Below are 52,156 nucleotides of genomic sequence, written 5' to 3' on the forward strand. Positions count from 1 at the left end.
GTAGTAGTTTTCCAAGTTAGCCATTACAGTTAGTGGTGGCCTTCCTCAAAAGGTTTCTTTGGTGCCAGGGCTTTTTTTTTTGGTACAAGGGCCTCAGTTTCTTGCTCAGCTTTTTCACTCATGGCTGGCACTCTCCAGTCCAGCTTGTTTTGCTAGTTAACTGCAGGAAGATTCTCCCTGACTTCTCTGCCCTACATGGCTGTGAACTTCCATCTTCAGGTCTCCTGAGAAGCTAGGCATGAGATACTTGTACCTGGCCTATTGTTTCTTGAGATATGTAACTATGTAGCCTAGGATAGCCTTGAATTCTTATTTCAGCCTTCTGAATGCTGGGATTACAACTGTGAACCACTGTAATTGGCTTTTTTTGCCTTGTTAAAAAATAAAAAAGCTGGGCTGGGAATATGGCCTAGTGATAAAGTGCTCCACTCATATACATGACACCCTGGGTTCGATTCCTCAGCACCACATATATAGAAAAGGCCCGAAGTGGCACTGTGGCTCAAGTGGCAGAGTGCTAGCCTTGAGAAAAAGAAGCCAGGGACACTGCTCAGGCCCTCAGTTCAAGCCCCAGGACTGGCAAAAATAAATAAGCTGAGCACTGGTGGCTCATGCCTATAATTCTATCTACTCAGGAAGATGAGATCTGAGGATCACGGTTCAAAGCCAGTCCAAGCACGAGTGTCTGTGAGACTTTTACTTCCAGTTAACTACCAAAAAAGCTGAAAGTGGAGCTGTGTTTAAATCTGGTAGATCATTAGACTTGAGCTTTTTTTAAGAAAGCTCAGGGACAGTGACCAATCCCTCAGTTCAAGCACTAGGCCAGCACAGAAAAAAAAAAAAAAAAAAAAACAATTGCTGTTTACATCAGGACTGTAACTATGTATATATCAGAACCAACAAAACAGTGAAACAAGTTTAATTTTTAATTTATTAGAACCCAGTAAGTGATGATTTTATAAGCAGAGTTCCCATCAAATTAACACTTAATTCAGGGCAAATAGATTTTTTTTAAAAAAACCCTAAACCTTAAGGCAGAAGTAAAACATTATTTAAAAAAAAACAACAACAGCATGTCTAATACAGACTTAGAGAATATCAGAATTCTAAAAGACTCACATAGCACTACAATGTTAATACAGTCAGAAAGGTTAGTGATTGGTCCAAGATTTGTTTATAAAATATCTAAGCTGCTAATGAAAAAAATTTTGCTGTGTAAGTAATAGCTACCATATAATCAATGACCATTTTTTTATGTCAAAGGAACTAAGGCAGATAATTTCATGGTTTTCATTTGTAAAGATTTCGCATGAAATATGTATTACCAGGAGTATTTATAGATTTATCTCCCCATGCCAATGCCCAGAGGACCTGTTTCACTTTCGTTTAACTGTATCTTAAAAGTTCTGTGAAATGTCTTAGTATTCATTGTAGGCCTGATCTTAGTGATAACAAGAAGTATCAATCATTTGCTTTGATACAGCAGAAAAGCAGTTTCGGTAAATTACCAAATCGTTTCCTGGTGATTAAGTAATTTTAAACTGAAGCCTTAAATCTTTCGTATACCTCATCAAGAGAGGGATTTATTTCTTCTGCAAATTTGAAATTTGACTGGAACTTTAGTGTGTGGGGAAATAAATGTTTGTTTATGATTTATCTGCTTGTTTATTTTTCAGTGTTGAAAAATCCTGGGCCACACACATTGTAGGCAAGTGCTCTACCACTGAGCTATCCCAGTGGCCCATACTTAGCTCCAATTAATAGTGAGCCCTTCTAAAAAACAGGGTTAACAACCTTAAGTTTCCCCCTTATAATCAAAAGCTTTTGTTTTCAGGGAGTGAGATAAAATTTGCAAGTCCTTTAAATCCTAGAAATCAAGGATTAGCTAGTTTATACATGCTACTGAATGTCAAAAATGACAAAATGCACTGAAAATAATTTTGTAAGTCTGGAAAATATGAGGTCGATGGGTTCCTTAATTAATATTAAGTAATTACAAAGATTCATTTTATTACAAACTTTAAGCTACTTTAAAAACACCTGTAGACCTCACTGTACTTCTATTTATCTGTGCATTAATAAAAACCTGTTAAAAGTCTTTATTTAGTAACTCTGAAAAAGTCCAGTCAAATAAAATCACTGAAGTTGCCAGAAAAAGCTTTGAAATATTGATTGCAGATTTATTTCAAGGTAGATGTAGCCCCTTTCAAGATGTGACATTTAAATGATGATTATCTTCACCAACCTTGAACTCTGAAAGTAAAAATTTTAGCCAGTGCTGACTATAGTTAACAGTACTGAAATTACTTGAAAATTAAAATTTTAAACTATACTGTCAATCATGCACTCCACAATTTCAAGAACTAAGGAATAATATAAATATTGTTATTTCTTTGAAGGTTATCTCAACTTTCATCAGGCCTCAGCTGAAAGTTAATCTGCCAAAACACATCAGCACCCAATAAAATAAAAGTAAGGAAGTGACTCTGTACACATTGCCCACCCAGGCTAGCATCCAGTTTCCCCTCACGTAAACTATCTAGCCATAGCTCTTTAAAGAGCATTGAATGAGGGGTACATAGAACAGAATGCCTGGTGGGCTAACAGGAATATATTAGTATATAAAATTTATTCAGCTGGATAACTTCTCATTGTGGTTATGCTGTGTGCAACCTATAACCTGTACAAACATTTTCTCCTTGTCTACTGTGGAAAAATTAGGCTCCATAAAATGTGAAATATACATTAGTTTGCTTTAAATGCAAAGATTGACTATTTTGGCTCAACTGTGCCATAACCAAAGAAAGTCTTTGCTTTAATAATACAATATGAAAAAGTTCACATATGTACATGAGTACATTCCTTCATTCAAGTTTTTCCTTAAATCTATTTCAATGTATCTTTACAACTGATACAACAGATCTTTACAACAAAAGTCAAAAATGACAAAGTAGAAATGATTCAATTTTACAGCACTTTAGGTTTTGTGACATTTCCCTGTGGGACTTAAAGGACATCATTGAAACGCTGCTTCCCGTAGTCTGCAGGATCCATCTGAAGCTCTCGTTCTTCATCGTCTGTAAGCAAAACAACTGTGTATCAAGAATAATGTTTTAAAAATCACTGTAGATAGCTGATGTAACAATGTCTCTGTTTTTCACCCTTTAGATATTTTTCTCTTGTTCTTTCTCACCTACTACAAACACTGCCCTTATTTTTTAGTTGCTTGCCTAAAGAATAAAAAGTCTGTAACTTTTGGAAAATTAACTGATTTTAAGAAATCTTTTGGACAGACAGACAAATGCAGTTACATAAACGTAGGAAGCATTAGGAATACATGGCATTGAGGAGTCAATCCTTACATATATTTCTATATATGTATAGATGAACATTAGTTTGCTGAATTAATGCTTTGGTAGAAAGATTTATGTAAACTTTTCATGCTTTAAAATTTATCTTTTCTAATTATTAAGGTAATTCACACTGATAATGTCAAATTTTAGAAAGTAAAAGAAAGGAAAATAAAAGTATTCTCTAGTCCTTTGCTTCCTTGCAACAACTAGCTTGACTTTAACTTCCTAACTAAAGTAAGGCTAACCAAGATTTAACCTTTCTTTACCAAAAAAAATTCTTTTAAGTCACATGATGTTATCATATAGTAAGTTCCTCAAAGCTCTTTTTTGAGTAACTGAATTAAATAACTCCAAAACGTGCTGTGGAGTTTGATTTATTTAGCTAATGATAGTTTCCTTTTGTCAACTAGCTGTCATTTTGCATTATTGTCAGTTCATCTGCCAATGCCAATCCTTATCCAATTTTGGCTGCAAATTGCAGGTTTTGAAATGCAAGAGGGTGTTAAAACTACATTAGAATAAAAATGAAAAGTATCTGAATTAGAACCTGAGAGATCAGCAATGAAGCAACTGTATTTTTATGACTTTTTTTTTTTTCTTGGTCAGTCTTGGGGCTTGAACCCCCAGGCCCTAAGCATTGTCTTTGGCTTTATTTTGCTCAAGGCTAGCACTCTACCACTTGAGCCACAGTGTCACTTCTGGCTTTTTCTATATATGTAGTGCTGAGGAATCGAACCCAGGGCTTCATGTATGTGAGGCAAGCACTCTACCACCAGGCCATATTCCCAGCCCCATGACATTTTTATTTTAGGTTTAGTAGATTGTTTTGTTTCCTGTTTGTTTGTTGGGTTTTTTGTTTGTTTGTATTGGTTTTGGTCCTGAGGCTTTAATTCTGAGTCTGGCTCTCCCAGAGCTTTTGTGCTCAAGGCTAGCACTCAATCACTTGAGCCACAGCTCCACTTCCAGTTTTCTCTAATTAGCTTATTGGAGATAAGAGTTTCACAGGCTTTCTTGCCAGACTAGCTTTGAACTGCAGTCCTCAGATCTCAGCCTCCCAAGTAGATAGGATTGATTACAGGCATGCGCCACCAACTCCAAGCTGGTTTTGTAGGTTTTTAACTAGAAAAACTTGTTTTCTCGAAAGTGCCAAACCACTTTCTTTTTTCCTTTTAAGAAGTTTCCTGTTAAACTTATACTCTCCTTTAGAATTAGAGACAACCAATTTGTACCATATTCTTAAAACCAATCACTTTTCCTTAATAGTATAATCTGCTGGGTATAAGATAACCTCAAATCAGTTTTAATATACAAAAGATTAACATGTAACACATACTAATTAGTTATATCAGGGAATTATAGTTACACCAACATCAATTAGACTTCATTCTGACATGTCCATATATGCATATAATGTACCTTGATAAGACTTACTCCCTCTCCCCATCCCTCCTTTTCCATACTAATCAATTTCTTATCAAAAACTGTCTATACTTCAAAAAATACCTATCTTATGTATAGCCTGTGAAACTAGGGAAAATGAGGGGAGGCATTAGATTGAGAGGATGAGTAAGAATGCTGAAATTAGGTATGGACCATTAGGCATGTCTATGCTTCAATTTTTTATGTCTTTGTTTATACAGTTTCAGTGGTGGCAGTAAAATTCCTACTTTCTTCCCTGGGTTGGGGATTAGATATGTTCCAGGCATCCTGAAATCTGAAATATATTTTTATAGTATTTGTGTTACTTAGTGATTTCTCTGTAAAGGTGGGCACAGAATTTTAAAACAGAATGATTCATAAGAGCTTAATACTGTCACATAAAGAAACTACAGTCCAGAGGATTTAAACAACTTGAAAAGCAATATACAACCTGTCTTTTATTCTTAGCCCCATGTAGCTGGTTTGGCTACAAGAGCAAACTGTATTGGGAACCCAGTCATTAGATCCACATTTAAACAATGAAGAAATGTTTTCAAATGCTACAAATTCTGATTTAATAATAAACATTTGGAATCCAAATTTTGGTAACTTAAGAGAACTACATAATACCTCCCCCTCTTCTTTTAGACAGTTAAAACATGCCTAAAATTATTTTATTTCTCTTATCTTTTTTTAGACACTTTAACAAAATTATCTCTATTTGCTGGAGCATTATATTCTTGCATCTTTCTATTTCCTGAGGTAAAGGAGTCTTGTAACAATCCTACCCTCCTCTAACTATTGTCGAATAAACCCCAGAAAGGAGTTGTAACAGTTCCTCACTACTTGATGGCAGTATTTCTTTATATTCCTTAGAAAAATAAAGGGAACCATGAAGACATTTTTGATGGCAAAGAGAAATGCAAGAGGGAAGGAAGAAGGGAACAAGAGAGTAAGAAGGCATTAAAAATAATTTCACAAAACTATTAAACTCAAAATTTGTATGATCAAACTCACTAAATTAAACACAGCCAAAATATAAGAAACAGTTAGCTGTTGTAATAAAACCCCCAAAATTATCCAATAAACTAGGGAAGCTTTCAAGAAAAAAATTGCAGACCATTTTAAGTACAAATCAAGCAAAGCTTATAAGACAAGAAGTTAAAAGACTGTTATTATCCTACTCACAGTTGCAAGAATAAAAGCTTGACAAGAAACACCGAGTTATCAGTTAATCACATTTACTGAGGTCCCTAAGTGTGAGGCACTGTGGAAGGGAAGGATGGGTGTGGAGGCAGAAAGGGATATAAATAAAAGGCAAAAATGAAAATCCCTGCCCTCCACAACTTATGAGCTCATTGATTATGACATGCATTCATAAAAATGCCTTAAAGAGTTATATACAATTACAAATATATTCCAAACAAATCACAAAAACAATGGGGATAAAGGGTAAAATGTATAAAGAAAGGATGGGATTACAGAAAATGTGATTCAAACTTCTGAGATGTAACCAAAAGTGCTGGGAGACTTTCTCTCACTAGACATCTCCAGGTAACCCTTAGTACTTCTCTTCTATGTCTACTTATATTTCCCCAAGATCTAGAATGTACTACACCAAAACAATATCTAGGTAGATGTTAGGAGTCTCTTAGTTTTTCTTTTTGTACTAACTATACAGTATTGAAGGACAATCATATATTTTATCTGAATTTTTAACAATTCCTGTCATAAGCCTAAATAAATGGTTAACTATTATAATTTTTTAAAAAGCCAAGGAAGAAACCAAAACAGGTGAACTTTCATACACTATATTTTTTTTAAATCTTAACACTTAACACTTTACATCCTACAATCTTAATCAATTTTTGTAGAAAATCTTAAAACTCCACAAATAAGCAGAAAATAAGCCTAAAGCAATATACTCTGATATACATGCATGGGTGGGACGCATACAGATACTCAACTTTCACTAATTTAAAAGGTCAGAAATAATAGCAAAAAAATGTTGAATCTGTGCATTAAATATAAAAGGATAAATCTTCAAAAATTAAATACAAACTTTAAGACTATCAGAAAAAAAATTTCAAAAACAGCCTTTCTATTCTGTATCAGAATAATTTTATCTTCAGTATCCAGGAGATCATTTGTAGCTTTCCTTATAGCAAAAAGCCTAACTGGGAAATATTTGTACTTAAAAATAACAACATGTTTTCAGATAAGAAACTGGAAATAAGTATTTTCTGGAAGCATTTGCCTTAGGTCAACTCTCTAGTCATTTTAAACAATTCTAAAGCTTCTGAAGATTCTGGGTTTCAAATTTTAACTACATTTTAGCTAACATATATAAGATAATCTAAAAATGAAAAAAAGCAAAACTGATACATCTGTCATAAAAGTTTTCAAAATAAAACTGAGAAACTGCACAGAATCGGTTTGAATTCGTATTAAGGTTTATGCTAATAAGGCCGAAGTTCTACACAAATTCAACCAAACAACTGAGAGGTGGGTTTCTCGGTTACAGCATGGATGCCAGGCCCACGCTCACCTTGGACGTCTTCCTCTCCACCATCACCATCTTCTTCCTCATTGTAAGCCAGCTCAGCCTGCTTGTCTGCCTCATACTCACCTACGTTACCATCATCCCCATTATAATCCGCCAGTTTAGAGCCATGCTGCGGATCAACAGGGGACTCATTCTCATCAAAGAATCGGCCTGTGAAGTAGGTAGAGGATTAATTCAAGAGTAAAGAGAAGAAAAGAAGGGGCCTATACTGAAGACAGATGAGAAGGCAGACAGTGAAACCTGGCAACTTGCAGGGTATTGGTTATTAAAAAAAAAAAATACATTTCATAAAGGTTACACAAGACATGCATGATTAAGAGTAAAGATTGAAAACACCTCAGTCAAGAATATCTCTTGTGTGTTTAATACTTGCTACTTAAGATTTGAATGCTTTTTTTTTTTCATTATTGAAACAAGGTCTCACTATGGAGCTCAACTTGCCCATACTAGTCTTGAACTAGTGAACTGCCTTGTCTTGGTCTTCCAAGTTCTGAGATTACAGCCATTTGGTCCTCCACCTGGTTATCTGAATGTTTTCTTAATGAAAAAGGTACTGTTTTCAGGATTGCTTTTCTTTTTTTTCCACTGGTACTGGGGCCTGAACTCAGGGCCTGGGCATTGGTCCTGAGGCTCTTTGTACTCAAGGCTAGCACTCTACCACTTGAGCCACAGCATGACTTCTGGCTTTTTCTGCATTGTTTATTGGAGATAAGAGTCGCATGGACTTTCTTGCCTGGACTGGCTTTAAACCATGATCTTCAGATCTCAGCCTCCTGAGTAGCTAGGATTATAGGCATGAGCAATTGGCACCCAGCTCATGATTGTTTTTCTAATGATCCACAATTTCTCTAAAAGACAAACACTTCAGAAGAATAAATCATTTTAATCCTGGAGATAACACATATTTGAAAGTTGTCATCTGTTGCTTTATCAACTATCATTTCCCATGTATAATAATGAAATCTTTAAAACAAATGAGTACAGACTAAATTCTTTTTGTACACTAATACAAACTTTTAAAGCTGTGGCTATCTCATATTCCTTTAGTAATTTCAATTCACAGTAACATGGATTTCCAAAAAGGCACAGAAGAGAGAGCAAGAATAAGAAGCCCTGGTACTTTGAAAGGAAATCCCAAGGAATTCTGGTTTATCCTCTTTCTATTTCCATTATCACATTAAAAAAGAAAAGTCAATGGAAACTTACGGAAGTTCACCTACTTGCGGTCATTATTCTGTACACATTCATAACAATTACAGATTTTTTAAAAAGCAACCAATATAAACAGTTACTATGATAGAAGCCTATTCAACTAGACATTAAAAATTAAATTTAAATTTAAAAAAATTAAATGAAATTAAAATGAGGGGTTGGGAATATGTATCAGTGTAGAGTGCTTGCCTTGCATACATGAAGCCCTGGGTTCAATTCCTCAGCACCACTTAAACAGAAAAGCCAAAAGTGGCACTGTGACCCAAGTGGTAGAATGTTAGCCTTGAGCAAAAAGAAGCCAGGAACAATGTTCAGGCCCTGAGTCCAAGCCCCAGGACTGGCAAATAAATAAATAAATAGATAGATAGATAGATAGATAAATAAATAAATAAATAAATAAATAAATAAATAAAATGAGGGCTGGGAATGTGGCTTAGTGATAGAGTACTTGCCTAGCATGCATAAAGCCCTGGGTTCAATTTCTCAGTACCATATAAACAGAAAAAGCTACAAGTAGAGCTGTGCCTCAAGTGGCATAGAATACTAGCCTTGTGCAAAAGAAGCTCAAAGACAGTGCCCAGGCCCTGAGTTCAATCTCCAAGACTGGCAAAAAAAATAAAAATAAAAATGATAGCCAGGCACCAGTGGCTCACATCTGTAATCCTAGCTAGAGATCTAAGGATTGAGGTCCAAAGTCAGCCCAGGCAAGAAGGTCTGTGTGACTCTTAGCTCCAATTAACCACCAGAAAACCAGAAGTGGCTCTCTGGCTCAAGAGCACTAGCCTTGAGCTGAAGAGCTCAGGGACAGCGCCCAGGTCCAGAGTTCAAGCCCTACTACTGACCAAAAAACAAAACAAAACAAAAGATGGAAGTTCTGCTGTGGCTCAAAGTGGTAGAGCACCCAGCCCCTGAGTTCAAACCCTATGACCAACAGAAAAAAGAAAAAAAGACTGGCATTCTAAGATCTAACTTACAAACTTATGTAAAAACTCTAATTGGACATCAAATTTAGCATTATCTAGTATGCAAGTTAATCTGTGAAGCATGAAAAAAAATACACTTCACATGTAGAAATTTCAGACTTTAAGAAGTTAGCAATTTTCTAGAGCCTGGCATCGTGGTACATGTCTGTAATTCCAGCTACTTGGGAGACGGGAAAGGGAAGATGGCCATACAAGGCCAACCTGGGTAAAAATTGTATGACCTTATTTAAAAAAAAAAAAAAAAAAAGCTAAAGCAAAAAAGGCAAGTGTGGCTCACATGACAGCTTCCCTAGCAATTGAGAAACTGTGTTCAATCCCCAGCACCACCAGGAAAAAAGTAACCATTTTCTGTGATATGTCCAAAATTTTTAATGTATTTCAAAAATTTACATTGCAATGAATGAGACATTTAAAGGAAAAAATGGCTGCCTTTAATTGGAAAGTTTTAGTTCAAATGGTAAGAATTATGGAGGTATTGGCTACTTCTACAGATGGTTTGCCACTATATCAAAGCAATATAGCTTTAATTGCTGGATAAAGTATTAATCAGAGTAAATATTAAACAAATCATATTTATAGGCTTATAAAGAAACAATGAAACAAAAGAGGTCAATAAAAAGCACAATATTTTAGCTAGGCACCTGTAATCCTCGCTAGTAAGGCTGAGATCTGGGGATTGAGCAATGTTCAAAGCCAGCCAAGCAGGAAAGTCCATGAATCTCTTACCTCCAATTAACTACCAAAAACGTGGAAATGGCACTGTGGCTCAAAGTGGTAGAGCACAAAAAGGGGCAATGCCCAGCCCCTAAGTTCAAGCCCCCAGCACCAGCACACACACACACACAGGAACAATATTTAAAAATAAGATTGAGGGGCTGGGGATATGGCCTAGTGGCAAGAGTGCTTGCCTCGCATACATGAAGCCCTGGGTTCAATTCCCCAGCACCACATATACAGAAAATGGCCAGAAGTGGTGCTGTGGTTCAAGTGGCAGAGTGCTAGCCTTGAGCAAAAAGAAACCAGGGACAGTGCTCAGGCCTTGAGTCCAAGGCCCAGGACTGGCCAAAACAAAAAAACAAAAAAACAACCAAATAAATAAAAATAAGATTGAGGAAGAGTAAGTAAATGGGAAAGTTCATCAAATAAAGCCAGCTACTCAGCATACACAAGCAAGAAGATTGAGAGTTTGAGATAAGGCAAAGGTAACTTTGAGACCCTGTCTCAAAAACAAAGGGCTATGTGGCAGGGTTCAAGTGGTAGATCAAAGGGACAAAAACTCAGTGGCAGAGTGCCCAATAGAAGTAAGAAAGATTTAAAGACATCCCCATTGTCTTTTCCTCAATATGTAATGTTTATTTAGAGACAAAACAGCTGGTATAATCTGTATGCAGTATGAAACTGCTGTTTTAAACACTTATATATGGTAGGTACCACTAAGCTTTTCAAAGTGTTCTATTTCCTCTAATAAAACATTTATACCTTTTTAAATAATCAAGAGTTATGAAATACAGAAGCCTATGAAAATTACTGCAAAATATAGTCAACTTACTAATCTTGTTAGACATGGAAAATTAATTCTAGAAATTGCTTTTCTGGGGGCTGGGAATATGGCCTAGTGGCAAGAGTGCTTGCCTCATATACATGAAGCCCTGGGTTCAATTCCTCAGCACCACATATATAGAAAAGGCCAGAAGCGGCACTGTGGCTCAAGTGGTAGAGTGCTAGCCTTGAGCAAAAAGAAGCCAGGGACAGTGCTCAGGCCCCAGGACTGGCAAAAATAAATAAATAAAAATTGAAATTGTTGGAATATTATAGGTACAGAAAGGCAATTTTTTTTTTTTTTTTTTTGCCAGTCCTGGGCCTTGGACTCAGGGCCTGAGCACTGTCCCTGGCTTCTTTTTGCTCAAGGCTAGCACTCTGCCACTTGAGCCACAGCGCCACTTCTGGCCGCTTTCTATATATGTGGTACTGAGGAATCGAACCCAGGGCTTCAAGTATATGAGGCAAGCACTCTTGCCACTAGGCCATATTCCCGTTTCTTTTTTTAAGTCCTTGACTCATCTAGCTAGCTTGAACTCAGTCATAAAATTTGAACACTATAATTACAGTGACAGATAATTTTAAAAATCATGAATAAATGACCACACAATTTCCCTTTTAATAATTAGTTGTGATGCAGTGCACCAGTGCCTCACACCTGTAATCATGGTTACTTAGGAGGATGAGATCTGCAGATCATAGTCAAAGCCAGCCCAGGCAGGAAAAGTCCATGAGATTCTTATTTCCAATTAACCAGAAAATTCCAGAAGTGGAGCTGTGGCTCAAGTGTTAGAGTGCCAAACGAGCAAAATAACTCAGGAATAGCACCCAGGGCTCAAGTTCCAGTACCAGCCCATACACAAAAAATTATGTTTGGAAAAAGATCTAAACCCCAAAACTGAGTTTACAACATTCTCAGAGTATAAGACAAGAAAAATGAGAACTACCTAGACAGCTTAAGCTGCCCATTAGTTGGGGAGATACACAAACTTCCTATTATACAGTCAAGTTTGACATTTTAGGTAAAAATGCATTACACTAATCAATGTAATAGATGGCTAAATTATACGGTTCCCAAGAAATACATCAATGTGAACTAGAGTAAGAAGAAGATTTAAATCGTTGATAAATACGGGCTGCGTATAGCTCAATGGCAGAGTATGCTTAGTATGCCCCTGGGTTCCTCTGGGGGCAAATATATTAGACAGAGAAGAAAAGAAGCATTCAAATCCGTAAAAACAAAGATAAGAGTATTCAAAAGTAGGAAGAAGAAATTTGGACAAGAAAATTAGGGATAATTCAGGAAGATCCTCCTCTATCCCCTTAACAAGATCATTATTTAAACCAATTGCCATATATTAAAGTATCCACAATGATCCATCCAACAAGATTCATTGATGTTGTACGTGACAGGTATTAGGCATTGTAATAAGAAAACAATGTTACCGTGTTCATCACCAATAACTAGTCTAATACGGGAGACAGATACACAGTTACAATAAATGTGCTTCATCACAATGACCTAGAAAGTGGTATCTGAACATGGATTGCTACAGTTGGCTTTCACTCAATACAGTAAGTTTGAACTTTATGAGGAGGCAATAAACAATAGTTACAATTTTTTTTCATCTCACTGAGAAAGGAATCTAATCTGCCTTATATTTACAGCATCTGCAAAATCTATTCAAGTGAGAAGCTATGAGGACTTAGACTACAAATGTAGAAGAAATGTTTGAACCAGCTAAATTATAGCTGAGCCTGGTGTTACATGCCTGTAATCCAGCCACTCAGGAAGCAAATGTAAGAGGATTGAAGTCCAGGACGGCATAGGCAAAAGTGAAAAACAAACAAACAAATAAACAAAAAAAAAAACAACTAAAAGCAAAAGGAAGCCCTTGAGTTTAATATTCAATACCTCAACCCAAAGAAGGGAGAAAAGGAAGGAGGGAGGGAAGGACTCATTTTCAGTGCCCTTCAAATAAAGAAAAAACAGGTGCCCACTTTAAGAATAGGACTCTTGGGGCTGGGGATATAGCCTAGTGGCAAGAGTGCCTGCCTCGGATACACGAGGCCCTAGGTTCGATTCCCCAGCACCACATATACAGAAAACGGCCAGAAGTGGCGCTGTGGCTCAAGTGGCAGAGTGCTAGCCTTGAGCAAAAAGAAGCCAGGGACAGTGCTCAGGCCCTGAGTCCAAGGCCCAGGACTGGCCAAAAAAAAAAAAAAAAAAAAAAAAAAAAAAAGAATAGGACTCTTGTTAAGAGTTTTTTGGAAACAACTACAAAGTAACTAATGAAAACAAGCTGTCCAAGTGCTGTCCTTGCCTCTGCCTTTCTTCCTTTTTCAAGTCATAGACAACTGCTCCATAACCGGCAGTTAAGAGTTGTAAGATATTCCAGCTTAACACAACAGCCTACAAGATGGAGCCTGGATGAACCAAAATTGTTTTGCCTTATCAGTTTTCTGAACTGTTAAAATAGAATAGGGAGAGGGAATTAGTGACTACAGTGGTCTAGAATGGCTAAAATTCTCATCTTGGTAGAGTAATAAATGGCAGTGGATATAAAAACCTCTTCCCCAAAGTGTGAGCACTGAAGTTAAATGTATTGTGTTTTGAAAAGAATCAAGTATACAAACTTCACCTCTAAAACATTTCACCGTTTTTTGTTGTTTTTTTTTTTTTACCATGTTTAGTTCTGTTCCTCAGTAAACATATTGCTAAAAGCTGTGCCTACCCAGCAGAATGATAACAGTAATTACATTTTAGTTTGGATCCCCAAGTTTCCTTATGTCATGGTAAATTCGATTATACATGTGCGCCAGGCACCGGTGGCTCATACCTGTAATCCTAGCTACTTAGAAGGCTGAGGTCTGAGGATCACAGTTGGAAACCAGCCTAGGCAGAAAAGTCCCTGTGAGACACTCCCTTCAATTAACTACTCAAAACCTGGAATCAGAGCTGTGGCCCAAAACGACAGAGCCTTGAGCAAAAGAGATGATTTCAAGCCTAACAACCAAAAAATAAAAATTATACATGTGTATATCCAACTCATTCTGGTAGCCAGCTAAGAATGACTTAATCTATGAGCAACAAGACAGCTTCCTTCCAATCATTTAAACATGAGAACATAAGCAACACCATACCAACTAACTACACAAAGTCTTTGAGCAGTATCAAGTTTCAAAAACTAATAAGAAAGGGAATTCAACATTTGAATTACTTTTCTAAGCCAAAGTAGACAAAAATTCTACAAGTACATATGGCATGTATGTAGTGATTTTTTTCATCCACCTTGTACTCCTTACTCCTATACAATGTATACTAAAAGTTCCTATACTTCAGATCACCCAATGTATTACCATTTTCAGTTTAAACAATTTGACCAGGTGCTGGTGGCTCAGGTTTGTACTTCTAGCTACTCGGGAAGCTGAGATTTGAGGATTATGTGTCAAAACCAAGGTAGAAAAGTCCATGAGATCCTTATCTACAGTTAACCAGCAAAAAGTTGAAAATGGAAATATGGCTAACGTGGCAGAGGGTAAGCCCTGAGCAGAAAAGGCTGAGTATAAGGCCCTAAATTCAAGCCTTACTACTACTGGCTGGTACGCACACGTGCGTGCACACACACACACTGTAATTTGAGGGTCTACGATCAAGAATATCTAAACAACATTTATAACTCAAAAAACAAAGCCAAGAAAGTAAATTTTTTTTTAATGGGCAAAGGGCTTGAATGGACAAATGGCCAACAAGTATATAAAAAAAAGTACTGTAGATCATTAGTCATTAGTGAAATGCAAATAAAAATCACACACACACACATACACACAGCCTAGGAAGTAGGGCCTTGGTTTTTATCCCCAGCACTGCACAAAAACACAATGAGATGCCACTTCACATCCACTAAAATGGAAACAGGAGAGAGAGAGAGAGAGAGGAAGAAAGAAAAGTATTGGAAAGGATGTAGAGAAATCAGAACTCTCTTTTATTGCTGGTAGGAATGTAAAATGGTGCAGCTGTTGTGGAAAAGAGTTTGGCAGTGCCTCAAAAGCTAAACATAGAATTAGCATATGACTCAGCAATTCCACATCTAGATACATACCAAAAAGAACTGAAAACAGGTGTAGAGGGAAAAGTTGTTAATGAATATTCATAGCAGCACTATCATAATAGCCAAAACACAGAAAAATCTAAGTGTCTATCAACAGTTAAATGAATAAGGAAAATGTTTCCACACATTTGAATATTATCCAATCATAAAAAGAGATAAAGTATTAACACAGGCTATATATCATGGCTGGATCTTGAAAACCATTATGGTAAGTAAAGGAAGCCAGACACTGAAGGCCACATACTTTTACGATTCCATTTATAGGAAATAGAATAGGTGAACCCGCTGAAGTAGAAAGAAGGTCTAGTGGTTGCCATGGGCTGTGGGTAGGAGAGAACAGGGAGTGACTAATTAATGGGTACAGGGTTTTCTTTACGGTGATAAGAACGCCCTACAACTAGATAGTGAAGATACTAGAACACATTGTGAAGACCTGGAATGGCACTGAAATGTAACTTCAGTGAACTGCACATCCACAATGAAAATGATTGTATTTAGAAATATTCTGATAAAACATGAAGCCTCATATCAGGAAAGGCAACAACATACTCCTAAGAGATTAGCATTTACATACTTGAAAAAGACAACACAAAAATATACAGGAACTCATTAAAAAAAATATATATATATAGGAACAAGCTACAAAGTTCTCAGGCTATGTGGCTAAACATTATATACCGATTACACACTGGAAAATAACTGTAATAAAATTCATTTAATAAAAACAAAACCCTAGCAGGCTGGACACCAGTGGTGAATACCTGTCATTCTAGCTACTTAAGAAGCCGAGATCTGAGGACCACAGTTCAATGCCAGCCCAGGCAGGAAAGCAAGTGGTGTTGTGGCTCAAAGTGGTAGAGTGCTAACCTTGAGCAAAAAAACTAAGGGACAGCACCCAGGCCCTGAGTTCAAGCTTTATAACTGACAAAAACAAAACAAAACAACAACAAAAAAAAAACCAGCTAGCCTGTGCTATCTCAGAGTAATGGTGTGTGCCTGACATCTCAGAGAGCTGGCAGGCTCAAGTGGAAGGATCCCTTCAGCCCAAGAGTTTGAGGCCAGCCTGGCCGACACTGTCCTTGTCTCAAAATAAGCAACCAACAATTCATCAGGAAGAAAATTCTTACTAAACCATCTTTAAGAAATTATAAACTTATAAATATCAAGTAAAAGATATAAAAAAATCACTGTATCCAGGTCACATGGGAAAAGACTCTCCAGTGACATTCTTAAACAGTCTACATACAGAAGAATCTGAGCTGAGTGTAGTGGTACATGCCTGTTCACAGCACTGGAGACACTGAGGCAGGAAGACTAAAAGCCCAATGACAGCTTGGACTACCTAGAATCCTTATCTAAAAAATGAGGGGGGGGGGGGTGATGTCTGGGAAGGTGGCTTAGTGGTAGAGTGCTTGCCTAGCATGCATGAAGCCCTGGATTCAATTGCTCAGTACCACATAAACTGAAAAAGCACAAGTAGCACTGTGGTGCTACTCAGATGGTAGAAAGTGTTAAGTCTTGAGCAAAAACAAACTCAAGGACAGTGCCTAGGCCTTGAGTTCAAACACCAGGACTGGCAAAAATAAAATAAATAAAAACAAATGCTCCCCATTCAAGAAAAACCTAAACTAAAAAGAGCAGTAACAAAAAGATAAATGACCAGGCACCAGTGGCTCACATCTATAATCCTACCTACTCAGGAGGCTGAGATCTGGGGATTGCAGTTCAAAGCCAGCCCAGGCAGAAAAGGATGTGAGAGTCTAATCTCCACTTAACCACTAGAAAACTAGAAGTGATGCTATGGCTTAAGTGGTAGAGTGCTAGCATTGAGCTGAAGAGCTCAGGGACAGTGCCCAGGCTCAGAGTTCAAGCCCCAAGACTGAGAAAAAAGAAGAAATGGATACTATGTAACAGAAGCTAATTAACTAGCTAGCCAACTGCTTTGACCCAGTAATTCATTCTTGGGACTATTTTTAAAGGAACAATCAAAATGGGAGAAAGAGAAAATTATTTGGAGGGAAAAGGTACTCACAGTCCTAAAAATTAAAATGATTAAATGTGAAGCAATCTTAATACATATCAAGACAGTTAAAACTAAGTGAAATACTATTGCATTAAGAACAATGCTGTGGGGGCTGGGGATATAGCCTAGTGGCAAGAGTGCCTGCCTCGGATACACGAGGCCCTAGGTTCGATTCCCCAGCACCACATATACAGAAAACGGGCCAGAAGCGGCGCTGTGGCTCAAGTGGCAGAGTGCTAGCCTTGAGCGGGAAGAAGCCAGGGACAGTGCTCAGGCCCTGAGTCCAAGGCCCAGGACTGGCCAAAAAAAAAAAAAGAACAATGCTGTGGGGGCTGGGGATATGGCCTAGTGGCGAGAGAGCTTGCCTCGTATACATGAGGCCCTGGGTTCGATTCCCCAGCACCACATATATATAGAAAGTGGCCAGAAGTGGCGCTGTGGCTCAAGTGGCAGTGCTCAGGCCCTGAGTCCAAAGCCCAGGACTGGCCAAAAAAAAAAAAAAGAACAATGCTGTGTTTATATGTATGTGTGTGTGTATATGAGAGAAAATAAATGACAAGCATGTAACGGTTAAGTAAAAAATATGAAAGACATCCAAATATGGTGGCATATGCTGTAGCAATCAGGATTGTGAGTTAAAGGCTAGCTGGGATTACAAAATGAGACTATCTCAAAACAAAATAAAAGATATCTAAGAAGGCTGGGGATATGGCCTAGTGGCGAGAGTGCTTGCCTCGTATACATGAAGCCCTGGGTTCGATTCCTCAGCACCACATATATATAGAAAGTGGCCAGAAGTGGCGCTGTGGCTCAAGTGGCAGAGTGCTAGCCTTGAGCAAAAAGAAGCCAGGGACAGTGCTCAGGCCCTGAGTTCAAGGCCTAGGACTAGAAAAAAAAATTTAAAAAATAGTGTCAATTAATGCAAATTAAAAAATTAAATACAATGGGCTGGGAATATGGCCTAGTGGCAAGAGTGCTTGCCTCATATACATGAAGCCAGGGACAGTGCTCAGGCCCTGAGTCCAAGCCCAGGACTGGCCAAAATAAATAAATAAATAAATAAATAATATGCTTTGATTTCAATTCTTTATATTCATTAAGAATACATGAAAAGTAATTTGGAGTAAGGGTTTAAAACTCAACAGGCTCTTAAAAATAAGTTGTACAAGCCAGGTAAGGTAGCACATACCTGTCATCTTAGTTACTTGGGAGGCAAAGATCTAGAAGACTGAGGTTTGAGGCTAGTCTGGACAAAAATCCACAAGACTCCTCATAACCAGTGGGTGGGCACAGTGGTACTTGCCTATCATCCCAGCAAGTACAAATAGGAAGGTCTTGGTCCATGTTGGTTCAGACACAAAGCAAGACCTCTCAAAAAATAAAAAATGCAGAAAGGGCTGACCTAAGTAATACAACATCTGATTAGCTAAGTGTGAAGTCCAGAGTTTAAACCCCAGTACCACAATAATTTTTACATTTAAAATAGTAGCTACATTTTTGCAAATGAAACATTTTTTCATGTAATATTTTAATAAAGATACATAAATATCCTTTCAACTATCAAGGGAGGAGAATCAGTGACACATATCTTAACTATTGTATATTCACATAATTGTAGAATCATGAATAACTGTTCAAAATACCTTGAACAGATTCAGATACTAACTGTCCAGTTCTCAACCTGTTAGCAACCTTTGTACAAATTATTTATATACAGAAATTATAATAAAAACCAAAGACAAACTAATCTATCAGTTTGGAGGTCAGGTGAAGCCATGCAAAGAAGAAAAGCAAAGCAGTTTAAGGGAGGTGACCTAAGAGACATTCTCCTGAACCAATTTTTCTTTTTCCTGGTCCTGAGGCTTGAACGCTGGGGCCTGGGAGCGACCTCTAAGTTCCTTTTGCTCAAGTCTAGCATTCTACCACTTGAGCCAAAGTACTACTTCCAGCTTTTTCTGAGAGTTTATTGGAGATAAGCATCTCACAGACTTTCCTTCCCAGGCTGGCTTCAAACTTCGATCCTCAGATCTCAGTCTCCTGAGTGGCTAGAATTACAGGTGTGAGCCACCAGCACCCAGTTCCTGACCCAAATCTATTGCTGGGATTTCTTATACTTCCTGAGACTCTACCAACTAAAGGGTTAATGAAGATTAACAGGAATTATCTATTTATCAAGGTCAATAGCTCTGAAATAACACAGTACCAGTCTGTTTAATCATTCTGCCTCTGTCTTTATATCTTAAATAAGCAACTATAACTGGAAGTAACAGCTGCCTCAAGGTGGTTGTCTTCACCTGTGCGTGCGTCCTCTGGAGTAATTCCCCATTTTTCATTCTCTTTGAGTCAAAATTTTCATTCATTAGCCTAACATGCTCCATATTTCCTCATTTCTACAAGGAAGTATAAATTCCTAAGAACTAAATGCATTTTTAAAAAAATCAACTCATCTCAAATTTATTAACACTGGGGAAGATAAGATTTTTACAATTTTCTTGAAAAAATGTTTCTATTTAAAACATGTTTTTTTTTTCAATTGTAACACAATACTTTCTCTTTCCATGTATATAACTCCATTACACATTCATTAAACTGTTACACGGGTGAGCGTTTATTTCGGCCTTGTAAACAAACATTTAAAATCACATGTTTAGCTTAACATTCATCGACTGACTCTTACTTTGCTTCAGTTTGTGGAGATCACTGGCTCTGCCCTTGGTCGCCTGCTTTAGTGCATCGGGTTGAATTCTGGGTCCGCTCTCCATGTTTGAGCCTGGAAGTAGACGTTGAAGAGGATTGGAAGGGCTCTGTTTGGAAGTACCAGGGTTTCCGTTGTGGTTTACATGTGAATCTATGGCAAAAGAATATCAAATTAGAAGTCTGAAACTCTTTTACAGAAGAAACAGTCTTCACAAAACCAGCTTTAGAAAAACTAAGAATAGGAAATACTGTTGTCTGGGATTAGGTAGTCATGTAATTTTCCTTTTCTATGCTTTACTCCAATTTCTTTTATCAAATCTTGTAAACAAGGTGATTTTAGCCATAGGAATCTTACTATTCATTGCACTACTGACTATACATCTATCCACCAAACAGATACACAATAGAGATGCAAAGATAATTTCTAAAATCCAATCTTATGAAATTTCTAACATCTAAGTCACCTTCAACTATGCATATAGTAACTCACAAGTGTTAACTGTTCGATTCTTTCTTTCTTTGTTTTTTGTTTTTTTTTTTTGGCCAGTCCTGGGCCTTGGACTCAGGACCTGAGAACTGTCCCTGGCTTCCTTTTGCTCAAGGCTAGCACTTTGCCACTTGAGCCACAGCGCCACTTCTGGCCGTTTTCTGTATATATGGTACTGGGGAATCGAACCCAGGGCCTCATGTATACGAGGCAAGCTCTCTTGCCACTAGGCCATATCCCCAGCCCCTGTTCGATTCTTTCTTAATATTATCTCTGTGACAGAACCTCTTTCTCTCAAGCTCCCTCACCCACTTTCTTCATCAAAGTCTTTATTTCAATCTTTTAAAGAATTTTTTTTTTCTGGTGCTGGGAATCAAACCCAGAGCCACACAAGCTGGGAAAGCACTCTTTAACTGAGCCATACACCCAGCCCACTATATTTATTCCTATTAATTTTGGATTTAGAAACCTCCATGCTACTAATTTCTACAGCATCCTTTCTATCAGCTCCTATATCAGCTTATTTCAATCATATCAACTCCTATTTTGGAACACTGTGTAAAGTCAAATGGGTGTTCAGTACAAAGCAAACATGTTCCTAACTGCAGTGATTGTTTAATACATGGTAATTTATAGAAAGCTTTTTTGCTGAAGACTAGCACTCTACCCTTTGAGCACAGCTCTACTTTTGGTTTTCCGGTGGTTAATTGGAGCTCAGAGTCTCATGGACTTTCCTGCCTAGGCTATCTTTGAACTGCGATCCTTAAATCTCAGCCTCCTCAGCAGCTAGGATTATAGGTATGAGCCACTAGTGCCTGGCTCCAGAGTGCAATTTTAGATAGCCATTTTTTCCTGGCTTTTATCAATCACTTAAATAAATATAATATTAATTTGAATAATGGGTGCTAATTCACTATGCTGCTAAATGACATGTTTTATTTCCTATATAAGCATATATGAGGGGCTGGGGATATGGCCTAGTGGCAAGAGTGCTTGCCTCATATACATGAGGCCCTGGGTTGGATTCCCCAGCACCACATATTCAGAAAATGGCCAGAAGTGGCGCTGTGGTTCAAGTGGCAGAGTGCTAGCCTTGAGCAAGAAGAAGCCAGGGACAGTGCTCAGGCCCTGAGTCCAAGGCCCAGGACTGGCCAAAAAAAAAAAAAGAATACATGAGCAGTAACTTGGTTTGCAAATGGAATGCTAAGAATAAGCCTTCATACCTGGAGCCATATTTGGGGAGAGAGGTTGTCCAGTGGGAAGCTGAGAGATTGCTTGGTGGCTTTCATGTGGAGAAAGTAAAACAGGGGGCTTCTTTAAAGCTACAAAAAGAAAATATATCTGCATCATTCCCATAGATAATATGACTGCTAAAATCCAAATGCCAGGAATCTTTTTATAATATACTAATTCTATGATGCTTGTTCTAATTTTGTAATCCTTATATTGGTATATCAATTGACTAACATATAATTAGTGTGTGTGTGTGTGTGTGTGTGTTGCTACTAGGGCCTCAACTCAGAGTTTCTCAAACTCACTTGTTTTTTCACTCAAGGCTGGTCGTCTACCACTTAAACCACACTTCCATTTCTAGCTTTTGGCTGGTTAACTAAAGGTAAGACACTTCTGCCCAGACTGGCTTCGAACCACAATCCTCAGATCTTAGCTTCCTGAGTACCTAGGATTACAGGCACTCACTTATAATTACTAATTGGTACAGTGTAGCACATAAATAAATCTGGCCAGAATATAAACTCCATGACAATATGAACTCTGTCTTGTTGACTATGTACATTCAACACCTAGAATACTATCTGGCAGGTAGCAAGAACTCAGTGAAGACATGATGAATGAATAAATCAATGAACTCCTTCACACATTTTCAACAGTAAGACCTTCCATATAGAGAGTATGATACAGGCTTGGCATGGTGACACATTTCTGTAATCTAGTTACTCAGGAGGTAGAAGAATCCTGTCTGAGGACAGCGTAGGCAAAAACATGAAACTATCTGGAAAAAAAGTAAAAGTAAAAAAAAGGACAGGGTCATGGCTCCAGTGATAGAGTACTTGGTCTAGCAACCTCAAGGCCCTAATTCAATCACTAGATAATGCAAAAAAAAAAAAAAAAAAAAAAAAAAAAAAAGAGGAGGGGGAAGCAAACTTTTGTGATATAACAGTATAATATATTGTGACATACATGCATGTATACAGCACATATGAACATATAAAGTACAATATAATAGTATCAAACCCCAGTACTGCAAAAAAAAAAAATAGTAATGAAGTATCATAAATAAGCCTGATAGAACCAAGAGGACTTTCTTTCTTTCTTTTTTTTTGCCAGTCCTGGGCCTTGAACTCAGGGCCTGAGCACTGTCCCTGGCTTCTTTTTGCTCAAGGCTAGCACTCTGCCACTTGAGCCACAGCACCTATTCTGGATGTTTTTTTATATATGTGGTGCTAAGGAATTGAACCCTGGGCTTGATGTATACGAGGCAAGCACTCTTGCCACTAGGCCATATTCCCAGCCCCCAAGAGGACTTTCTGATAGTTTAAATGAACAAAATTCAAAAAACCAACACCTTCTAAGCATATCATTCATATAATGTGCAAAACCGAATGGCATATAAAGAAGCAAGAAATATAATCCATATCAGGAAAAAATGGAGTCTACAGAAATAAACTCTAGATAAAGTATATAAACAACTGATGTGAGCCAGGCACAGTGTCTCACGACTGAAATCCTAGCTACTTAGGAGACAGAGATCACTGTTTTGAGACCAGGAATATTAAAAGAAAAAATTGTGAGGCTTTATTTCAGCCACTGACTGGAAACATAACTCATAGGACTCATAACTAACACAGCTACAGGGGAAATACTATGGCTGGGCAGAGTGGCGCATGCATGCCTGTTGTCCCCAGAAACATGGAGAAGCACAAGTACAAGGATCACAGCCCAGACCAGGCTAGGCCTAACTCAAGACCCTATTTAACAGAGGCAAGAGTGCTTGCCTCCTACACATGAAGCTCTCGGTTCGATTCCCCAGCACCACATATATGGAAAACGGCCAGAAGGGGCGCTGTGGCTTAGGTGGCAGAGTGCTAGCTTTGAGCGGGAAGAAGCCAGGGACAGTGCTCAGGCCCTGAGTCCAAGGCCCAGGACTGGCCAAAAAAAAAAAAGACCCTATTTAAAAAAATAATCAGTGCAGAATGCCTCAAAATGGTAGAGTGGTAGCCTTGAGCAAAATTCTCATACATAGTACCCAAGCCCTGAGTTTGAACCCCATGACCAAAAAAAGAAAAAGAGAAAAAGAAAAGTATCAATAACCCAATTTTTAAAAATGACAAAAATGCTGACATCCCAGAGAAGACAATCAAATTGCCAATAAACAGTAATAAGTTTAATGTCACTAACACCAAGGGAAGTAATAGTTAAAATGAGATGTTAGTTTACAATGATAATTAGCTACATCACAAGACCTTATCATAATCGAACCTGAGGCTTCATGCATGCTAGGCAAGCACTACCACTAAGCCACATTCTCAGCCATCACATGGTAATTCTTAAAACCAAGAAAGAATAAAAGCAACCAAGAAGAGGCAAAAACATTCTGTTAGTTCTGTTGTTTTTTTTTTTCTTAGCATGGCAAATTAAAGTTGGCAGGGAAAGTTATCTACAATAGCTAAGAAACATAGCTATGACCCCCTCCCCCAAACAAAAATATGAAAGAAGTGAATGGGATTAGGATAATATCAAGTAAGATTATGATTTTAAGTGACATGAATAAGAATTTGACACATTAATGAAGAAAGAAATATAATGGAATAAAATTGACTGTAAAAGAAAAAAAAACTGAATAAAGTGTTCAAAAGTGTGGGCAATTCACTGTGCAGACAATTCACTGTGCAGACAAGCCAAGGCTTAAAACTTAAATAATTCCCATAGGAAATCACTATGTCATATTAAAGCACACCAACAGCTGAACAATCTTAGAATAGTGGGTATGAAAAAAAATAATCCAATTAGTGAGTAACAAGAAATTTCAATCATCCAGGTATCTGTGGCTTTTTATATTTTACCCCAAAAAAGAATGGACATGGGGCATGGCAGAACATGGAAAGTTTGAGCAGAAGGATATCAAGGTCAAGCATGGGCTACACAGCAAACTCAAGGTGATCAATGGGCTACATGGACTCTAGTTCAAATTTTGTTTGTTGTTTGTTTGGGCCAGTCCTGGAGCTTGGACTCAGGGCCTGAATACTGTCCCTGGCTTCTTTTTGCTCAAGGCTAGCACTCTGCCACTTGAGCCACAGCGCCACTTCTGGCCGTTTTCTGTATATGTGGTACTGAGGAATCAAACCCAGGGCTTCATGTATGGGAGACAAACACTCTTGCCACTAGGCCATATTCTCAGCTCATCTAGTTTAAATTTTTAAAAAGGAAGAAAAAGAAAGAAATGGAACAAGCAAAAATGGTGCCACATGAAAAATAATATAATCACTGCAGTTAAATTCTCTAATTACTTTTACTTACCAGCAGGAGGGTCATCAACTTTTGCTACATCATTCTCTTCTATTCCAGGCATCCCTGCATCACCAATCCGTTTGATTTGTTCTGCTCAAGTAACAAAGAGATGTAATTCTATATATTGTTCTTACAGAAGTTTAAAATGAGCCAGCATGCCCGTAATCTTAAACTACTACTGAAGATCATAGTTTGAAGCAACCCTGGGTAGAAAAGTCCATAAGCCTTTTTTTTTTTTTTTTTTTTTTTTTTTGCCAGTCCTGGGGCTTGAACTCAGGGCCTAAGCACTGTCCCTGGCTTCATTTTGCTCAAGGTTAGCACTCTGCCACTTGAGCCACAGTGCCACTTCCGGACTTTTCTGTATATGTGGTGTTGAGGAATCGAACCCAGGGCTTCGTGCATGCTAGGAAAGCACTCTATCATTAGGCCACATTCCCAAACCCTTGAGACTTTTTATCTCCAACTAACTAGCAAAAAGGTAGAAGGGAAGCTGTAGTTCAAGTGGCAGAGCACCACCTTGAGGGAACTGGCTAAGTGGGAGCACCCAGGCCTTGAGTTTAGTCCCAGTAATAGCATTAAAAAAAATTGACAGTTTTGAATGAAATTGAATAATCAGTTTCTAAAGCAATATACTGTAGCCACTGAAAATTTTATATCTTGTTGTTGACATAACTATACGAAATAACTTACTCCTTTCTTTTCTGCCAAAGGATCCAATTTTTTTATATATTTTTTTCATTATCAAACTGAATTACAGAGAGGTTACAGTTTTATACATTAGGCATTGGATACATTTCTTGTACTGTTTGTTAAAAGGATCCAATTTTTAAACACAAACATCATACCTGAATTTAAAAGTCAAATAATTTTCCTTCCTTTTCTTTGCCTGCCTGCCTTTCCTCCCATCCTCCCTCCCTCCCTTCCTTCCCCCTTTTCTCCTTTCTTATTTTCCCCCTTTTCTCCTTTCTTATTTTTCAGACTTGCATGATTTTTTTGTTTTGGTTTGGTTTTTTTGCCAGTCCTGGAGCTTGAACTCAGGGCCTGAGCACTGTCCCTGGCTTCTTTTTGCTCAAGGCTAGCACTCTGCCACTTGAGCCACAGCACCACTTTTGGCTTTTTCCATATATGTGGTGCTGAGGAATCAAACCCAGGGCTTCATGTATATGAGATAAGCACTCTACCACTAGGCCATATTCTCAGCTCCAGACTTGTAAGATTTTTTTTTTTTTTTTTTTTTTTTGGCCAGTCCTGGGCCTTGGACTCAGGGCCTGAGCACTGTCCCTGGCTTCTTCCCGCTCAAGGCTAGCACTCTGCCACTTGAGCCCCAGCGCCGCTTCTGGCCGTTTTCTGTATATGTGGTGCTGGGGAATCGAACCTAGGGCCTCGTGTATCCGAGGCAGGCACTCTTGCCACTAGGCTATATCCCCAGCCCCTGTAAGATTTTTTTTAAGTTAACATATATATTACAGGAAACAAGCACACAAACAAAGAACAAAATTATGCTCGGCCATAAGTTGGACATATTCTAGATCCTCCATATACACACAATGACCCATTTTAGGTATGTGCATATCAACTAATTGTCTTTTTTTTTTTTTTTTGGCCAGTCCTGGGGCTTGGACTCAGGGCCTGAGCACTGTCCCTGGCTTCTTCCCGCTCAAGGCTAGCACTCTGCCACTTGAGCCACAGCGCCGCTTCTGGCCATTTTCTGTATATGTGGTGCTGGGGAATCAAACCTAGGGCCTCGTGTATCCGAGGCAGGCACTCTTGCCACTAGGCTATATCCCCAGCCCCTAATTGTCTTTATGACTGAAAATAATCACTTCAAAATGAACAAATGGAAATGAAAAATGAAAGGGCTGGCCTTTTGGACAGTGGTAGACTACCTGCTGTGCATGTGCAAGGCCTTAAGTTCCCTAGCACCCAAGCATTGAAAACAAAAGAGGGGGTACTAGTGTTGGGTACCAGTGGAAGTAATCATAGCTGAGGAAGCTGAGACCTGGAGGATCACAGTTCAAAACCAGCCCAGGCATATAAGTCTGCAAGACTCCGTGTCAAATTAACCGGCAAAAATGCCAGACTGGAGGTGTGGCTCAAGTGGTAGAGGGCCAGCTGAGTACTCACTTGAAGCCTTGAGTTCAAATTAATAGTGGGAGGTCAATATCCTATCATCATGGAACAAAATATTAACAGTAATAATACCTTTGCCATGTGGAATATGATTACTTGAGGGCTCTTCATTCTTTTCTGCAGCATTCTCAGCTTCTTTTGGAATACTGTTAGGTACGACATGATCATTTATATCCAAATCTTTTCCATCATTTGCTTGAGCCTTTTGGGCCTCTTGCTGTTAGATAAAAGACTTGTTAACAGTAAATATTTTTCAGTTCAAATATTTAAACATTGATATAGTTACTAATGTTCTGAAACAAACCTTTAACATGGGCCCAAATTTTTAACTCCTAAGAGATATGGAACATACTATTATTTTCTATTCAGTTTTTTGGTTGTTGGGGCTTTTTTTTTAGGTCCAAGACTAGGACTTGAACTCTGAACATGATGCTTTCACTAACTGGCTACTGCTCTACCAACTGAGCCATACCCCAACTCCTTTCTATTGAGTTTTTTTAATAGCTATAATGAAATAAAGGAACTAAACATTTTTAAGTCTCTAATTATGGCAAATGGCCTAAGATGTTAAGCAAAAAGACCTCTTTGGCACACTAAGGAGGTGACTCTGGAAGACAGCCTGCTGAACAGTGTAGGTTGTTGTGGTGACACACACTGTCCTGGGTCTTAGGGGCAGGGTGATTGTAGACACACTAGCACAAATCAGGATGGCAGAACAGGAAGAGGTTGGCACATGGGTGGCTACTGAGACTGTCAGGCTTGTCCCCAAGAAGGCAACAAGAATGAAAAACATACAAACACTTTCCCTATAGTGCTGAACACTCAAGCATAGCAATAAAGGTAGGCAAACATCCAAGTCAATGCTCCCTACAATCTGTTCCTGACCACATTGTCCTCTTAGGATTTTAAGTCTTCCAGTACATGGTTAGGCCCAACTCAATTGTATTGGTGGACTATTTTTTAGTCGCTTCAGGAGGAAATTTCAGAAGGCAGAGAATGAAGGAAATATATTTTGAATGCCATATATGTGGGATCCTCTAGAGAATTCATGCATAAATAAATGCTTTGTATACACTAAAGCATTATGCAATGTAATTATTAGTAATGCTATAAAAGTAATAATAAAAATCTACAAGAAATAAGCAGGGTCCTGGGGGCTCACATCTTTAATTTTAGCTATTTAGGAGGCTGAGATCTGAGGAGAGAGGTTCAAAACTAACCCAGGCAGAACTGTCCTTGAGATCTTCACTGATCAGAGAGGAAGTATGGCTCAAGTAGCAGAGAACCAGCCTTGAGCAAAAAAGCTAAGGGAAAGCCAGGTGCTGGTGGCTCATGCCTGTAACCCTAGCAACTCTGGAGGCTGAGATTTGAGGAGCACTGTTCAAAGCCAGCAGGGGCAGGAAAGTCCAGGAGACTCTGATCTCCAGTTAACCACTAAAAAAGCAGGAAATGGAGCTGTGGCTCCAATGATAAGATTACTATCCTTGAGCAAAAAGCTTGGGGATAGCACCAAAGTCCTAAAGTCAAGCCCCAGTACCAGCAACAAAATCAAAATTTGAAAAAAAAAATTTAAAGAATTCTTTATGACAAAAGTATAACTTCAGTTTCTAAATTACATGATTTATAATAAGAACTTATTTCAGTCTAAGTGTATTTTTAAAGCTTACCTTCTGTTCCTGCAAAAACTGGTCGGCTAATTTTTTAATATTTTCTTCATGCTGTGCTCTTAATTCCTTGATCTGCTGTCCACACTGAAAACTAAGTTACATAGTCATTCTTTTAGATTATCCTATGCTGAAGTGACTTCTTAATACCGCCTACACTTGCATGGGAAAGAGCAAAGTGACAGAAATGACAAAAGCCAAATCATTCAGTTAGAACTCTTAAACATTTCAACCTTTAATGGGAGCAAGGCATAAAGTAGAAATTGGAACAATGAAAACAAGTCTTATTCTATTCTATTCTATTCTATTATAAATACTATTTTATAAGAAAAGAACAACCAAACTGGTAAAATATTTCTTCTCAGGAAGTCTATATTTGAAAATATACACTAGCAAAACAAGATAGGAGATCTTTTTTTTTTGTTTTGGCCAGTCCTGGGCCTTGGACTCAGGGCCTGAGCACTGTCCCTGGCTTCTTCTTGCTCAAGGCTAGCACGCTGCCACCTGAGCCACAGCGCCCCTTCTGGCCGTTTTCCATATATGTGGTGCTGGGGAATCGAACCCAGGGCCTCATGTATACGAGGCAAGCACTCTTGCCACTAGGCCATATCCCCAGCCCCAGGAGATCTCTTTTTGCATGAAAAAATTTTAAAGCTGTGATAGTCTTAGTAGTGAGAAAAGGCTAACTACAGTTGTCCAGTTCCACTTATGTAACTGGGAGAAACAGAGCAAACATTAATATATTAATATGCTGGAATATGATATATGTTAAATCCTTACTACTATAGGTATATGACAAGGTCCTGAATACTGTTAGGATACTATACCCATATATAAGCAAATGCATACTGATAACCTATGGCAGTAACACCCAAAAGGATAAACTTTTTAAAACATGGCAAATCTTTCTTATGTTTGGTGTAAAAATTTTAAAGATGCCTTTTTTTTCATAAAATTGATGTAAATGTAAATTTTTTAGAGTGGTTGCTAGAAAGGTTCCTAAGATGCTCTCAACATCTTCCCTGGGTGGACAAGTGACAGCAGGGAGGCTCAAGTGCAGAGCAGAGATGGCTAGGACTCGTAGGGCAAGGACATCTCCCAGTGTTCACTTCATCTACTGCAGGCCCCTCACAAAGAAGCACACAATCTCCTGTCAGTCTTTGCCATGTTTCATTTGGCAAGACTAAGGGCCTCAGAGATTTTTGCTTCATGATGAATCTGACAACACAAACTTAGCATGTCTTCTAAGAGAAACTGTCACAGTGGTAACATATCAAACTATTCTCAAGAGCCACTGAAGATGAAATAGTATGAATTTATAAGACCTGAAAAAAGAAAACCAGAAGCCAGACAGGAAGAAGTGAATTAAGCCTAAAAACTGGACCTAATATTTTAGATTCATAAACCATAGTTACATGGAGCATCTTACCTTTCATATTCTAACCTCTTCACAAGGTAAGTATTGTTCTTTCTGTAGTCCTGAAGCTGGTCTTCTTGTCGGAGAAACTCCTGCCGTAGCTCAGCAAGTTGCTCTGTCCGCACAGGTAAGAAGCAAAAGGCATCAAGTTTACTATTGGGAACCGATGGCTGCTCTTTTAATTACACACTTGTCCTTTTCTTTATACATGCCCATGGGGAGTTAAATTACATCATTAACAACACATTTAATTATCTTTTACAGTCCATCCATGGCCAATAAGACTTACTATAAAACAATATGGCCTTGATTGTTTTGTAGCAACTTGAAATACTTTTGAAATTGCACATCTTTTTATAATATGTAGGCAAACACTAAGCTGTGGGGACAGTCCAAAAAAAAGCCCACACTTCTCCCTCTTTAAATCTATCTACTTCATAAAAGTAGAAAATACTGAACTTTTAAGATAAATTGGCTGTTAGTACACAACCAATGTGTCTTTTGTGGCCTCAAACTCAAGATTCCTTTGTCTCGGGCTCCAGAGTGCTGGGTTTACAGGCATTTATCACTCCCCCAGGCTTTTCTATTTTGTTTTGTTTTTTAGTGCTGGTAGTAGGCTTGAACTCAGGGTCTAAACTCATGCTTAGCATTTTCACTCAAGGATAGGGCTTCATCACTAGAGCCACACCTCTACTTCAAGCTTTTTTGGGGCTAAATGGAAATAAGTCTCATGGATTTGTTTGCTGGCTTCAAATTGTGACCCTCAGGTCTCAACCTCCTGAGTAGCTAGAATTACAGGTGTGAGCCACTGGCTCACAGGTAAAGTTTTAAAAATAACCAGTTCTGTTTAAGCAAAGGGTGTGAGTGGAGAGTTTCTCAGAGAGCAAAGTCCAAAAGGCCACACAGGATGGTGTGCTTGCTTTCTTTTTTTTCTATAAAAGCTTTAGTTACCTCCCAATGCTTCATTTGTATTTATGTATTTTAAAATTCAGTACTTTACATTTATTTATGATACATTTGCCTGGGGCTGGGGATATAGCCTAGTGGCAAGAGTGCCTGCCTTGGATACACGAGGCCCTAGGTTCGATTCCCCAGCACCACATATACAGAAAACGGCCAGAAGCGGCGCTGTGGCTCAAGTGGCAGAGTGCTAGCCTTGAGCGGGAAGAAGCCAGGGACAGTGCTCAGGCCCTGAGTCCAAGGCCCACGACTGGCCAAAAAAAATAAAAAAATTAAAAAAATGATACATTTGCCTGGCTTCCATGTTTCTTTCTGTCCCTACAGTATCCAAAGTATCCTCAGACCTGAGTGGATTATTTGAGCATAATAAATACTATGCAGAAGGACCATACTTTTTTTCTCTAAAAAAATGTGATAACCTCAGAAGCTACAGTTCAATTTTCACTGAAGATTCTTTAAGAACATTTAATTGCATGAATATCTTCCATGGACAAAATTAAAGATACAGACCTCAAATTTAAAGTTGCATTTACTACATATTAATAAACATTACATTTTTATCATATCTTAAGACAAATTTGGATAAACTGCCAGAGGAGCTTTGTTATGACATTACTTCATTTTTCTATCTTATTGTTCCTTACTTCTTGAAGGTTTTATACATGTAGTAGATTCTACCTTTATAGGTAAGTTTCTTACCTTTTAAATGATGAATATCTGCCATCTGATAAGAAATGTTGTTCTGTAGTTTAAGCTGAAAAAAGAAGTTTTCATTTTACTAAAGAATATACAGTTATAGGGGCTGGGAATATGGCCTAGTGGCAAGAGAGCTTGCCTCGTATGCATGAAGCCCTGGGTTCAATTCCCCAGTACCACATATACGGAAAATGGCCAGAAGTGGCACTGTGACTCAAGTGGCAGAGTGCTAGCCTTGAGCAAAAGGAAGCCAGGGACAGTGCTCAGGCCCTGAGTCCAAGGCCCAGGACTGGCAAAAAAAAAAAAAAAAAGAATATACAGTTATATAGAGTTCTACACATATTTTTGTTCATAATCACTTTGAGCTTGATCATAAATGCAAAAAAAACACCTCTATTTATACCTCCCAACATTCTTTTGTCAGTCATAGAGCTTGAACACCTGGCCTACATGCTGTCCCTAAGCTCTTTCACTCAAGACTAGTGCTCTATGACTGAGCCACAGCATCACTTCTGGTTTTCTGGTGACTAATTGGAGATAAGGGTCTCATGGACTTTTCTGACAAAACTAGCTTTGAACCGTGATCCTCAGGTCTCACTCTCCTAAGTAACTAGAATTACAGGCATGAGCCCCCAAGCGCCTGACCCCTCCCCCCCCTTTTTTTTGCCAGTCCTGGGGCTTGGACTCAGGGCCTGAGCACTGTCCCTGTCTTCTTTTTGCTCAAGGCTAGCACTCTACCACTTAAGCCACAGCACCACTTCTGTTTATGTGTGCTGAGGAATTGAACCCAGGGCTTCATGTGTACTAGGCAAGCACTCTACCACTAAGCCACATTCCCATCCCCCCAACTTTTAAAAAAAGAATTATGTTAATTTATTAGTGCTAAATAGACTTGCATAAGAATATTTCTTTTTTGGGGGTATATAGTGGATCAACTTTCAAATATTTTTGAGTTGAACATCTATTCATGTTTTTCCCAAATCTTATCAGCAAGACCACTCATTAACTCTATATTAAGCAATGAATTATCTGAAATATCTAATGACAAATCAAAAGTAATCAATGTTTATCAAGGTGACACCTCTATGTGCAGTATCCAACCCAGAACTCAGGACTATGGTCATTATCCCTTAGGAGTCAATAAAAATGTAAAAGTATACCAAAAGCTAGGTGCTGGTGGCTCACACCTGTAATCCTTTCTACTTAGGAGGCTGAGATCTGTGGATTGTGGTTCAAAGCCTGCCTAGGAAAGTCTGTGAGACTCTTATCTCTAATAAAATAGCAAAAATCCAGGAGTGGAGCTGTGGCTGGAATGGTAAAGCATTAGTCTTAAGCACAAAAGCTCAGGGACAGTGCCAAGGCCCTGGGTTCAAGCCTCAGGACCAGAAAAAAAGAAAAGTGTACCAAATGAGGCAAAAAAAAAGCAAGCTTGGAATTAAAACTTACCATTCAGCTGGGCACTGGTGGCTCATGCCTATAATCCTAGCTACTCAGAAGGCTGAGATCTGAGGATCTTGGTTCAAAGCCAGTCTGGGAAGAAAAGTCCCCAAGGAGACTCTTATCTCCAATTAGCCACCAGAAAACCCAACATGGCACTGTGGTTTAAGTGAGAGAGCACTTGCCTTGAGCAAAAGAGCTTAGGGACAGCGCACAGGCCCTGAGTTCAAGCCCCAAGAGCAACAGAAAAAAAAAAAAAAAAGAACTCACCATTCAATTACAAATTAAAACCAGGCCTTGGGGGGCTGGGGATATGGCCTAGTGGCAAGAGTGCTTGCCTCATATACATGAGGCCCTGGGTTCAATTCCCCAGCACCACATATACAGAAAACGGCCAGAAGCAACGCTGTGGCTCAAGTGGCAGAGTGCTAGCCTTGAGCAAAAAGAAGCCAGGGACAGTGCTCAGGCCCTGAGTCCAAGCCCCAGGACTGGCCAAAAAAAAAAAAAAACAGGCCTTGGATATGCTAAGACTTTATACACACAAAAAAATCCTCTGTTCTTGCTTTACACACACTTCATCTAATTGTAAAATGTAACTAAAATACTTCTATGAATAGATTGTCTACATCACACAAATACACATTCAGATTTATGAATAGATTGTCTACATCACACAAATACACATTCAGATTTATACTAATCAGACACAGCAATACCAGTGGCATATGATAAATGCCAATTCATTTTTTAAAGAACATTTTTAAATCTCTGAGTTTTGAGATAGTTAGATTACCTGTGCAAAGATAGAATACAGATAGATGCTACATATACCTCCATACAATTCTGCCAGGGGGACATCTCATGTAATGATACTACTGCATCAAACCTAGGAAGCAGACACTGATACTATGTGTAACACATTGTATGTACAATTCTGTGCTACTCTAGTAGTTTATGTGTGTAAATTTCTGTAACCACAATTGCAATCAACACACACAACTATTCCATCATCAAAAAGATCCCTCTCATATCATCTTTTATAGTTATACACATCTCATCTCCCTCCACCCTGGTACTGAATGGAAGAAAATAATTAAGAAAACACAAGAGCAAGCTGGGGCTGGCTGCTCATTCCTGTAACCCTAGCTATTCAAGAGGCTGAGATCTGAAGATCAAGGTTCAAAGCCAGCAGGGACAGGAAAGTTTTTGAGACTCTAATCTCCAATTAACCACCAGCTGTGGGTCAAGTGGTAGTGCCAGCCTTGATCGAAAATGCTAAGAGACAGCACTCCCAGGCCCTGAGTTCAGGCAATCAATCCATCCATCAATCAACAGATATTGTAAAGGGAGAGCAAATCATCTGATGTTAAACAGAAAAGGCCTCCTGTTGATAAGTTTTGAAACTATGTCCTTATAAGGACATTGAGCAAAAGCCCTGAGCTAACACTGTCCGAAGGACGATCTTCCCTGCCAGAGAGGTGGTAAGGAAGATAGACAATTAGGACTTGAAGCACTGAAAATTACTGCATACCCTGTGACAATGTCACCACTTCTTTTACTTTTCTCCAGTTTTTCCCTCCCATCCCTACCCACAAGTTACATAGCCAAGGGAATTCTTCTGAGGAAATAAAGTAGTGAAATCTTAACTCTTCATCCAAAAATTATGAAGAATCGGGGCTGGGGATATGGCCTAGTGGCAAGAGAGCTTGCCTCGTATACATGAGGCCCTGGGTTCGATTCGCCAGCACCACATATACAGAAAACGGCCAGAAGTGGCGCTGTGGCTCAAGTGGCAGAGTGCTAGCCTTGAGCAAAAGGAAGCCAGGGACAGTGCTCAGGCCCTGAGTCCAAGGCCCAGGACTGGCCAAAAAAATAAATAAATAGGGGCTGGGGATATAGCCTAGTGGCAAGAGTGCCTGCCTCGGATACACGAGACCCTAGGTTCGATTCCCCAGCACCACATATACAGAAAACGGCCAGAAGCGGCGCTGTGGCTCAAGTGGCAGAGTGCTAGCCTTGAGCGGGAAGCCAGGGACAGTGCTCAGGCCCTGAGTCCAAGGCCCAGGACTGGCCAAAAATAAATAAATAAATAAATAAATAAAAATAAAAAATTATGAAGAATCTTTAGCTCCTAACACACTGTCTAACAAAATGAATGCCAGGAAGCTGAAACATGTTAGGGGAAGAAATGGGGAGACACACAAATGGAGGGAGGAAGGGTAAGCATTACAGTCATTATATTCAATGTACACTATGTAAAAACTGAACTACATGGCTTGAAGGTAGGGACAGGATGGAGAAAGATGTGGGAGAACGATGGAAGGAGTGGCATTGATCAAAATGCATTGTACTCATAACCTGACTTCTGAAATTGACACTCTTTGTACCACTACTTGGTAAAAATAAGAATAGTTGTTCTTGCTCAGAAGGTGCTTCCTATTATTTCAGAAGTCAGGTATCACACGGCATGCTGTAAGAACTGCTTCCTGACACAGACTGGACTGCCAAATACCCCAAGTAGCCCTAGTTCCTCTACTTCCCTGAAGGTATCAGCAGGAACATACATACTCTATATAGAGGGGAGCCACTGTGTCAACTGAGAAAACAATATGAGATGACTAAGTACCCCACCAACAGAACTGGAATGGCCTTGGCAGAAAGTCTAAACCTGATGGAAGACCAAGTATATAGGTCTGGTTGGGATATAGCAATTACTTGGGGAGCCCATACTGTGCCCATCTGCCTCAAAGCCTGAGCCTCTGTCCTTATCCCTATCTAGGAAGAGTCCATGTTCTGAGGTCCCCAGGTTTCTGCCACTTCCCTCTATCTTGGGTACCTTTCTAGCAGCAGATCCCTTCTCTAGCCTTAGTCAGGCTTAGGAAAATCCTAGGTGCAGTGCATAGGGGCATCCAGGACACCCCAGACTCCATCTCTGGACTCAGAGCCCTTATACCCCAGACTTCTCCCAAGACGATGGCTATTTCCTGACCTGGCAGATATTTAAGGCAATCTTGGTTTTTGCCATGACATCTGAGTACCAAGATGGAGGTGGAGCTGCAGATAAGAACCAATCAGGCAAAGGATGTTTCTGAATCTCTAGTATTTTTGGTTTTGTTTGCTTTCCTTTTGGGGAGGGTCTACGCCTGCAGCATCCTGCAGATCCTACAGAACAGACAGCCTTATCTGACACCAGTGGATCCTCATGTTGAGTACTTTCTGTCTCGTGAATGCACCAACCTACTGTATGCGGGCATTTAGAGTGCTCACTTTGCAGACACTTCTCATCCCCACTGCACTGTCCCGATCTCCTCCTTTGAGTCTCACTGGGAATTTCGGTGGTTACTCTGTGAGTGGAATCCCTGTGAGTTTCCTCCAGTTGACACTGCTTGCAACCTCCCTCCCACATTCTCGCTGGTCGGCTACACTCAGGTTAGAGAGGCTTTATAACATTTACTTATCTGCCAACTTGTGCTCTACGTGTGGTTTTGTTTTTTGCTTTGTTTGTGTGGTTTTTTTTGCCAGTCCTGCGGCTTGGACTCACGGCCTGAGCACTGTCCCTGGCTTCTTTTTGCTCAAGGCTAGCACTCTACCACTTGAACCACAGCGCCACTTCCGGCCTTTTCTATATATGTGGTGCTGAGGAATCAAACCCAGGGCTTCATATATACAAGGCGAGCACTTTACCACTAGGCCACATTCCCAGCCCTCTACCTGTGGTTTTAATATTCATTTCTCTGATGACTAGCATGTTGGGCATTTTTGCTTAGGCATTAGGATTTTTTTTTCTTCTGACTGGTCCTGGAGCTTGAACTCGGGTCTGGGCACTGTCTCTGAGCTTGTTCTGCTCAAGGCTAGCTCTCTGCTACCTGAACCACAGAGCCACTTTCAGCCTTTTCTGAGTAGTTTATTGGAGATGAGAGTCTCATGGACTTTCCTGCCCAGGCTGTTTTTGAAATGTAATCCTCACATCTTAGCCTCCTGAGCAGTCAGAATTACAGGTGTGAGCCACTAGCTCCCTGCCCGCTTATCCTTTTATTTTTACCAAATTTTTTGTTTGTTTTTTGCCAGTCCTGGGGCTGGGACTCAGGACCCAGGACCTGAGCACTGTCCCTAGCTTCTTTTTGCTCAAGGCTAACACTCTACCACTTGAGCCACAGCGCAACATCCAGCTTTTTCTGTTTACGTGGTGGTGCTGAGGAATCAAACCCAGGGCTTCATGCATGCAAGGCAAGCACTCTACCGCTAAGCCACACTCCCAGCCCTCTTACCAAATTTTTTGAGGAGAGAAAAGGTTTCTTTTCCTCTACAGTATAGAAGGGAGCTCCTTGAATGTTCTTTTACCTTTCCTGTAAATAACTAAATCCTAGCCATCATTTTTCTATTATCATAAAATAGCATTTATTAGATGACAAAACTGCACATCAGATAGACATAATCATTGTTTGTTGAGAGATTACAATCCAGAGCTAAGATCAGTAAGAATTCACCAAAACCAGTCAAGCTGAAACATTTAGACAAATAAAAAGTGCATACAGAAAATACTCCTTAAGTCAGGCTGGGAATATGAAGTAGAGGCAAGACTGCTTGCCTCATATACATGAAGCCCTGGGTTTGATTCCTCAGCATCACATATATGGAAAAGGCCAGAAGTGGCGCTGTGGCTCAAGTGGTAGAGTGCTAGCCTTGAGCAAAAAGAAGCCAGGGACAATGCTCAGCCCCTGAGTCCAAGCCCCAGAACTGGCAAAAACCAAAAGAAAACAAAACAAAACAGAAAAATACTCCTTAAGTATCCAAAACAACTACTGGTTATAGCGTATTATAAGCCTATATACATGAATATTTATTTTATCTCTCTCTTCACAGCTAGCCATCATTTTTCAAGAAGAATCTTGTTTTATGAATTCTATGGAACCTCGAGATTCTTCAGTTTCTTATCATGGAAATAAGAGAAAGGAGAAAAATGTAAACAAGAATGGAAAAGAAAATGAACAGTGAGAATATGCTTTTAAGATCATTTTAACACACAGTTCAACAGGTACTCAGTATATCTCTCGTCAGTGGAATTGATATATTTGGACTTTAGAAAAATATAAGCCCAAATTTTGTCAAGAATAATTGTATCAATGAACCAAAGAAAGGAACTAACATTAGTAAATGTCAGATTTTGTAGTAGATTGTTCTCTACATATTTTATTTTATCAATCCTCTTAAGTTTGGGTGAAGAAACATTGAATAGGTTTTAAAAAAAAAAAAAAGCAAAATTGTAAACTCAGGGTTTGACTCAAAAGACCTTGTTCTTCCCACAAAACTATACTGTTGTACAGTATAGCAATATTATAGAAGACAAATTATCAAATAACAAATCAAAAAGGGTTGTGTTTTTTTTCTTGAGGGGAGAGGGCAGTACTGGGACTTGAACTTAGGGCTTTTCCTTGGCTTTTTTGTTCATGGCTGACACTTTACCACTTAAGCCATATCTCCAGTTTAATTCTGTTTACTCTTCTAAGAAGGACACCGGTCATAGTGGATTAGGCTGGGACTTCAAATCAACTTGATTAAGTCTAAAAGGCCTATTTCCAAAGTTAACACTCACATACACCAGGGATTAATATTCTTAAATAATTTGAGATGTGGGGTGATACATGAATTAATCTATGACATTCTGTATCAGTACTAAGAGCTAGCAGAAACCCACTAAAGTTTAAAGGATAATCCTTCTTCAAAGAAGTTAAAATTTGTGGTGGGCACTGGCTGATCTCACACTTGTAATCCTAGCTACTCAGGAGTCTGAAATCTGAGGATTGTGATTCAAAGGTAGCCTGGGCAGGAAAGTCTGTGAGACTCTAATAACCACCCAGAAAAGGGAAGTCGAACTGTGTCTCAAAGTGGTAGAGCACGACCCTTGAGCAAAAAAGCTCAGGGACAGCATCCAGGCTCTGAGTTCAAGCTCCATAACTGCCCATAAAAGAAAGTTTAAGTTAAAAATTTGTTGCAAGGTAAAAAATATTAAGAAATGGTGGTGCAAGCCTGAAATCCCAGAACCCAGGCTGAGGTAAGGAGGTAGGGGGAAAGCAACCAATGATAACCTACTGACAAAGACAGGTAATAATAGGTCAATGGATAGAAGAAATGGATTCTAGAATATGTAGTAGAAAGGATTTATCTTTGAGATTACAAAGAATGTGATAGTGAGGGGCTGGGGATATGGCCTAGTGGCGAGAGAGCTTGCCTCGTATACATGAGGCCCTGGGTTCGATTTCCCAGCACCACATATACAGAAAATGGCCAGAAGTGGCGCTGTGGCTCAAGTGGAAGAGTGCTAGCCTTGAGCAAAAAGGAAGCCAGGGACAGTGCTCAGGCCCTGAGTCCAAGGCCCAGGACTGGCCAAAAAAAAAAAAAGAATGTGATAGTGATGTTTAAACAATGCAAATCTGAAGACCTCATATGTTTTTCAGATAGGGTCTCATTTCATAGCCCAAAACTCAAATGAGCCTCAGCTTCCCAAGTGCTGAACTTACAGGCATGAATCAGTGCCCAGCCTGAAGACCTTAATACTCCAAGATTTCATGAATATTGCCTACTATCTCAAGAATTTCAGTCTTCAGAGTTCAGTGTGTAATATGTGAATAGTTTGCTGATCCCTTGTCCTCTCTGAAATGATAAAGAGGACAGCTATAAGGAAGCTTTTCCCTAAGGACCCTCCCCCACAAATCTTCATAATATATAAAGCAGGATATGGGCTTAGAAAAATAAGCAAGTTGGAAGCTCATGGAGAATTTAACTCATAATGATTTACTATAAGTGATTTTGAAATGCAAGGTAAAAATCTTAGAATTATAGTAGTAACTTACACCAAAAAGGAGAACAAAAGTTACTAAAGAGGAAAGCATCTATTATCTCACCCCAACATTTTCACAACTCTTGCTATACCAGCAGAAGTTGCATCAAGTCACAAACTAAGAACATAGCTAACCATACAATGGTGAACACAAATACTTGTTTAGTAGCAATCACTCTTAAAACTTTGTAATTTCTATCTACAAAGAACACCAAACCTAACAGCTATTCAAACATACACAATTTCATTTTATTTTCTTTCTGGAACGATGAGAACACAGACATAAGATTCTGTTCCTCAAAACTTATTTTTAGGTTCTACCTTTTGGGCTAATTTCATTAACAATTCAAATTCTGTAGATAATGAGGGATTAACTACGTCCAGTCACAAGTGTGGCTTATACATCTATCCTGGGTTCCATATAACACTGATCATACACACACAGAAAAAGGCAATAATATCTGTTTCTTAGGTACATCGACCTATAAAAAGTTAAGAAGTGGGCTGGGAATACAGCTCAGTGGTAGAGTGCTTGCTTTGCATGCATGCAGCTCTGGGTTCAATTCCTCAGCACCACATATACAGAAAAAGCCAGAAGTGGTGCTGTGGCTGGAGTGGTAGAGTGCTAGCTAGCCTTGAGCGAAAGGAAGCCAGGGACAGTGCTCAGGCCGAGTCCAAGCCCCAGGACAGGTTGGTAAATAAATAAATAGTGCTAGCAGCTTCAAAAAAAAAAAAAAAAACATGTTGACCATCAAAAGGAATTAGAAGAGGCCTCACTTTTTAAATAAATTAATATTGCTTAGTATGCACAGAATAATGATGATACCAAAATAACCACGTGAAACCTGGTAGTCTCCAGATTTGCAGCCACATAGGCCAAAATGATTACCGCTGCCAGCTCAGCAGCTGAGCTGGGAGAAAAGGCGGCATCCACACATAGGCCACTCCTGAAAACCAGAACTTCACAGCCAGTCTCCAGCAGGGACTAGATAGAGATACTGTGGTATACACGGATAAGCCGGAAAATTTTTTTGACAGACACCGGTATTTGTTAGGGGGTTGAAAGGGCGATTCCAAGGCTACGATCCTGGAAAGGCTCAGACACAAACACTGCTAGGCTAACATCCCCACCCCCAGGGCTGAAAGGAAACACACACACACGCACACTATGGGGTGAATGAAGGGGAAAGGGCTCGACCTTACCTTGTCATCCTCGCATCTCTTCCCCAGGCCCTCCCTGGCCTGCAGCTGGCTACTGAGACGGCCGTAGTCGGCTTCCTTCTGGTCGATCTGTTTCTTGTGCGTGTCCACCAAGAGCAGGAGGTCCGAATTGCGCTTCTCCAGACGCCCGCGGGCCACCTCGGTGCGCTGGACCTGGCCTTGCAGCTCGGCCAGCTCCTCCTGAAGCAGGACGTGGCGAGAGGAGATGCTCCAGTAGTTAAAGGCGAGGACGACGACCACCACGAGCAGCAGCACCAGCACGAAGGAAGGCAGGCGGCCACCCCGCCGGTTGGCCCCGAAACCCACCATGGAGGGGGCCTCGGCCGCCGCCGACACCGGCAGGCACGAGCTCAGGCCTAGACTAAACGAGTGGCCCCGGGCACGCGGCCCCCCGCGGCCGGCCGAAGCGGGAGGCGGGCTTTAGCCGCTCGCCAGGCCGAGCCGGAGAAGGGGGCGGGGCCGCAGGCCGCAGGTCCCTCCCCGCCCCCCCCTCCTCAAACCCGGCCCAAGTGCGTTCCGGAGGCTCCTCGCTCCGACCCCGGGCCACCCGCCGTGGGAAACCGAGAGAGAGAGTCCGAGAGAGACGGAGAGAGAGAGAGAGAGAGAGAGACAGAGAGAGAAATCCAGCCGCCGCCCCCGCCCCCTCCGGCCCAACACCTCAGGGGTGGAGGGGGGCGGAGCCGGAAGGGGGCGGGTTTCGCCTGGCCCCGCCCACCAAGCTAGGGCCGGGTCGCCTAGGGGGCCATTCGTCCGTCCGTTTCCTCCGACAGCCCCCTCTTCTCGCGAGACCCAGGGGCTTCCTCGCGCCCCCTTTTTTTGCGGCGTTATCTCGCGAGGTTTATCTCGGCCCGGTTAGCGCGGCGCGGAGCGCGGGGGGGATGACGGTGGTCTGAGATGAATCGGCACACCTGTGTGACCGCCGCCCCTTCTGGCGGTTTACCTGGTCCATCCCTTTGCTCCAAAATCTAAGAGAGTTCCTGCCGCCAGCCGGCCCCCTGAAGGTTATTGTTATTGTTGTTGTTGTTGTCGTGGCGCATTCTTCGGGCTACCACGGACCCTTAGCGGGGGAGGGGGAGGAGGGTGGCGGCGGGGGGGGAAAGCAGGTGAAGTGCAGCCAGAAAGGAGTGACCGGAAAGCTTCAGCAGGCAATGTTCTCGAACCTTCCCGCGAACGAGGTGGAAAGAAAGCCGCGTGAACAACCTGAGACCACGAAAGCGCAATGCCCTAGACGTTAAGACGGCGGGGGTGAGGGTGGGGGTGGGGGTGGGGGACTGGAGGACAGGAGGTGCTAAGCTCCTAGGACTGAAAGGTGGTGCCAGCCTGGTTTCCAAGGTGACTGCTTTCATGCACCAAAAGACAAGAAGCTCTTCCTTTTTTCTTTTTCCTCCAAAAGACTGCTGCTGCTTTTGGCCCAAAGGAACTTCCAAATAGTCCAGAAGCAGCCACCACCACCCCCAACCCCGCACCCAGTGAATGTTGATTAATGCACCCTTAATGGCAGCGAACATATTCTGACTTAGAAATAACAGCTCTCTTGCAAGTTGTTTTTGCACACATAGGCTCGTGGTCTCGACAAGGTTAATGGATGAGAAATTCAAGACACAAGCTAATATCCCCTACCCTTAAAAAGCGGGGAAGGGGAAGCTACCTGTCTAAACTTGGGAGAAGTATCACATCTTCAAAGAGGGAACATTCCCTCCCCCCCACATTCCCTCCCCCCCCCCCGAGATACTACACAAAAAAGCAAGTAAAACGAAATTTGTTCATGTTTAGTTGACATCAGATTTGAGCTCTCAGCCAGGTGTGGTTGTGCACACCTCTAATCCCAAGACTTGAGAGACCAAGTCAGGAAAACTGACAGTTTAAGACTGGTATGGGCTTCAACGAAAGATCCTGTTTTAAAACAAAAATTGAGGGGTTTTTTTTCCCCCTAGTTTCTTAAGATCTTAGATCTTCCACTCATCACTATTAAGAAAACTCTAGCAAAAGGAAGCAAGGCCAAAATTGGGAATCATTATCCTTTTCACTTCTGTTTTCTTCTACTCATTAGCTTACGCTTATCAGCCAGAAGTTAAAAATTAACCTACTGGGTGGTGGTGTTTAAAGGGTTACTCTTTCCAAGAATGTTTATTTTATAGGATTTTGGCATATCCAAAACCATAATGTATGAAACATGCATAATAACATGCATGTTTCATAAATACACAAGTAACTTGGCTAAAGTTATAATCTGGTAAATACTAAGGCTGCAGTTTGAAAGCCAGTCCTCTTTCCACATTTTTTTCTCTTTTGATGAGAATAATCCAGAAATCACCAAAACAGATAAATATTTTCCCTTAGGTAGTTATACCAGTAGGTATTTACTGAATTAAGGTAAATGTCCATTTTTTAAAGGTAGGAGATCAAAGTTAAAATAACCAGTGATCGGGGCTGGGGATATGGCCTAGTGGCAAGAGCGCTTGCCTCGTATACATGAGGCCCTCGGTTCGATTCCCCAGCACCACATATATAGAAATGGCCAGAAGTGGCACTGCGGCTCAAGTGGCAGAGTGCTAGCCTTGAGCAAAAAGAAGCCAGGGACAGTGCTCAGGCCCTGAGTCCAAGCCCCAGGACTGGCCAAAAAAAAAAAAAAAAAAACATCAAAATAACCAGTGATCTATCCTGTTGATATATGTTCTTGACATGTGATGATGTTATCACTCTCTGGTCTTCCTCTCTAAATAAAACTCATAACCATGATCACCATCATGGGGAAACATAAGTCCAATCCAACTAGTATTGACTAACTAGAGGGAAAGGGCACATGGGCTATGTACTATCTCTGTTCAGATAACATGCCTGGATTGTTGGCTTTAAAAACCAGAGATTAAAAAGTAACTCAGCCACAAACACAGGAAAAGGGTGTAACGTCACACACAAATAGTGTATACTATAATGTGCCTCAAAGATCCAGTTCCCCTTCAGGAATAAAGCTCTTCTAGTTACTGGTTTATAGTCTACATTTGTTGAGTTACTTTCCTATATTATAGCCACTTCCTACAGTTTTATAGCAAGGAGCAATATACTGTAGGAATATGAGTATAGAGTAAGAATGTGTGAACTAAGTCTTCTCTACCTCTTACTAATTTTGTAACATCAGACAAGTTATCCTAATACTCTAGATTTCTCATCCACAAAATGGCATATTAGGGTTATGTTTGGTGCCATCTAGCAAGGTTTTTTTTTTTTTTAAAAAAGGCAATTTAAAGAATAGAATCTTATTTTCTCTTATCTAACAGAAATCCAGAAGCAAGGGTGGGGATATAGCTCAATGGTAGAGTGCCATTCTTCCCATGGACAGGACAGGCCCTGGGTTCAGTCCCTTACATAAGTAAATAAATCCAGAACCAGGTCATCAGAATTGGTGGTCATCACGACTTCCTCTAGTTCACTGTCTAGCATCCCTGCAGTGAGGCCTTATTCCCTCCTCTATCTGTGACATTATTGATCCAAGAAGCAGGAGGAAAAAGCGCCCCTCCCCATTCCCCAACTTTTAATCAACTTTCTCCAAGGATATATTGCCATTCATATAGTGTTATAAAATAGGACAATTGCTATCCCCTGTTGAAGATTAGTCTCACAGTAAAGGGGCAGGTGACTGTCTCCCACAATTGGAGATAATAGCACACCTTTCCCCATGTGGTTGTTGTGTAAATGAGTTTATATATGTGTAGTGCTTAGAATACGCCCTTGACAAGTACATAGTATATGTGCCCATCATTGCTGCTGTTACTGGAGCAGTGATTCTTCAATGTGATGGAAGTCCATGAATGGTCATTAACCTTCCTCTACTGAAAATGTAATGTCTATAAAAGAATCTCACTTTTAAAATTTGTGAATAAAACAAAAAGTAGAGCCAAGTGCCAATGACTGTAATCCTAGCCACTTGGAAGGCTGATATCAAAGGACTGTGGTTTAAAGCCAATCTAGGCAGCAAAGTCCATGAGACTCTTATGTCCAATTAACCATCAAAAAAGCCAAAAGTGGAGCTGTGGCTCAAGTGGTAGTGTGTTAGCCTTGAACACAAAAGCTCAGGGACAGTACCTCAGACCCAGGGCCAGCACACACACACACACACACACACACACACACACACACACACACACACAAGATTTATGAACAAAAGAAATACTTTGAAATGATTAATGAATTCTTAAAGATAATTACTAGATTATGAATATTTGTATAATTTTTGACACTGGAGCTTTTAGGCCCATGTCCAAACGCCAGTAGCTCCTGGTTAGGTATAGCCACTAAGTTTTTACACTGAATAAAGAGACATGATGAAAGACAGAGAGCAACTTACTACATAGCCTGGGCATGCTATTTGAAGACAGCACTTTAGTTCAGCTTCAGTCATCTTTGAGATACAGACATGAGCTATATGTATAAATAAAGAACTAGGAGCAGAGAGAAGTAAGTATAATCATTAAATAATCCCAATCATAGATGTAGTTTGGTTCATCATTATCTCTATCCTTATTTCTGGAGGGTTTCCAGAGAAGTTGTTATTAAGAGAGGAGAAAGAGGGGAAGGTGGGGAGAAGAGAGAAAAGGAAATAAAAAAGTAAAGAAAATCCACATTATTATCATTATTGTGGTTGCAGTTACTGGGGTTTGACCTCTGGGAGCTCACACTTGCTAGGCAAGTGTGCTACCACTTGAGCTTCTTTACAACCACATTGAAAACAAAAATTGGCAGGAAGGAGGTTGGGACGATGTCTCACTATGTAGCCCATGCTATCCCCAAACCCTTGCTCCTCTTTGGATTTATCTGATCTTATGTATGTTTGTACATGTGGGTCCTGGGGATCAAATCCAGGGCTTTGCATGTGGTAGGCAAGCACTTTGTCACTGAACAATATGACCAGCCTCAAGATATTTTTAAAAATATGCTATTAGCTATTTTGCTCCTTTAATCCTTACATCATTGAATGATGGAGTTTGAGGATAGCAAGAGAATTTAGAGATTACTTAGCCTAAAACTTCCATAAGCAAAGATGAAAATCTGGAGAAGTAAAGTGACTTGCTCAATATTATTTTATTCTACCAGTGAAAGATAAAAAGAAAGGGTCAGAACCCAGAATTTCTGGCAAACATCACATTTTTTCTCATATGTAAAATCTAGAAATAAGACAATTGTTAAAGGAGATTGTTGGAAAATGAATCAAGAGAAATGATTGGAGGGTGAGTATGACCTAAGTGCGTTTTCTCTCTCTCTCTCTCTCTCTATATATATATATGTATATATATACATATATATACATATACCTGTGTGTGGGTGTGCATGCATGCAAATAGCATAATGAGAACTACTACAAATTTTAAAAGTGAGGCAGAATAAAGGGTCTTAATAAAGAAAAATAGTCAGGTGGTGGTGACTCATGCCTATAATCCTAACTACTCAGAAGGCTGAGATCTGGATGATGGAGGTTCAAAGGCAGCCCAGGCAGGAAAGTCCATGAGACTTATCTCCAATTAACCACTAGAAAACTGGAAATGGAGCTATGGCTCAAAGTGGTGGAGCCGTAGCCTTGAGCATAAGAGCCCAGAGGTAGCACCCAGACCCCAAGTTCAAGCCCCAAGACTAACAGAAAAAGAGAAAGAGAAAGAAAAAGAGTGAATTTGATCAAATCATATTATATGCATATATGGAAATGGCACCATGAAACTCCTCTGTACATTTAATTTGTGCTAATAAAAATTAAACAGAAAACACTCAAGCTTTCTCCAAGAACCAGGATAAATCTTCTGTTGTGGAAAGAGACCTCCTTCTTCCACCATCATAGCTCAATTCCTACCTTGTTCATCTGAGAGCCGCATTATTGTCTAGAAAGTGTATCATTTTGGCAATGATCACAGAATATAGTACTGCCTTGGATTGTTACTCTCAATTCTCGCATTGGTGTGCCTTCTCTCTCCAGTTAGCTGTCAACTCCAGAAAGCACCAATTTTGTCACTTTCCTTTTCTCTCTTTGCAGGTAACAATGTAGCTAACAATCTCAAAGTACTTAGGATTCAATAAATATTTTTGACTGATTAGTTACCACCTCTTATCTATCTTTTCAAAACCTAATGGGTTTTTTTTTTCTTAACATTTTGCTTCTATTTCCTCTGCAATTAAAAAATTTTTTTAAAAACAGACTGAGATTCTTGGCAGCCAATGAAAAGACAGTCATGCCTCTGCACAGTCTGCTGCAATGTATTTTTTCTGGACTTGGCAGGAAACCCAAGATTTCTGCCCTATTTTTTTTTTGTTCTCTGCACTGCAGTTCATCCAGTCTTCTCATGGTGGCTTTCTCTGCTAGACGTTGCTTTGTAGTGACCCAATTAAATATGGCCCCGTTTGATGCAGTAGGACTTCGTGTGAGACTGACTTCAGATGATAGTCCTGTAATTTTTCTAAGCCACATTTACTTTGTTTCTTCATTCCCAGTCGCATACCTGGTGCAGATGCTAACATGGCATCACAATAAATGCTCCTGCACCGGCTTTAAGGAGGAAGCCACAGCTAAGAGCAGAGCTAGTCATGTGTCATACGGGGCCCTTTAAGCAGACCCCCATTTATCCATTGTCTGAGCTTTAAGTAGAAGCTGAAAGCTGTTCTTTCAACAACACCGTTTTTTTCACCCAATCTGTCATTTGTGTTGATTTCAGCAGTGCAGCCCCGTGATACATATCAAGGAAACGAGATGATGGATTGAACCCATTTCACGGCGCCTGTTCAGGTGCTGCATTTTGATTTGTCAGTTTTTTGTCCCAAGGCTGCATGGAAACCAGAGATTGCAAAAGACCATTTTTGTAGCAAGGTGATGTTGTGACTTTGAAGTATTCCTTATTGGCATGACAATCTACTTAGTATGCACTGATGTTCTTTCTTTTCTCTTTTTTTTTTTTTTTACAGCATATTCTTTTGGCATTTGGGCATTGTTAAAATTATTTAAATGTCCATTAAAATTATTGGTATTTTAAAGAAATGCTATTCATTTCTATAGCCAAGCCACTACTGTCAAATAATATATGACTAGATCACACTGCTATTTCATGCCTGTACACCTTGGTACATGGTTTCTCTCTCTTTCGTTCTCTAGTTCTTTAAGACCTTTTTGAATATCTCGTCTCAGAAGTCATCTTTGTGACTTTACTATTCCTAATTTGCATGTCTAATAGTATATATGTCATATAATGTAGGGATCTGATGAATCCCTATTCCCCTGTGTAGGGATCTGATGGATCCCTTTCTCCCCAATTTCCCGGGGAGAATGCCCGAACCCCCAAAACTATGAGAGAGCACTTGGCCTTATTTCCCGCCCATGGGAAATGAAGGCATACCTTCATGGACTTGCGCTAAGTTGAGGAAAGGTTGCCGGAGCCTCCCCCCCCCGTCCCTTCACATGTCAGGATCAGCGGGAAAAGACTCCAGGGAAATGCCGAGATGGTGGAATGCATCTCAGCCCCCCCAGGGCGGGCCAGAGAAATTTATTACGATGACAAAGGCAGAAGGGGAAGGACTTGGGGTGACTGACTGATTGGCTGACTGTGCTGCCACTCAAGTGATCCTGGAACTTCCTTTGTGGGCTGGGCAACTCTATCATGGTGGCATGCACGTGTTCGCCTCCCAAGGGGGGTGGGGGCTTCTTTTCCAGTTGAGGCTGAAAGGTGGGAGGGGCTCCCTCCCACATTGTCCCAGGGCTGGGGGAAGGGCAGCGTCTCTCGCTCTTGGCACCCTTCCTCCACCAAGGCCAAAACAGTCCCCAACAATATAACATATAACAATCTATAATATATTAGTATATACATACCATTATACTGCATATACATATGTATACACACATACATACACACACGTATGTATATCTCTTGGCAGTACTGGGTTTTGAACTTGGCCTCACACTTGCTAGGTTGTCTGGTGCTCTGTCATGATATTTTACTGTTTTACTTGTAGCTATCATTTATATATTGTTTACCTTTTTATAGACTAACATCCCTGAAATCAAAGAGTTTGTCCAGTTGGTCTTATATCATTTAGCATTGTGACTGGCAAAAATTATGTTTCAGGTCAGAAGACCAATGGATTAGAATTGAAGATCCAGAAATAAAACCGCACTCTTACAGCCAGCTGATATTCGACAAAGGAGCTAAAGACATACAATGGAATAAACATAGCCTCTTCAACTACTGGTGCTGGGAGAACTGGGCAGCCATATGCAGAAAACTCAAAGTAGACCCAAGCCTATCACCATGCACCAAGATCAACTCAAAATGGATCAAGGACCTCAATATCAGACCTGAATCCTTGAAACTACTGAAGGACAGAGTAGGAAAGACGCTAAAACTTATAGGCACAGGAAGGAACTTCCTGAATATAGTCCCAGGGGCACAACAAATAGGGGAAAGACTTGACAAATGGGACTACTACAAATTAAAAAGTTTCTGTACAGCTAAGGACATAGCCACCAAAATAGAAAGACAGCCAACGATATGGGAAAGGATATTTACCAGCACAGCAACAGACAAAGGCCTGATATCTGTCATCTACAGAGAACTAAAAAAACTAAGCCCCTCCAAGCCCAGTAAACCTATTAGGAAATGGGCAAAGGAGCTAAAGAGAGACTTCACAAGAAAAGATATAAAAATGGCAAGGAAACACATGAGGAAATGCTCAACATCCCTGGTAGTAAAGGAAATGCAAATAAAAACAACCCTGAGATACCACCTCACTCCAGTTAGAATGGCCTACACTCTGAACTCAGGCAACAACAAATGCTGGAGCGGGTGCGGGGAAAGAGGAACCCTTCTCCATTGTTGGTGGGAGTGCAAATTAGTACAACCACTTTGGAGAACAGTATGGAGGTTTCTCAAAAAGCTCAATATAGACCTACCCTATGACCCAGCCATACCACTCCTAGGCATCTATCCTGAACAGCAGGTCCCAAGATATCAAAAAGACATTTGTACTTCCATGTTTATCGCGGCACAATTCACAATAGCCAAACTATGGAAACAACCCAGATGCCCCTCCACAGATGAATGGATCCAAAAAATATGGTACCTATACACAATGGAATACTACATAGCGATTAGGAATGGTGAAATATTGTTATTCACAGGGAAATGGACAGAACTTGAACAAATAATGTTCAGCGAGACAAGCCTAGAACACAGAAAACAAAGGGGCATGATCTCCCTGATATATGACTGTTAACAAAGGGAGACAGAGAGACAGTAGAGACCAAGTCTGTGAAACCAAAAACTGCTTGTCAAATAGTATTCCCCACAGGATTGGGGCAGCGACCCAACAGTATGTAACTAAAACCAAACAATTACTCAACGTATAAAGGCCAAAAATTGACCTCTCAGGGGAATACAGTAGCTCAAAAGCTATGTATGTACAGTCATATAAGACTACTGTCGACATATGGTTTAATATCGACATTACATTTAAAGCCCCAGGCGAACTTTCTTGGGCGTGGCCACATGGATACTGTATATATTCTTGATACATTGTGTATTGTATATATGTCTACCTGACCTAGAGAAGGGATAGGAAAACAGGGTGTAAGATATCACAAGAAATGTACACACTGCCCTACTATGTAACTGTACCCTTTTTGCACAACACCTTGTCAAAAAATGTGTTCAATTAATAAATAAATTAAAATTTTAAAAAAAGTTATGTTTCATAAAGATTTACTCCCCATGCATGATAATTAGTTCACCCTCGATCTTTCAACCACATAAGAAAACCCTAAAAGTATGAGCTTGTTCTGTTCGTTTCCCCTAAAAATAGAAATTGTTCCATGGTTTCTAATGTCTATAAAAGTGGTGAAAAACCAGTCATGTGGTACATGCTCATAATCCCAGCACTTGGAAGGCTGAGATAGGAAGATGAAGGTTTGAAGCCACCCTGGACAATACATCAAGAAAGGGAAGGGCTGGGGATATAGCCTAGTGGCAAGAGTGCCTGCCTCGGATACACGAGGCCCTAGGTTCGATTCCCCAGCACCACATATACAGAAAACGGCCAGAAGCGGCGCTGTGGCTCAAGTGGCAGAGTGCTAGCCTTGAGCGGGAAGAAGCCAGGGACAGTGCTCAGGCCCTGAGTCCAAGGCCCAGGACTGGCCAAAAAAAAAAGAAATCAGATAAAAAAGAAAGGCTGAAAACCACCTTTGAAAACACAAAGGAGGGGCTGGGACTATAGCCTAGTGGCAAGAGTGCTTGTCTCATATACATGAAGCCCTGGGCTCAATTCCTCAGCACCACATATATAGAAAAGTGGTGCTGTGGCTCAAGTAGTAGAGTGCTAGCCTTGAGCAAAAAGAAGCCAGGGACAGTGCTCAGGCCCTGAGTTCAAGGCCCAGGACTGGCAAAAGAAAAAAGAAAACACAAAGGAAAGTAAAAGCTTTTGGTGTTTAAAAAGTGGGCTGGGATCATATTTGCATTATATTTCACTGTGTGTGATGTCAACTGCTAAAATGGATAATAAAAGTGATAATAGTTTGTGTAAGAGGTGTTTTTGTTTTGTCAATTGTGGGACTTGAACTCAGAGTCTGGGCACTGTCCCTGAGCCTCTTTGTGCTCAAGGCTAGCACTCTACCACTTGAGCCACAGCGCCACTTCCAGTTTTTGAGTGGTTAATTGGAGATAAGATTACAGGTGTGAGAGGTGCTGTTTTAATAAGGACATTGTGCAGGGCTAGAAAAATAACTGCCATGACTTCTGCAAAAATCAAGGATTGTAATTTCTTTAAAAAGACATCCACTATTAGGATTGGTGGAATGGCTCAAGTAGCAAGCGTGAGATTCTGAGTTCAATCTCCAATATTGCCAGTAAGAAG

The 52,156-nt window shown here is 40.1% G+C and overlaps 1 protein-coding gene and 1 long non-coding RNA gene across 3 annotated transcripts; one reads left to right on the top strand and one right to left on the bottom strand.

The window, feature by feature from the left end:
* Nucleotides 1–911: 911 nt before the first annotated feature.
* On the bottom strand, nt 912–41,872 carry Golm2 (golgi membrane protein 2). 2 transcript variants are annotated; one of them, XM_048332203.1, is made up of 10 exons: nt 41,264–41,872; nt 31,789–31,843; nt 30,142–30,244; nt 28,716–28,806; nt 27,121–27,265; nt 24,928–25,008; nt 21,615–21,713; nt 19,885–20,055; nt 7,321–7,488; nt 912–3,077 (listed from the first exon to the last, which is right to left on the bottom strand). In XM_048332203.1, the coding sequence occupies exons 1-10, from the start codon at nt 41,588–41,590 to the stop codon at nt 3,007–3,009; spliced, it is 1,311 nt and encodes a 436-aa protein (XP_048188160.1). In that variant the 5' UTR covers nt 41,591–41,872; the 3' UTR covers nt 912–3,006. The 2 variants fall into 2 exon arrangements, with proteins under 2 accessions (XP_048188160.1, XP_048188161.1); XM_048332204.1 differs by lacking the exon at nt 7,321–7,488 and having other exon boundaries at nt 41,264–41,870.
* A 1,712-nt stretch (nt 41,873–43,584) lies between these two features.
* LOC125340969 lies at nt 43,585–44,385 on the top strand. Its single transcript, XR_007208845.1, has 2 exons — nt 43,585–43,701; nt 43,934–44,385. It is a non-coding gene; the product is annotated as an uncharacterized LOC125340969 (long non-coding RNA).
* Nucleotides 44,386–52,156: the final 7,771 nt, after the last annotated feature.

The sequence above is a fragment of the Perognathus longimembris genome, chromosome 23 (genome assembly GCF_023159225.1).
Source record: "Perognathus longimembris pacificus isolate PPM17 chromosome 23, ASM2315922v1, whole genome shotgun sequence".
Lineage (NCBI taxonomy): Eukaryota > Metazoa > Chordata > Mammalia > Rodentia > Heteromyidae > Perognathus > Perognathus longimembris.

Excerpts from the sequence above, each read along its gene's own strand:
- Golm2 (XM_048332203.1), bottom strand. The coding sequence starts at position 41,590 with ATGGTGGGTTTCGGGGCCAACCGGCGGGGTGGCCGCCTGCCTTCCTTC. Across the intron at positions 28,807-30,141 it reads AAGAGGTTAGAATATGAAAG|TTTTCAGTGTGGACAGCAGA; the intron begins GTAAGATGCTCC and ends TATGTAACTTAG. Across the intron at positions 21,714-24,927 it reads AGTTGATGACCCTCCTGCTG|CTTTAAAGAAGCCCCCTGTT; the intron begins GTAAGTAAAAGT and ends TTCTTTTTGTAG.